At 36.6% G+C, this 72089-nt stretch overlaps 10 protein-coding genes across 10 annotated transcripts in view; 2 read left to right on the top strand and 8 right to left on the bottom strand.

Annotated features, from left to right (window-relative positions):
- Positions 1-1172: 1172 nt before the first annotated feature.
- Positions 1173-2666, top strand: EV154DRAFT_487821 (uncharacterized protein; the record flags this gene model as incomplete). The annotated part of the gene is made up of 5 exons (XM_051599018.1): positions 1173-1238; positions 1303-1317; positions 1370-1414; positions 1470-1853; positions 2055-2666. The coding sequence occupies 5 exons, from the start codon at positions 1173-1175 to the stop codon at positions 2664-2666; spliced, it is 1122 nt and encodes a 373-aa protein (XP_051451092.1).
- Positions 2667-2846: 180 nt separating this feature from the next.
- On the bottom strand, positions 2847-3229 carry EV154DRAFT_487822 (uncharacterized protein; the record flags this gene model as incomplete). The annotated part of the gene is made up of 2 exons (XM_051599019.1): positions 2847-3061; positions 3106-3229. 2 exons carry the CDS (start codon positions 3227-3229, stop codon positions 2847-2849), a joined length of 339 nt encoding a protein of 112 aa, XP_051451093.1.
- Positions 3230-6301: 3072 nt separating this feature from the next.
- Positions 6302-7831, top strand: EV154DRAFT_581245 (uncharacterized protein; the record flags this gene model as incomplete). The annotated part of the gene is made up of 7 exons (XM_051606635.1): positions 6302-6367; positions 6436-6450; positions 6503-6547; positions 6598-6802; positions 6855-6969; positions 7024-7624; positions 7682-7831. The coding sequence occupies 7 exons, from the start codon at positions 6302-6304 to the stop codon at positions 7829-7831; spliced, it is 1197 nt and encodes a 398-aa protein (XP_051451094.1).
- Positions 7832-10638: 2807 nt separating this feature from the next.
- Positions 10639-12471, bottom strand: EV154DRAFT_581248 (uncharacterized protein; the record flags this gene model as incomplete). Its single annotated transcript, XM_051606636.1, has 1 exon — positions 10639-12471. The coding sequence occupies one exon, from the start codon at positions 12469-12471 to the stop codon at positions 10639-10641; it is 1833 nt and encodes a 610-aa protein (XP_051451095.1).
- An 8854-nt stretch (positions 12472-21325) lies between these two features.
- EV154DRAFT_408106 (uncharacterized protein) lies at positions 21326-21724 on the bottom strand (the record flags this gene model as incomplete). Its single annotated transcript, XM_051595350.1, has 1 exon — positions 21326-21724. A coding segment is annotated over one exon (399 nt), but the record flags the coding sequence as incomplete, so codon positions are not given.
- A 3879-nt stretch (positions 21725-25603) lies between these two features.
- On the bottom strand, positions 25604-26442 carry EV154DRAFT_487826 (uncharacterized protein; the record flags this gene model as incomplete). Its single annotated transcript, XM_051599020.1, has 3 exons — positions 25604-25621; positions 25658-26351; positions 26417-26442. The coding sequence occupies 3 exons, from the start codon at positions 26440-26442 to the stop codon at positions 25604-25606; spliced, it is 738 nt and encodes a 245-aa protein (XP_051451097.1).
- Positions 26443-36788: 10346 nt separating this feature from the next.
- On the bottom strand, positions 36789-37871 carry EV154DRAFT_581249 (uncharacterized protein; the record flags this gene model as incomplete). Its single annotated transcript, XM_051606637.1, has 4 exons — positions 36789-36993; positions 37092-37141; positions 37203-37350; positions 37608-37871. 4 exons carry the CDS (start codon positions 37869-37871, stop codon positions 36808-36810), a joined length of 648 nt encoding a protein of 215 aa, XP_051451098.1. The 3' UTR covers positions 36789-36807.
- A 10855-nt stretch (positions 37872-48726) lies between these two features.
- On the bottom strand, positions 48727-49857 carry EV154DRAFT_431763 (kinase-like domain-containing protein; the record flags this gene model as incomplete). Its single annotated transcript, XM_051596634.1, has 5 exons — positions 48727-49046; positions 49105-49299; positions 49358-49388; positions 49457-49716; positions 49779-49857. The coding sequence occupies 5 exons, from the start codon at positions 49855-49857 to the stop codon at positions 48727-48729; spliced, it is 885 nt and encodes a 294-aa protein (XP_051451099.1).
- A 15178-nt stretch (positions 49858-65035) lies between these two features.
- EV154DRAFT_581256 (kinase-like domain-containing protein) lies at positions 65036-66738 on the bottom strand (the record flags this gene model as incomplete). The annotated part of the gene is made up of 7 exons (XM_051606638.1): positions 65036-65173; positions 65228-65535; positions 65594-65788; positions 65847-65877; positions 65946-66205; positions 66268-66379; positions 66712-66738. 7 exons carry the CDS (start codon positions 66736-66738, stop codon positions 65036-65038), a joined length of 1071 nt encoding a protein of 356 aa, XP_051451100.1.
- A 5108-nt stretch (positions 66739-71846) lies between these two features.
- Positions 71847-72089, bottom strand: part of EV154DRAFT_570913 (uncharacterized protein) — a gene marked incomplete at both ends in the record, with an annotated part of 1918 nt that continues 1675 nt past the window's right edge. Inside the window, 2 exons of the mRNA XM_051606227.1 lie at positions 71847-71907; positions 71966-72089. The exon at positions 71966-72089 is cut by the window's right edge and continues 4 nt beyond it. Coding sequence (XP_051451101.1) covers positions 71847-71907; positions 71966-72089 — 185 coding nt within the window. The remainder of the gene's footprint in view (positions 71908-71965) is intronic.

Genomic DNA, 72089 nt, shown 5'->3' on the forward strand with positions numbered 1-72089 from the left:
TTGAATAGTTAAGTGAAACCATATAAATCTCACCAGTTGACATAGAGTTAGGTTGGGGTTTCATCGTTGTAGAAGCTCCAGTAAAAGAACTTGAAGCACTAATTGCAGCTAGCAATACCAGACGTAAATAATATTACTCTGATTTTTTACATAAATTTAAAAACTTTTTAGCTTTGAGTTCCCTTTTTCTTTTCTTTCTACTTTATTATATTTTTGTCTTTTCTATGGTATGAAATGCTACTGACCTATTTCTTGTTCTCTTAAATGGTAAGATATTTGACTTTAAATTTCTTAAACAGATTTAAATTGTTCGTACAATTAAACAATTATCAAAAGAAGACTGAGGCACAAATCCGTAAAACGTGCTATTTCAGGAGAGGACAGCCCGACAGAACAGACGTGAAAATACTTGCCTACAACAACAGAAAAATAAATGATAATTATTATATTTATTATAAGAGGTAGAAAAAAAGAAAGAGGAAAAGAAAACAGAGGGTTATTAGATAATATATCTGATGAAGGAGAAGAAAGAAGAAAGAAAGTTAGGCTGTATTTATAGTAGAGGATCGAAAGACATTTATCATACAAATAAGCAATGACAAATTTTAGTAATTCATTACGTATTTATGGGAGAGCTTTGATGATTGATGGCTGACACGTAAATGACAAGGGGCTGACAAATAATTACCAAAATTAATGCTTCTAAGTGACACGATCATAACAAAAACTACTCGGATAAAAAATTCTCAGGTTCCTGTCATTGTAACTTTAACTCTTTTTCAGGATTTCTCGATACTAATGGACTTGTACTTGTTGCTGTATACACAGGCGTAATGGAAAAAAGGCTGACTTTTTAGCATGTCCAATGGGTGAACTGTCCCAGATAAAAAGCTCAAAACCTTGGTCCGCTGCAGCATCCAAACAGCCGTCTTTAAACTCCTCGGCAGAGGCAAAGGTAGAACCTACGGTAGGAAAAGTTGTAGTTTTAAAAGTAGTAATCGACATTTTAAAAGTTATATTTAAGGAAAAACGTAAGGAAAAAAAAAGTACGTATGTGACCTGTTATTTTTTTAAAAAAAAATCCCGTGATTTAAAGAAAGTAATTAAAAAAAAGACGTAGGTGTCGACATTCTTTTTTTTTTACTCATTCATACTCGACATCCAGAATTATAATGACAAATTCACATTATACCACTTTAGGAGTTACTGAAAAAGCAAGCCCCTCTGAAATTCGCAAGGTATAAATGCGTCTTACTTTTTTTAACAATGTAACTTATTTATTTCTTCTTTTCTTAATTACAGGCTTATTACAAGCTGGTAAGTACATTTTCATTCAAATAAACTGACGACGTAGCTAACTTGTTTATAGGCCAAAAATTATCACCCTGATAAAAATCCCAATGGAATTGAAAAGGTAAAACTTTTTTTTAATTTTATCTGTCTCCTCTCATGACATTAACTTGCCGTAGTTCAAGGAAATCTTAAACGCGTATGAGATTTTATCCGATCGTGACAAAAAAAGGGTTTATGATTTGAAAAGAAAACGTGAGACGGATTTCGACTTTGAAGGCTTTTATGCAAGTAATCGTCCTTCTACCTCAAGACCAGGACGCAGGACACGACCTCCACCAGCTCCAGAAACCCCACCACGACCATCCAGTCCTCCACCACCACCACCTCCTAATCGTAAGGCGTTGTTGATAAAAAATTTTGAGACTCCGCTAATTTTTTTTTATAGGGTCAGACTACCACATCCTGACTACTGCACAACTGTCTTTGAAATAATCGTATCTCGGCGTGAGCGCCTTCAAGGTTTACTACAACCTGAAGGTGAACTGCCAAACATGTCATGGGTAAGCAAAAAGATATAAAAAACAAAATTAGCATGATAATAATTTTGAAATAATAGCAATGAGAATTCTGCTCTGTTTTCTGAGCCTTGTGTGACCTGCAATGGTTCTGGATATGTCGAAACCCGCTTGAGGGATACCAGAAAAAAAGTATCCGTTCCATGATCTGGTTGTAATGGGAAAGGTGTAAAAACTTTCAAAAAGAAGTGCCAAAGCTGTCTTGGGGCCAAAGAGACTCGTGTAAGTCTGTTGATTCCAATTGCCAAAGGCATTGAATCCGGTCACACGATTAGGATGAAGAACTACGGGAATGTCATGCCCGACAACGTTACCAAGGGCGACTTATTTATCAAGGTAACTGTGGATGATCACTGGGGCTGCTTCACGCGCCACAAAGACACCTTACTTGCTTCCATTGACATCAAACTTCGAGATGCTCTTATGGGAGTAAATCGAAAAGGCGACATTATTAAACATATGGATGGCCGCAAATTGAACATTCCACAAACCCCTGGAAAAGTAATCACACCCGGCATGACCATAATTCAGAAAGGAGAAGGTATGCCCGTATTCTCTGATACAGATGACAACAAGGGTTGTCTTATCATTAGATTTAACGTGATCTTCCCTGATGAAATCAATATTCCCAAGGATCCATACGTTCGCGATGAAATTGATATTATGTTTGAAACGAAGGAAGAACGTGAGATCCGAGAGAAGACCATTATTATTGAAGACGACGAAGACCAAGATAAGAATGTTAGTTCACGAAACGGTGATAGTAATGAAGATAAACATGTATCAAATTCTGGATAGGATCATTATGACAATTAATTAAAAACAGTTTATATATTGGGGACTGTCTTGCGAATTAGTGAGTGGGGGGGGGGAATAGAGTAAGCTTAATCTTTCATTGTCTTTGTTATGAGTTCTATATGTCAGACGTTTTGTTCACTATTTTGGCATACTTGTAACAACTATGGATTTTTATTGTTACTACGTAATTGTTTTTCCTTCGTCCCAAAGGTCATCGCTGGGCTGATTTACGATTGAGTATAGGAAGTCACACGACATATCTTGGACTCCAGATTGGTAGCTTTGTTCGGTAATTTCGTTATCAAGTGCCATTTGGGGGTGGTCCCCAAAGATGACAGGTCTCAAGGCACTTGCTGGAATACTGAATGTTTGCGGTTTGTTCTGGGTGACATTACCTTTCACATTTGGTTTATGTGGCACCTCTTTGTGGTTATTTAACAAGATACGGAGGCGTTTTTAACAACACTTTCTTCTTCAGGAGGATATTTCATGAGCCCTAGCATAAAAGCAGGAGTTGTCTTTAATGATTCGATGTAACATTCTACTTGTCGGTTGTGGTGCATGACTTAAAGGAAATGGGTGCCTCGTCTGATCAGTCGATAATCGGCTTGTTGATATGCATTTTTTTAGTGATCGTCCTGTTTGCAACGATAAGAAGATGGTGTTTTCACCCCTTTGTGGTGATACACGGGAGCTCTTTTGAGAACCATCAAAACTAATAAAAAGTGGGTGAGTGCACACGGAGAGTGATTTCCTCGCAGTTGCACTTGTGGTGATCCACCAACTGTTGTTACTAATCACACCATAAAAAAATACTGAATTCAATGTCATTTTATCATCCCATACAATATTACATCAAAACACAAAATAATTTTTTATGCATTACATCATATGCAACTACCAGCCCAATTATAGTGCCGTGTAACTTATCCATCAATCTAAATTCATAATCCGATCACTCTGAACATACATACATATGCAAACTGATAGTTAGAATAGAACCCTCTGAATCTTTAATCTACTTTTCCTTTTAATAAAACTTTTAAGCAGTCTGAAAATACTTTCTTTTTTTTTCTTTATCTATCATCGACTATCCCAGCACTTGGGCAAATTTCTTTGCCGAAACAGGCTAGCGAGTCTCCATTTTTCATAGTAATAAAAACCACATTTTCTTTTTTTAATCTTTAATGTCTTTTTTTTTATCTTTTATGCCTTTTTTTAATCTTTCATGTGTACCTCACTGTAAATGTCTTCTATTTTTTATGAGTTTTCGCCTATATACTGATCGTACCCAACTGTGATGCTGCGTATCTTTGCGTAAATATGATTTTTAACACCATGTATTAGCTGGAGCCTGCTGATGATCCAAAATTTAAGCTGAGCAGCTGAAAGGTAATCATTCTTAATAGTTTTCCATACAAGTGTTTTAATTGGCTGATGTACCAGCACATTGTTTAGTGTTACACAGGATACGATCGTAAATATATTCGTTACCAAGTAATTTTCCCTCTTTTCGTTGCTATCAGTTATCTTTTGTATAAATGTTTTCACAACATCTTGTAGAAGCTCATTGAAAAAACGATTTAAATTTTTACATCTAAAAGCACTATATTCTTTACTCGTTCATTGTATACTACTTGATTTGTGTCTCCTTTAAGATCGCTTTAAGAACCTTCTTTTTTTATATATTTCTTCTTCTTCTTCTTCTTCTTCTTCGTCTTCTCCTTCTTCTTCTTCTTCTTCTTTTATAAGCAATAAGTAACTCATGCTGATTAATTGAATTCTGGTACTCATTGTTACATTTATATTAATAGCGGTTCTTTTCTATCTCTGGGCAGCTAACTCATTGAGAGAACTATTAATATTAAATTTCTCTTTCTTACAATTCTTGATTTGATTCGAGAAGATACTCTACTCGATCGATGATATCGTAACTAAGTGGTATAGCATTCTGTATTTAACTGTCATTCGTATATCATATTTAGGCCAATCATCCAATTTTTAATATAGACGTATGTACTCGTAGTAGGAGAAGTTGTATAGCACTATACAAGCGTTTGCTGGTATGCGAAAGGTTCTTTTAATTTCTTTGTTTATTTATTTAAACGATTTTCTCAATTATTCTTGGGTGAATCGTATCCAAATACGACAGTTACTGACATTGTCGATAGTTTCAGCATCCTTTTTGCTACCATGTGACATCCAAAATAAGTAAACTAAGGCTTCATATTCTTTCATGTCGGGAAACAACTGAAGAAAATTAGCTTTGACATTGGAGCGATAATGTGCCAAACACAAATCATCCTGTTGACCTCTCGAAAGATATTAACCAGTGCACTACGACCACTCGCAGCTCCATCAGTGATATCACTTCTGATAAGGTACCAGGAATATCGTAGATCTACATTTTTACTAATTTATGAACAAAAACAAGAAATTAAAGATAAAATAATTTATTTGAAATTTAAATGAGAGTGATAACATAAAATAAATATAATAATACAAAGATTGAAGGATAAAAAGTAATATTTTTTTTTCATGCATCATGTCACAACATTACCTTTGCCTTGAGTGTTTCAAAAAATCACTCATTAGTCACCTTGGGTTCGTCCGCAACCCAGGCTAAAGCAATAGTGTTTATCATTAAACCCTTCTTCGATCAATTGCTGATATTGTTGACACCAGTAGTATTTATCAGAGGATAAGCAAACATGTTAGTACGGTATTTGGTGTCAACGAGAAGTACTTTGGGGCATTGAAGAGTGTTGTTTATGGCACTAACATGGGCAAAAAAAAATTGGGTCAACCTTCCATTCTTCTCATACTTGCTTGATAAAGTGTATCGCTTCTCTTCCAAGTTGCGAATGAAGGGATTCATGTGACGTTGATTTTCACCTTGTTTTAAACCACATCTCAACAGAGCACGTTGGTTAGTCATGTCCGTTGCAATCACTCTCATCTTTGTACCCTTGACGTTGTTTACGGCTATGACAATGGCCGATGTCTTGGCATTTGCGACGTGCATCTTGTCAATGATGAAGTTTATGTTCGTAATGGAGATTTCAGTTGTTGACAAGACATAATTTTCTGTCGTCTTCCAACATGTCATGATTGTGGATATCGTTGTGGCTTTCAACGATCCAACGATCTCCATTCTCCTTGGGCAAAACTGCTCTGATAAAAAAGTCGCATGTTTCTGTCAATGTAACTTTAACTAATTTAGGAGAGTTCCCTGTACAAACGGCCTAGTTATTGTTGCTAAAAACACAGGCGTAATAGAAAAAGGCTGACTTTTCAGCCTGTCCAATGGGTGAACTGTCCCGGATGAATGGTTGAAAATCTTGGTCGGCTGCAGCATCCAAACAGGCGTCTTTAAATTCCTGGACAGAAGCAAAGGTACCACCTACAGTACGAGAAGATGTAGCTGTAGAAGTAGTAACCAACATTTTAAAAATTTTATTCAAGGAAAAACGTTACTAAAAAAAATAGTAACTTGTAAAAAAAAAGTACGTGGGTCACCTGTTATTTTTTTAAAATAAAATTCGGTGATTTAAAGAGTACCTAAAAAAAAAAGACGTAGGTGTCGACATTCTCTTTTTTTTTTTACTCATTCATACACAACAACCAGAATTATAATGACGAATTCACATTATAAGACATTAGGAGTTACAGAAAACGCAACTTCCTCTGAAATTCGAAAGGTATGAACGCGTCTTAAAAATTTTTTTTTGTCAATGTAACTCATTTATTTTTATTTTCTTAATTACAGGCTTATTACAAATTGGTAAGTACATTGTCATTTAAATAAACAGACTGCGTAGCTAACTTGTTTATAGGCTAAAAATTATCACCCTGATAAAAATTCCAATGGAACCGAAAAGGTAAAACATTTTTTTTATCTATCTCATTTCATGACATTAACTTGCCTTAGTTCAAAAAAATTTTAAACGCGTATGAGATTTTGTCTGATCACGAACAAAAAGTGGCTTATGATTTGAAAAAAAAACGCGGGAGGAATTTCGATTTCGAAAGCTTTTACGGAAATACTTATTCTTACACCTCAAGACGACGACGCAGGACGCCAACTCCACCAGCTCCACCCGCTCCATCCACTCCTCCACCACCACCTCCTAAGAGTAAGGCTTAGTTGTTATAAAATGTTGAAACTCCGCTAAAAATTTTTTATAGGATCAGACTACCATATCCATACTACCGCGGAAATTTCTTTAAAAGAATCGTATCTCGGCGTTAGCGCCTTCAAGGTTTACTACAACCTGAAGTTGAACTGCCAAACATGCCATGGGTAAGCAAAAAGAAATAAAAAAAAACCAGCATGTTAATAATTTTAAAATAATAGTATTGAGAGTACTGTTCTCCTTTCTGAAAAATGTGCGACTTGCAACGGTGCTGCATATGTACAAACCCGGTTGAGTGGTAACAGAAAGAAAGTATCTGTTACGTGCTCTGGTTGTGATGGAGCAGGTTTAAAAACTTACAAAAAGAAATGCCAGACCTGTCTTGGGGCCAAAGCTACTCGTGTCAGTGTGCTGATTCCAATTGCCAAAGGCATCCATTCCGGCCACACAATCATAGTGGAGCACTATGGCAATGTCATGCCAGACCACCTTACAAAGGGCGACTTACTTATCCATGTTAAAGTCGAAGATAAATGGGGCTGTTTCTCGCGCAAGGGAAACAATTTACATGCTTTTATCGATATCAAACTACGAGATGCTCTCATGGGTATAAATCGAAATCGGGATTTTATAAAACATATAGATGGTCGCAAATTAAACCTTCAACAATCCCCCGGTACAGTGATCACCCTCGGTATGGACTTCATTCAGAAAGGTGAAGGAATGCCCTTATTCTCTGATACGAATGGCAACAAGGGTAATCTTTTCATTAAATTTAATGTCATCTTCCCTGTTCAAGTCAACATTCCCACGGATACATACGTTCGTGATGAAATTAATATTATGTTCGAAACGGATTAAGAACGTGAGATCCGACAGAACACGATTGTGATTGATGAAGACGGTGAAGAGGAACTCGTAGCAGATTCTGCAAAAAGTCCTGATGACAATACAGAAGACCACTTCTATGACTGTGACAATACAGAAGACGAGTTCTACGACTGTGACAATTTTAGCCACGAGGATTAAAAAAGCTCAATATCAAACCCATACTCTCATAACAACGTAACGCAAAATCGTTGATAATGACCTTTAAGATACTCGAAAAATTCCATCAGTATTGATTATGATATGTACAGTTACACACAATTGATTTTAGAAACACCTTATTCTTGGCCTTTCTTTCTAAAGACACCCCTTTTAATAAAATTGATTTTTCTTTCATATATCACTAATTAACCAGGTATGCCTTTAACAGAATCGACAAATCACACTCGTGGTTACTATAATCCACCAAAAGAAGATTTACTTTGGGGTATTTTCACCTAAATAAGCACAGCATAACACCAACCGTCATTTCCAGTACAGTTAACGTACTATCGACCACAGTGCAAAGTGTTATGAAAAGGATATAAGAAGCAGGTAGTACTTTTCCTAAAAAACAACTTGGTGCCCCAAACAAAGATTGACCAGAGGGCGCAAAGAGATATCGAACGTGACTTTAGAGACGATCCTTTTGTCACGTATGGTGATTTGAAATTAGAGTTACAAAGGGCTGAAATTAACGTCTCTAGAGCAACTATTATCACATCAGTAAATGAGCTTGGATTTGGATCTTATTATGCAGCACATAAGCCCCGTTTAACAGAGAGACGCAAGAAAAACAGGGTTTTTTTATACCGTTGTGTGGCCGATAATGGTCTTCGATAATTGCATCTAACTCTGGTCGAGTCGAGTATGCTGCTTTTAATCTTGAAAAGGCATCAGCGTTGGTATTTAATTTTCCAGGACAATAAATAATATCAAAGTCATACGCCAATAAAGAGGCTTTCTATCGGACAGCTTTTGCGGATGCCACTTCATTAAATTTGATGAGATATTGTAAACTTTTCTGATCGGTGTAAACACCCAATAGATAAACGTTAAAAACGTAGACAAAACATACAATCGCCATAAAATCTTTTTCATAAATGCATGTACTGTTCTCCGCATCAGTTAACGCATTACTACAATTACATACTGGTCGTATAAAATTCTCATTACCTTGCTCTGCCTGGAAATAACATATCTTATACCAGTGTACGACGCATCGATGAGGCCTATGAACATTCTAGTAAATTCAGGATGGATTAATACTTGATCACAACTCAGCAATGTTTTACAACTTTGAAATGCCATTTCCTGTTCATGTACCCAAATGAAAAACATTCCTCCTTTTGAGCTTGTTCATTGGTGATATTAATCCTGGTAGACCTCTTAGATATCTTCGATAGTATTTTATCATCCCTACAAACTGACTAATCTCTGTCAAATTCTTAGGTCGTGGCCAGTTTACAATTTTGACGATCCGGTCTGGATCCATCTTAAAACCGTCTTTACCCAATAAAAGTCCTAGTAGTTTTGCAACTTGGTAGCCGAACTTCCATTTAGAGACTGATAATGACAAATTTGGTGCTTTTGCGTTGGTCAATATGATATCTAACTGGTTCACATCCTCTTCCAACGATTTAGAAAAGACTAACCCATCATCAATGTATATTGAAACAAGCATATATAGCTCTTCGAAAGGATAGAATTTACACAAGATTGCCACGTTTGTGGACTACCTTTTAGGTCCATAGGAAGTCATTTCCATCAATATTGACGGAATGTTGTTGAAAATCCAGTATAATCACGACTATCATTGGGGTCAACGGGATTGGTCTACGCAGACAAGTAAAAAGAATAAAAATAAAAACAGGGAGTAAGTTAATATCCATTGTGGTTTTATTCCAGGTTAAAGGTTCACAATAAACCATAGGGAAAACTATGTATCTAGAAATTATCCTATTTATATGAATTGTTAGACGTAAATGATTTATAATTGTGATAAGCTGTTTCTGTGCTTATTACTATCTCATGCTTGAGAAACTATATTCTGTGTATGTTACACAGAAAAATGGCTGTCTATCTTTTATGATTACAGCAGGTATATTTGGATTTGAAGATACTCTTTGAGGTAACACAGAGTTTTTCTTTTCTGTTTCCTTATTATAGAAATTCGGTCACTGTCTATGACTCATGGCTAAATGATGATAAGGATACGTTACTGTCATATCTTTATCTGAAATGGTATTATGTATTTTATTGGTTGTATGATTTGTTATGAAATGGTGTATATTTATTATTGACTGTAGCCGTTGTTATTTATGTACATAAGTTGCTATATTAGCTTCACCGTCAAGAATGATAATCATTCCTCTGCAAAATTGGCTCGTGACAAATTTTATTCCGAAGCATGTTCCTATCCCTTTGTATGTTTGACCGTTAAATGTGAACGATAAGACTTCTTGACTAGGTTCATCCACTTTAAAGATCTTGTAGGCTGATTTAAGATCGAGTCTGCTAAACACTTTTCCTTGTGATACCTTTTCGAAAGTGTCTTGCATGTTAGGAATGGCCTAATTTTCTACCAATGACTCATCGATTTTCATATTTGTCTTCTCAAATCGAGACATAAACGTGTATTTGTCATCCTATTGTTCACATCTTTCTTTCCTCTTGCCAGCAGTCGCCCATTATATTCATTGCTTGGTTCACATCTGACTACGATACCAGCCTCTAACCATTCGTCGATTTGTTTTCTAATTTCGGGCATCTTGTGATATGGAATATGATATTACGGTAAGTAACAGTCTGCAGCATCATTTTTGATTGGTATTCTTACAATACTTCCAGGAAAGTTACAAAATTGTCCAGCTTTTATATTAATATGTTTTGGTATAGAAGGTTAAATGTAGTTTATTAATTTCTCCCTCCCTTCGATGGTACCAAAATCAGCATCTTCAGGATCATACTTATATAGATGGAACGTGATTCGAACTGCCAAATTGGAGTTCTTCATTAATTTCATCATCATCGTAATATATATAAGCTACGTTGGTTAATCTAATATTCAACTTTGAGAGAATATCTGTACCAAGAAGTACATCAAAATCAGTCTCCAATGTATCATTAAATTCTACTACTTCGAAACAAAATTCAAAACAGACGTTATTTAAATATTTAATAGTTATAGGTTCGGTTTGACCAATTCTTTTAGCAGTGTTAGACAAGTAATTTAAAGTTCCATTTATTTTATTAATTTTTAAAGAGGGAAAAAAATTGTCAACTATGTATTTATTAATACAAGTGAGATCAGAACCGGTGTCTACGTTTCCTTTGAGCTTCCTATTATACAAGATAATGGGCGTGATTAGATTTTTGAAATTATTTAATGTATTATTAGGTGTTTTCTTACACTCAAACTGGTAATGTTCATCTTCTCTTTTTTGCTTTGCAGCCGAGACAGACAAAATGGTTTTCGCGTTGTTGTGAAACTCTTCACAACCACGGCCACAGAAGCAGTCTCTTATACAGTGGTTACGGGGGTTACCAGTATCAGCCCGAGGTTGGTTTCGATTATCAAGGAGTTTTCTTGCTGGTCTTGAAGATTCCGCTTCAACTCTTCGTTCAGCCCCTCGTCTGTTCATCGCACACTCCTCCGTGGTGTGAGAGTTGTTGCTCCCATGGTTCTTGCAATACTTCTTAGCCGTCGAAGGGGGTGGAAGGCTTCTTCTCTTGGATGCACGAGACTCAGTACCTTTGCTGGCTCTTCTCTTGCCAGTATCCTCTTGCTCACCAAGGACCTCCTCTTCAGTTGGCATCTTGCCAGAAAACAGCTTGCTGGCGGCTTGTGAGACATCATCACAAGTCCCATGCTCTTGTCCTTCCCTCAAGTGCGCACTCACAAAGGTAAACAACACCGGTTGCGAAGCAACAGGCAAAGCCAACAAGTACAGATCAGCAATGAGCTGTTGACTCACCTCGAAACCAGACTCCTCCAAAGCACGCGAAAACCTAGCATCAAATTGGGTCAGTAGTTCTCCTTGTCGCATCTTCATGGATACCAGCTGTTGAGTAGCTCTCAACCTTAATTTGCGGTTGCTGAAGTGAGCGGCGATGACTTCCTTGGCCTTGGTGCAGTTATTACATGACATGACCTCCTTACGTACCCAAAGCTTATCTTTCGAGTTCATAGTAAGGGACAGATACTTCTTCCAAATGACTTCGACATCTTGATCAGCAGAGCTCACAATGTCTTCAAAGATGATCAGAAGTTCATCGATGTTCTTGAATACTGGCTCGTTCTTGAACTCCTCGTTCACCTTGCCTTCGATGTTACACTTGGGTAGATCCAATCGGCTAATGGCCAAACCTCCTGATCCGCTGGGCATGTTGGCATACTTTGAGGCTTCAGTTCCTCGTTGGGCTGGACCAGGGGTTCCCCACACTTCCGAATAGGAATTCATTGTTCTGGTAATTCGCTTGACAGCTTCACCAAGCTGATGAATCTTCATATCATCTTGTTCAGTGCGTTGTTCAGGCTTGGAATACAGTTTACAGATCTCAAGAGACCAGGCTTCTCTTTCTTGCACCTTCTTCTTTACAACTTGAGCGGGAGTCAGAATGGGCAACACCTCTTCCTCGGGTTGAGAATCCTCCATCACGGTGTCTTCTTGGTTGGTCGCGTCCGCTACACCTAGCTTTCCCGAGTCTTCAGCGATGTTCTGGACCTGGTGGTTGGCCTCGGTAGTAACAGCTTGGACTTCGTTGGGGAGAACAGTGGTTTCCTCGGGAGAGTGAGACATCTTGATAGTAGTAGTTGCTTGAATAAAGTTACATGGGATATAACTTAAAAAAATGTGGTAAACGGGATTGGTTTACACAGAAAAATAAAAAAGATTAAAAATAAAAACAGGGATCAGTTAAAAAACTGGTGTGGTATTATTCCAAGTTAAAGGTTAAAAATAAACTAAAAGGAAAACTATCTATTTAGAAATTGTCCTATTATATAAATTGTTAGATGGTAATGATTTATAATTGTGATAATCTGTTACTGTGCTTATCACTGTCTTACGCTTGAGAAACTGTATTTTGTGTGTGTTCTACAGAGAAAAGGCTGTCTATCTGTTCTGATTACAGCAGATATATTTGGATTTGAAGATACTCTTTGAGGTAACACAGAGTTTTCTTTTCTATTTCCTTATTATAGATATTTTGTCCCTGTCTATGACTCATGGTAAAATGCTGATAAGGATATTGTACTTTCATATTCTCATCTGAAATGATATTATGTATTTTATCGGTTGTATTCTTTGTTATGCCATAATGCATATTTATTATTGGCTGTATCCCTTATTATTTATGTAGTTTATATAGTTATATATTATGTGTTTCACCACAATCATCATTGATTTCTAGTTGCAAAAACCCTTTAAGACAATCAAATACGGAGTAATATTCTGCCTTACAGCATCCTCGGCAGTTGATTAAATTATCGCTTTTCGTAAATCAAAAAAATAATTATAAAATAATTCCCGAGCGGTTGATTAAAATATGCAGTAAATTTATACAAACTTAATTTTTTATCTCAAGTTGCAAAGATCTACGAAATTACACATTTTTTTAAAAATGTTTAACTTCCAGATTTTTTTTTTTACTTGATATTGGTCGAATAAACAATGCCTAAAACGTAACAAGACCCTAATGCTTACAAGCGTAGTCGTGGGTTTAATTACACCGATGAAGAGGACGCTCAGTTTTGCCATTTGTGGTCCTCAATGTGCAACGATCCTATTAAGGTTAATGATCAAACTGGCCTTGACGTTTCGCAAAACATTGGCAATGACTTCGACATTAATTATGTCAAGAGGTATAAAACGCCTCCCAGGAACAGGTGTTGGTCGTCTGACCGGGTTTGGTTAACGGCCATTGCAAAGGCCGTTAGCAAGTTTAGTGGTTTTTTTAAAACTTGTATGAACGGTCCCTCTCCCACTGGATCTAGTCCCAAGGACATGGTATACATTAATACTCAAAATTGTTTAAAATACATACAAACGTACGTAATATTTATGGAAATAAAAGATACATAGGGCTATAGAGATGTATATAGCCGACCCAAGCAAAAAAGAAAAGTTTCGAATTCTTGTGTTTGGACGATATTCTTGAAATTTGTGAAAAATGTAAAGACAGACTTGAAATCTCTGAAATATAATCCAAAGGCCAGGGAAAGAAGGAGGCATTAAGAATTTCAGCTGAGGATACTTCGGACGAGGTAGGTCCTATGGGACGTAAGAACGCGAAGCTCGACGAGCAAAAAAACAAGAAAAATGTCAACCAATTGGCATCATCTTACAATACCTACATCGAAATCACCAAGGAGAGGATGGCATTGGCCAAGAAGAAATTGGTTTACGCCAATTCTCAAGAAAAACGAAAGATTGAATGATATCTTGATGACGGATACGACTTCCATCCGTTATGAAGGACACAGAAGATACGTTGAAAATAAACAACGCATCATCATGGATCGTATCATGGCAGAGGAGGAGCCCCGTAAACAGTCGTTGCCAAATAAGGTCGAAGATGATTGCAATTCTTTTTATGATCCTCATCAGCCATCTTTGAATACCGATGATGAAAGTTAACAATTATTGGGCAAAGAAGAGCCTATTTTGGTTGAGGAAAAGGAACCTTTGGTGGAAGATGGCGAAGTTCCTTTGGCTGAGGATGATGAAAAATTAAATAAATAAAAACTTCTTTTTCTGTTCAAAAAACTATTTTATTTAGAATTTTGTAGATATCTGCATGTCGCCTCGTCTATCCCATAAGTAATCAATTAAATCAGATTAAAGCTGATCGTACATATCAGCATTTCGAACACTGCAAAATGTAGCAACAAACTCCCCAAACGAAATAGTACAACGAGATGATTAAGGAAGGGCAGAATGGGGTTCTTAAACAAGATCAATATCTAGTTCACGTTCATCCTCAATAATCATATTATGTAATATGATGTATGCCATCATGACTGCATGCAGATCGTCTTGCTTGAAGAGCCGGCAAGGCCTTTGTACCATAGCAAAGCGTGCTTGCAAGACTCCAAAAGCACGTTAAATGTCCTTTCTCGCAGCCTCTTGAGCCTTTGCGAATTACGTTTATTTTATTAAGACTGGGGGTTAGGTAAGGTCTCGACTAAAGTGACATACTTTGGATAAATCCCATCTACCAAAAATAGTCCTTGTCATAGCTATTACCGTTGACCGTAAAGGTAACTCTAAGTTCTGTAACCTAATCACTTTAGACTCTTCCAGAGTCTTCTTCGTAGTACTGGTCGCATACACCTTGTCTATCTCAACTTTGGTTCCGTGTTTGATAACGTGCATGGATGAAGTATTTGTTTTAGGACTATTTTTAATGGAATGTCGTTCTACGTCTAAGCCTGTAGAGGGCCGTTCTGAAAATCCTTCTGCTCTTCAATGGAATTGTTTGTTTGACCTTCACCACGGTTCTCATAATTACGATTGAGACAGTTAAAAGACGAGTGGTTGGCTATTCATAAGTATTACACAACAAGTTACAATTCCTAGCGAAATGCCCTACATCATGACAATTGTAACACCTTAATTTATTTCCACCTGTACCATGGTTACCAGTGCGACGTGAAAAGGTGGACTGACCCATTTGAGTTGCGTTGTTCTTCTCCATCATGTCAACAGAATTCTTGACCACGGCAAGTTCATTCTCAATGTAATCGAGCTTTTCAAACTGGCCTAAACTAGTCGTTGGAAATCCGTCATATTCGACTTGATATTATTTGCTGTACCACTTGAATGGTCTGTGCAACTTAAATTAATCTCAAATTTGAGTAAAGCATTTACTGGTGTACTGCTCACGAGAATTTTGTCATAAGATGTAACATTCAAAACCTTACGGTCTTCGAACATACAACTCCTTGCACAGCGCAGCAACTTCCCGAAACCATCAAGACTATCGAGAGTCTTCTTAGCTTATTTATTCAAAGGATGCTTCAGCTTCTTCTCACAAAAATGCGAACTTGAGATAATAAACTTTTCATGGTATCTCTGACGTTTTGCATTTCAGTACGATCAATACAATCAGGTATAGCACGTTGCATATAACAACGTTTCATCTCCATGAATTCCAAATGTGTCGCTTCATTAGATTGAATACGTTCCACTTAGTGCTTGGTATATCAGTCATACCATTCGTCGGTTATGTAATGATTTTTGAAACTGGCCAAGATACAATCGTAGGTACCGTCATCATATAGTAGGCTTTCGAAGTTCTTTCTATCATTCATCAAATGATTTTTCATCCATCTTTCAGCATGACCAGTCAGACGTAAAAGAAAAGTGTCCTTTTTCCTCTCGCCAGTTCGCCGGTTGTTCCACCTGAAGACTTTCTCATAGTCTTCAAGAAGAGTAATGGATCCTGGGCTTTACCCGCTCCAGAAAACATAGGTGGGGACCGATTATTGGTTTCCAGTGGCTATCGTGATTTGCTTGTATTTTGTTTTATAATAATTAATACGGACGTGTTATGGTCAACATATTTCTTAGCGTTATGATTCTTGAATATGATATTATTTGCAATTAGGACCCCGAGAGGTAGACAGACGTCACTGTTGTAATTACCTATAATATTGTTAAACTGTTGATTCTTTCAGTATTCGTTCCACTTTCTTCTTTCTATGAAGTAACGCCCAGCCACTCCACCAAATGTTGTTTCGGGATTTGATTTACCTGTTGATTTAATGAAACCTGTGGTGATCTGCTATATTGTTGCTACATTAAATAAACCTATATCTATGACATCAATACATTAAGAATGATTAAGGAATCAATTACCCAATATAGATAGTTAGTACTATCATATCACAAGGTTACAAGAACACAGTGACAAAGGCTTACTAAAGATATGGAAGTACAATGTGTCTAAGATGACAGTAATTCCAAGTGTAACATATTTACAAAATAAGCAGTTAAAGGTAACAGGATACACACTGGGAAAATGATAACAACTTCAAAGATACACTAAAGATAGTGTTACAGCAGATAGTCTTTTTTATATAAATACTTGTTCATTTTATTTCATAATAAAGACAATCTTATAAACAGTCTCAAATTATTCATAAACTGCCTTATAATTTTTACTTACCTCTAAACACAACAAAACCTTTTATCCGTAAACTATCTTGACTGTAATACAACACTCCGCTCACGTTAGGATGATGAACTGTTTCGTAAGATTATGGATAAGAAAGGAGCTTGGACTTTATTAATTTAGAAGAAACTACGACTTTATAATATCACTGAGTAGTACATAGTGTTACAAAACAATTTCTTCTGATTTGATAAAAAAAATATAAACTATATAAAAAAAACAATAGTACGATAGCTACGATTGTAAATCCTTGTTACTTTATTTGGCTAAAATTTTAACTATGGAATAATGGGGTCTTTTTATACAATTTCGAAAGCTGACTGTTATTAGAATTGCTAGTCCATAAATTTATCTTGGCTGTTGAATTCTACAGGAATTCAAGGGTACGTTGTCATTGACAGATTGCTTTAATGATATATAATAATGTTTTCTATTGGCTCTTACATTGTATTCAATGTGACAAAATTCCAAATTTGGATAATTTATATATATTTGGACTACCGATGATTTTTATTGTATGTGCGTTTAGCCCACATAGTCCTACTTAGGCTACGACAAGAAATAATCTCTTGGTATAATCTCACAAGGTTATCTTCAAAGTGTGGTATTTGACAAAATATTACATAGAAAAGTAATGAGATAAAAGTATATTTTTATTAGGGGTAAAAATAGACTAAAAGAACTCTGCTGCTATGAAATAATTGATCCTTTTTATATTGCACAACTCTCCTGAGTTTTAATGATGAGTCAACCTTTCTGGTTTTGGAATAGATCTATACTTTGTTTCCCGCCTTGATTAAATGGATACTACTCGTTAGAATTGTTTCCAGATAACGTTGTCCCATATCAGTGGATCGGGAGCATGAGTATGCTAATAAATATTTAGTATTACGAGACACTTATTTATCAGATCATGCAACGGTTACTGTAAAAGATGCATACTTGTTTGTCAAGTGTAATTGGCAATAGAACATAATAGTTGATCATTTATTCATTATCTTTGTAATGAATAAATTACGATCCCAAATATAAAATGTCTTATCGATACTTGTATATTTGGTTGTAGAAGCTAGGTATCCATTAATTCATACACTATTTCTTTATACTCTTTATCAGCAGTATAATTATATCAATATATAAGTAAATGAACCATTTATATTAATAGCTGTTCTATTCTCTCTCTGGGTAGCTAATCCATTGGGAGAACTATTAATATTAAGTTTCTCTTTCTTATAATTCTTGATTGATCTGAGAAGTTTCTCTTCTCGATCGGTGATATCGTAACTCAGTGGTATAGCATTCTGTATCCAACTGTCATTCGTATATCGTATTTAGGCCAATCATGCAATCTTTTATATAGAAGTATGTACTCGAAGTAGGAGAAGTTGTATAGCAGTATACAAGCGTATGCTGATATGCAACATCAAAGGTTGTTTTAATTTCATAGTTTATTTATTTAAACGATTTGCTTAATTATTCTTTAAGTGGATCGTACCCAAATACGACACAAAGTACCATCACAGAGAGCTATTAAGGCGCTAGAGTCATTCGTCTTTAAAATATCGCCTTACCACAACTGTGTTGTAAAGGGATTCCAATTACCCCTTGGCTAAATAAATTAAACTATCTGAGCGCCTTATTGATTATAAAGTACTCTTTAACTAACAAGGAAAGTATTGAAAAACGTAGAAATTGGGATGTAAGATAATTTATATTTTATTTATTCTGAACTTCATTAATTTATATTTGATTTTCTGAAACTATTAGTATGATTATATTTTAATATGACCATAGTGTGGTTTGATTGGCAAAGTCTTTTCTACGCTCTGCTTCTGGCTGTGATACCCTTTGGATGGCCTGAGTTACAGATATTAGTCACTTTGACTTCATTACAACTGGTGTTTTTCATATTTTTGGCGTATTAGACGGACTTTACGAGTCTAGTAGCGTAAGAAATGGTTGAAAAAAAGTAAATAAACATTTATATTACCATATATAGACTAATAATGGTTGTCTTGGATACTCGCTTGTTTGCCATGAAAGCTTTATTTTACAATTGCGTGATGTCAAAGCAAGGTTGAGTTATTAAAGAACACCTTTCTAATACAAATAAACATGAACGTTAGCATTCGTGAAGCCAGAAGTGTAAGTTTGGATCAAACGGTTAATCATTAAAGATTCAATATGTGCAACGATTTATGTAATGAAATCTTGCAATATGATAAGGTACAAAGTAGGATAAAAATGTACTTGTAATTGTTACTATCATTACGTTTTCTAATGTTTGGTCCTAAAATTGAAGCTGAAAGTGATTTCATTTTAAAGGTTACATTACATAGTTATCGAGACTCTTTCAAATATGATGATGCTCTTTTGAAGTTTTTTTTTCTTAACGCTAATTTGTATCATTGAAAATATATAAACTTCGGACATTCATGCACATATCCAATTGATTTACCCTCCTGGGAACCATGTGTTTCTACCGAAGCGTAAGCGTCGGTGCAAAAATATATGGTCAGGAGGAACTGTCTAATACGCCTTTAAATAATGGGAACAGCGGCCCGAAGGGGCGCCTCATTTGGTTTTGAGAACAGAATCTAATATTTTGCTGAAAACATTTAACCGGGATATATCTGATATATTTTTATGAATTTCTGCACTGTAAAACACCTCCCGGACATCTTTGTGTCTCCCCACTGTAAACGGTAAATTTTGTTTTACCATCTATAAAATATATTGTGTGAAAAGAAAAAATCGGACTCTATTATTTTATGAAGAACTCTGTAATAAAGAACGGAATTGAGCCGTATTCACGATACATGTTAAATTCATGGGGCAGATAGCGTTTTTTCTTTTTTTGTTAAAATCGGAGCCAAAAGTTGTTCATTACAAATTATATGCACTGTACCATCATCAAGTTCAAATAAAACTAATAGCAATTCAGCAATTACGGTAACAATTTGGGATAGGGTCATTTTTTTTTGCTCTAAAAATAAAAATTATATCGCAAAAATAGAGTCCTTGAAAAATAATAATAGATAGGTTACCATTTTGAGTAAAGTCTACATTATAATCGTTTAAAAAGGGTCGTTAAAAAGCAACGTCAAGCAGTTTGGAAAAAGGTTTTTTTTTGGAAGTCTGAAGTAACGATTAAAAAAAAAAGTAATAAGTCCAGAATTGGGACTTTAAAAAAATAAGTTTGTTGCTTGTGAGAGCCCTTAAAATTGCACTACTGTTCCTTGTCCAAGTCGTCATTCGAGAAATGAGTAAGAAGCTCTATGAAGCGATCTCAATCTTTAGGATGGAATGACTTCATTTGAAAGTCTCGTTTTAAAATAAATACCAAATACCCAATCAAACAAAAAAAAACCTGTAGTAATTGATCCTAGTAAATTAAGCTTTTATAAAAAAATTTATTTTCTGCTGCCAAACAGACATTTTTTTTTCTTGTTTTCTTCCTCCTTCTTTAATTCCTCTTCTTCTACAAAATAAGAATATTTAATTAATCAAATGTTTTCAAAAAGTTTAGAAATAAAAATAGCTTACCCTCCTTTTCGGCGGCGTCGAAGAGGTCCCTCAAACTCTGTCTCTCCCTGGCTTTTTCATAATGGGCCACGTAGGGCATTGCAATAGGTCGCGCAGGGGAAACAGAGATGAAGGAGGCCTCAACGACACCGACCGCAGGAACAGAAGAGACAGAAGAGACGGAAGACACAGAAGAACCAACAGGAGCAGAAGAGACCACAGGAACAGAAGAGACCACAGGAGCAGAAGCGACCACAGGAACAGAAGACACCAAAGGAGCAGAAGCGACCACAGAAGCCAAAGAAGCAGTCAAAGACTCCTTGTCCAAAGAAGGACAACCGGAAACTCGGCGACGAGGAGATGATGGTGGGGAGGGCGGAGGAGTTTTTCGTTTGCCTCCAGAGTTTGAATTCTCACAAGGAGAAGGAAGACGGACAGAAGGAGAAACAATAGCCGAAGAGGAGGCAGTACCAGCGCCAAAAGAACGAGGAACACCGGCACGACGACCCGAAGAAACACGACGAGGAACGGCAAGACGGCGCGGAACGGCAACAGGACAAGAGACAGCATCAGGAGGTTGGACATCAGCAGGTCCAGAAACAGCCACAGGTCCACAAGTAGCCACAGGTCCAACATCAACAGCCGCTGGCTGGGCCGCAGCCACAGACAAAGCAACCGGAACAGGAGACGACTCAACAATTGTCGAAGAAGGCAAAGTCTCGACAAAGGGAGTCAAAGGACAAGATGTATTAAGGGAGTCACGATAATATATTTTAGTAAGATAAGATAAAGATGTTTTATTAAGATCTGTGGTTCATCTAATTATATATAAATAATATTGTGTAACTATATACTTGATACGACATGCCCCTCCTCAAAATTTGAACAGTATTTTTTCAAGCGAGACACATGAACGTGAAAAAATAATTTCTTTTTTTCTAATTCGGTGCTTTCTATATCGTACGTTGTCGACGACAACACTTTAATGATTCGGAATGGTCCAATCCAAGGGTCTAGTAATTTCTTAGAAACTTGTTTGGCTGCGTTAGATTGTGTTGAATTGAGCAATAGTACTAGTTGGTCTTTTTGGAACTTCGATTCATCACTTGTATACCATTGCTGCTGTTCATTTTGAATATTTGCGATTTCATGAGCTGCACGAACGGTTTCTACTAGGTCATTTTTGAATTTTGATAGTATGGTAACTGAATCTGATTTTATATAACTGCTGAAATTGGTTGTATGAGCATCTCGTCCATGAGTTAAAAAAAATGGTGTATCACCAATCGAGTTGTGAAATGATGTATTGTAAGCAAAACGAAAATGTTTTAATTTCTTATCCCAATCGTTGTTGCGTGATGTCAAATTTGTGAATGCTAAAATTCCTCGTCTCAGTGTGGACATAAATCTTTCCACTAATCCGTTGCTTTCTGGATGAAAAGGAGGTGTATAACGAATGTGAGAGTCTACTAACTGTGCTAGTATTTGAATAAATGTTGCGTTGAACGGGGATCCGTTGTCACAAACCCACTCTTGTACGTAACCATGTCGTGGAATGAAGTGATGGTAAATTGTTTCGGCTAAAGTGTCTTGAGTAATATTGGGAATTGGATATAATTCTACGTATCTTGTAAACATATCTTGACAAACTAGGATATACTTGTTACCACTGTCAGATTGAGGCAAGGGCCCAAAAAAATCAAGTGCGACGCGAGTAAATGGTGTTACGGACGTTGTTGGTTTTTGCACGTATTCTAAAGACCGTCCTGTTTTAGTCTTTTGACATACTATACATTTGCTGATGTTAGCTTTTATATCTCTGTCCATGTTTTCCCACCAAATTTTTTGTTGTTTGAATCTTGCCAGAGTTTTTTGAAAACCAAAATGACCAGCGAACTCTGTGGCATGCAATTCCAAAAACATTGTCTGTCGTAACGATTTGGGGACTACCAGGTGAAGTTGATTGATTGCTGGGTTACGAATTCCGCGCTGCAGTCTATATAATACGTTGCTAATAACTTTGTATCGTTCTGTGTACCGAACATCCTGGCAATTCTTGATAATATGAATTAGGTCTTCGTCTTCCATTTGCTTATCAGCCCATTTGATGGAGGGAATACTGGTGGCTGCTTTAATTTCAGGCAGCGGATTACGACTCAACAAATCGGCGGCGTGATTAGTTTTACCAGGTATATATTTAATAGAAAAATCATATCCTTGAAGTTTCAACTTCCACTTGAATAATCGATCTTGACGTTCTTCTTTGGTATTCATGAACCATTGTAAGCTAGAATGATCTGTATAGACTGTAAAATGTCCACATTCTAAGTATTGTCTGAACTTGTTAATACCCCAAAAAATACTCAATGCTTCTATTTCTTGAACTGAATATCTCTTTTCATGATCATTCATACTTCTGCTTGCAAATGAAATAGGGTATGGATGACCATCAACTCTTTGGCATAAAATTACAGCAATTCCATGTTTCGACGCTGCATCCGTGTGGAGTTCAAATGGTATACTAAAATCCGGTTGACGAAGAGTGGGGAGCTGCATCAGTTGATGCTTTAAGTCCTCAAATGCCTGTTTTTGATCTTCTTGCCATACAAAAGGTTGGTCTTTTTTCTTTAACCTTCGTAACGGTTCAGTTCGTACTTGATATTTGTTGATAAATCTTGCATAAACCCCGCACATTCCTAAAAACTTTTCAATTTCTTTCAAATTACTTGGTGCTTCAATGGCGAGTATGGGTTTGATTTCTTCTGGGTCTGCTTTCAACCCGGAATCAGTTGCTAAGAATCCTAAATATTTGACTGATTTTTTCGCAAATTGGCATTTTGCTGGATTTATAGTCAAGTTGGCGTCTGCTAATCGTCGGAATACGTCTTCAACGTCCTGAATATGCTCTGTCATATTTTTGCTCATAACTAGAATATCATCCATGTATACGATGGCTTTGGTGTAGCATAACTCGCCCAGCACTCTATTGACTAAATCCTGAAAAAATATCGGTGAATGTGACATACCTTGAGGCATTACATTCATTTGATAAAGACCTGATCTGCTAGTGATTACGGTTTTGAGCTTATCTTCTTCTTTGACGGGAATCTGCCAATAACCAGATTGAAGATCGAGTACGCTAAAAATGCGATTTTTTCCCAAGGACTGTAACGCATACTGCATGTTTACAAAAGGATACTTCATTGGCTTAGTCTTCTTGTTCACTTGCACATAGTCGCCGACGGCTCTAAATGAACCCACAGGAAACTTTTTTGGAATGGCCATAATTGGAGATCCCCAAGGTGAACTTGTAACTCGTGTAGCTACGCCCTGTCGAACCATTTGTTCTAAAATTTCATCTACCGCTTTTTGCTTTTCGGGGTGATATGTTCTTGGTGGAATAAAAATAGGTGGTTCATCGCCTGTGTCGATGCTGAATTCCATAAGGTTTGTAACTTTGATGGTACCGTCGGCATTAGGTAGCATTTTAGGATATTTTTTAGCCAATTGGTCGAAGTATTTTTGTATTTCTATCTCTGAGTGTGATACATGTAATTGTTGATTTTGAACAGTGACTTGATCTGCAGATATCAAACAGATGTTATTTTCTACAGGTGACACCGGGACAACGTTATAACGGCGCTCGGCCAAGGGCAAATTAATAATTTTATTATTGGAACGGAAAGTGATGGTTTTAGAAACACTATCGATGCTTCCTTTCAACTTTTCAAATAACGGATATCCAAGAATAAGATCCGTTTGAGGGAAATTATTTACGACTTGAGCCTCGACGAATTGATTGTACAATACGAACTTAGTGGAACCTTCGCTAATATTAACTTGGCCATCTACATTTTTGTAACGTAACCTATTACTTCTGTCTAATTCCAAATTAGGAATTGTTTTGAATATGTCTAAGCTCATGATAGTGAGATCACTGCCTGTATCAATTAATGTTGACACACTAATGTTGTTGACTTTGATACGAATTTTTGGCTTCGTGAATTGTGTGTTGGCCACTTTAGTTAAACAAACTGAAAATCCCGCATCATCTGTATTTTCAGCAGCATCAACCTGTTGTACAGATGCTGTGTTTGGATGCTTCTTTGGATTTCCGCTCTTTTTTGATTTTTCTTTGTGGAAACAATCCTTAGACTCATGTCTATGACCGCGAAATCCACAATAAAAACAGATAGGTTTATCTTCACGGTCGTATTGTTGAGTGTAAGTACCTTTGTTTCTTGGTGGTGTTCTTGGTTGGTATGGGTGATGAGTTACAGCTAGCGATGTATCCATGTGGTCTATATCGGTGGTTTCTTCATCATCTATATACGGTCCTGCTGTTGTACCAATTGGCTTCAGATCTTCTTCCCATCTACCTTTTCTTTCCAATTCTAACGCCGACTGGGTGGCATCTAAAAGTGTATCAAAAGCTTTCACCTCATTTTTACTGAGTAGTGTATAACGCAATTGTTGATTGAATAAGGATTGTAGAAATTTGTCGACCTGTTGCTCGGTTGATAAAGGTGTGGATAATAGACTGTGACAATGAGTCCAATCTGATATGTGTAATATCAATGCTGTTGATTGACCTTGTTTCATCTGTCGAAGCCTCATTTTGACCTTATTATCATCATATGTAGCACCTCGAGAGAATTGTCTCATAATCGCTTCCGTGAACAACTTCCAGCTAAGCAGTGCAATTTCTGGAAAGGTGGGTATCAACTGAGTGATTGGACGAGGTAAGTATAACTGAACATGGTCGATGCAATAGTTCATGTTGGTCACTCGGTATCGTTTGGCGACAAGCTCAAAATTCTTAAACCACTGACGAATGTTATCATCGCTGATACGATATGGTTCCACTACTATTTTTTCTATTCTGCTATATAAGTACATTTGCTCTTGAATTGACAAAGAGTCGGGTGTGCTTGTAGCATTGGAAATTGAAGTAGAGTCGGCCATGTTGATGTAAAAATTGTCAGGAGCGTCGAAGTAGATACTTGATGAATCCGAAAATTGATCGTCGTCGAGAAGATTATCAAATAAGGTAAATTTTCGTCGCTGGCGATTTCGAGAAGAATCGTCGTCGAGTCTTTTTCTTTTGTTGTTGATGTTGATTTACTTATATATTTGTGAAACTGCTTAATGTTTATAAAAAGGGAGCCTCACCATGTATTAAGGGAGTCACGATAATATATTTTAGTAAGATAAGATAAAGATGTTTTATTAAGATCTGTGGTTCATCTAATTATATATAAATAATATTGTGTAACTATATACTTGATACGACAAAGAGACAACACGTGACAACGTGCCACAATCGGACGATGTGTCTCCGGAGCAAGAAACAAACGAGGACGACGTGGCAAAAGCCAAACAACCAGCAAGAGAAGGAGCAGGCAAAGCCTCCGAACCAAGACAGGAAGCGTTTTCAGCCAGCCAAGACTGACTAATCACTTCGCCGACAAAGGCAAAGAGAGGAACGGAAGGATGGTATTGGGGGAAGGGAGGAAAAGAAGGCACCAAACCACCACCAACACAAGGCAAACCACGAGCAAAGGCACAGTCCAGAAAATAACAATTACTTTCGCCTTTTACAATTGTCGGTGGGCGAGACGCAAAGGAAAATTCCAGGCGTGGAACCTCACGAACAGGAGACAAGACAGCGGGGGGAAAGCAAGCAGGAGCGGAAGCAGAAGCACCAGCAGAAGAACAGGAAGAAACATCAGGCAAGGGCGAAATGGGGACTTGATCTCGCAAGGAGATGGGGTAAAAACCCCGACCAGTACAGAAGTACAACTCCCCAATAGCCTCTGGCGGAGAGCGACAGTTGGGTCGAAGACCAGTTACTACACGCCAAAGAAAGCCAAAAGACGAAGCAATTTTTTTCCAAGCGAAAAAAAGACCAAATCTGGCCAAAAACCAAGGAAATGCCGAAAAGAAAACGGCGAGATGCGTCAATTCACACATAAGGCTATTGAATGTCAACATTAGAATCAGGTATATATTAAACACGCTAATTGTGAGTATTATACTTACTCTTCGAAAAAAAGGTGGACTAGCATTTTTTAAAGACTGGTATAGGGAAGAAAAGAAAAAGAAAAGAAAACAACGCGCCCTTGTCTTAAAAAAAAGTTTTTCCTAAGCCACTAAAATTAGGACTTGTTATATTTTACTAGCCAAAAGAGTGTCAACTAAGACATGAAAATTCTCATTCCGTCAATTAAATAAAATAAAAAGAGATGACCACCTATTAATCGCCATTGCTCGCAATCAACTGCCGCTCCCCAACCCTCAACATTAAGGGGTGATATTTTTACTATTACGTAGGAGGGCCAAATGATCTCATTATAACCAGAGAGGCAATTAACACAGCCGCGGACTCGGTAGTGGAATTCTGCAACATGTTGCGGAAGGACGCAGCTTGGTGTACAAAATACACGACGATCTGAAAATAATTTTTTTTTAATATTTTTTTTCCTTTCCTTTTTTTAAGTTTTTTTTTTCTTATACAAGCATTGCCAAATAACACATTGCCAATTAACACAACACATTGAATAAAATAGTGATCACTCAATTAGATGAATTGTCGACGAAGTTTAATTATAAAAAAACTTGTCTACGCCAAACAGAGAAAGATACGACCAACTTACAAATCAGCTAAACAACCACCAAGGCGATGATTAACCTTGTCATTACATTAAATGTACGACCAAACAATCTTCAAAATGCTAGCGGAATGGGAATACCCTACAACACCAAGGACTTTATGAAAGTCTGTAATGGAAATAAGAGTGTACTTCTTGTATCTGACACTGCTGGAGTTCCGAGCAACTGTCAGAACAGTGTGGGCTCAAATTTCTGTTGCTTCATTACTTCAACGATAGCCAAGATATTGTCATCACCTTCTTGCTTGTGTCTAAAGTAGCAGTGAGTTTCACCGACGAACCAAAGGGATATAGATCTAAAGTTTATGCTGTAAGTACCAGTAAAGTATGCCAAATGTATTTTACTCACCTGTGGTCAGTACGTTTGGGAGCCTGAGAAAAGATCATATTATTTGCTACTGGCATTACGGTTTTAAAGGTTATGTCCATAATTGAAGAAAAAACTAAGACATCATTCCATGAACGACTTTTAAACACAATGGATGACGAGGTCCATTATTCAATTACATCCCCAATTTTATGATCATAATAAGACGTCTATGGATCTATCACTTTCGATCTCGGGACACTGAAGCATATTTCCCCTCAATCCAATCCAAGCAAGACTGAGGCACAAACGAAGAACAGATTTGAGCACCGGCCGAATGCAAACGGTAGTTGTCTGGACGATCCGTAGAATCCGGAAATTGAATGGACTACACACAGCTAACCACCATTTTGTTGTAATGAGCCTGGTAATGAAGGACGTTTAAAGTATTTGCCCATATAAGATGCGTTGATTTGATCAAGTTGGTGAAATTCTTAAGTCTTCGCTCCATTGGTCGGCAAGAGTAGCATTTTAATCACACCATTTGATCAACGAAATATGGCATATGCATCAAATAACGGCTATTAGCAGTTACCACTCGCCCATTGATACAGCGTCCAGAAATCTCTTTATTCAGAAACGTATGCCGACTTCTAAAACATCTACATATTTGTAAAAATGTCTAATTTTTATTATCTAGTCTCTGATTGCTATGTTAACTTTTCATTTTTGCAACGTCCTTACGAGAAATGCGCCACTACAAAGCAATCGAATATTCTTTCACTAATTCCATCTACGCGTATTTGGTCTCATTTTTCTGGACCAATGAAGTACAATAGTCGTTAGAATGTACAATAGAAAGCCTTAATTATCAATTGCTCTTCCGATACCTACACCGCCTTCCCAAGTTCCCTCAAAAGCTGATGGTATGTAAACCATGCTCTGCCTCAGATTTTTTGATGAAATTTTCATCACGTGCGCTCAAATCAAGGGTATATTATGCATCTATAGTGCTGAATTCACGGAACGTTTTGATGTTGGGAACTAAAAGATTATAGACCAAAGTACCATGCCCTCTACCAATTAAATGGGTCTCGTCACCAAAAAAAAAGATGTACCCTGAAGGTGGAAAGGGAGCTAATCACTGGATCAATACCAAGCAAATCGAATCCATAATGCATACCGCGTCTAGTATCTTAAACATATTGGTGTACACTTTGAATAATATACCGGATCGCCGTTGCCTAATTCGGGTTTTTGTTCTCATATCACCTGCATCCAAGACGTACATACCGTAAGGGTAACCTTTAGGATGTCTGTCAACCACTTTGCAAATTCTGTAACCATATTTGCTTGTTTGTTCAAGATGATTCATGACGTCAGCCTTTCCTGGAATATAACCAGTCATTCCGAGCAAGAATACTTTACTTTCGTGAACAGTTTCATTGTTTTTTCCAACAAGAATCCTCTTGCACACAACGAATTGATTTCCTCGATGATTGGCTTCAATCAATTCATCCAATACTTGGGCTTTTTGGGCCAGGTAAAATAGCCAGTGCTATCATGATCGACTCCTTTGCTCTAACAACGAAAAGGTGTGTTTGATTAAGATAACATATATAGGTAAATTTAAATTCTAAACCTTTTAGATGCGGGAATGTTCATAACCTTTCAGTGGACTAACGTTTGGGAGCTTCCAAATTTGGATTTGTAGGGAAACCCATCAACGTAAAGCAGAATGCAGATATAATTGCGTTTGAGCAAATTTTGTCAAAGAAATTGTTTTTAGACCGAATCGTAAAATATGTCAATATAGACGCCATCTTCATCATAATCGCTAGATTGATTTGCGTACTTAAAGTCTACATAGAATTCGTTGTCAACCAGTATTTCTGCACGTGAAGCTGCGACAGAAGACGTAGGCATGCTTTGAAAAGGTTTTGGAGGGGAAATGTCATCAGAACGAATTGATATTTCAGCTTTATTTTGGTCTTTTTATCGCACTTTGCCAAAAGCAATGTTGATGCAATGTGATTGTTGTACGTTGTTATCAAAAAACAAACATACTTCCTGACACACATTATACATTTCTACAGAATCAATGGTGCCTTTATCAAGTAATCTATGTATAGCCTCTGGAGAAGAAAGTAACCCGCCCAAGTCTAAATTGCAATTAGTATGGAAGGAATTTGGTGAGTCAATATGTAGTTTACTTCAGACAGAAACAGGATTACTGTAGGAAAAAAGATTTGCATTGACAAGCTTTACGACATCACGCTAGACCTGTCTGGAGAAACCGTTATTATCAAGAAGCCTAATTAAGCCTATGCAAAACTTTTAAATTATGTTCCAGTTGTAGTCGTGGCCAAAATGCTTGTATCTGATTGCATTTTCGAATACGAAAGCGTCATCGCGTGTTAGTTATTGTAACAATACATTATACGTGCGACGTTTGTCACTATGATTTTAAGTTTGGTTACGCGAAACTTCGTCGATTACGGTAACATCAACCGCATGCTGGTCATTAGGATTTTGTGAAGGGACTACCTCATCTTTTGCGTTGGTACTGATACTGTTCATCCCACGTCTTACTGCAAAGAAATGGCATTTTATTCTACCATTCGAGCATGATTTTCAAAAGAACTGTAACAATAGCTGCATGTAAAGTTATGTGATAAAATCATGTAATTAAATCAAGGGTTGTGTCAAAGATGCGGTTATTCAATCCTAACATAAAGTATTTAACGCAGTTGCATGAATAACTAGATCCAATTTTGGATTCCAGACAGCTGTCATTCATTAGGTATTGCAACTGGAACTTATTTTGTTTATATAGTAGCTTCGATTATATAATGGATATGATATAAAACTCATGACATATAAGAATATGGGGAATATGTATATATATATAGCGCGGTTTTTCTGACAACGCCTTTTTATCAATCTACGTCATATTATATTTCCAAAATTCCCGCAAATAACATAAATGACATACTGTAGTTCATACCATCATCGAACTTCGAAAGCAAGTATTAGATTTGCAAATTGTAACCCAATTAAACCACACCCGGATAAACGATCGTGTAAATGCCATGAAACAAAGGTTAATTGTATGGAGCATGGATGACGTTATGCCGTTAAGAGGCAGTCATAACATTGGGTTGGTAAACTTTGATATACAACTACAGCGTTTTTATAACAGTCGATTAGATGACTGAGCCATCGGCTGTCAGACGTATTGCTCGTTTTTCTAAAGCTAGAAAGCCTGACAAGGGTATTATGACCGAAAAAGGTACACCTTGTAGGATCAGTGACAGAGTCGCACTCTGAAAAGTCTTTTGCGTGTTCGACCTGACTTATGTTATTTAGCTGAAGAAAGTCAACAAGAAATTGAAATGTTTCTATGGTGTTTCGAGAAATTATGCTAAATCATGCATCCCACAATTGGAGGGACATTTTCAATCAGACCCAATTCTTAACATCAATACCTGGGGTATGCATTTGGGTGAGCTCAAGATGAAGTAAATCCTTGCTTTCTAAGCGCTGGCCAGAAGAGGTAACATAGGTTTGGATCAATGCTTGCGTCACTGGGGAGTTGAAAGACTGCTAGCTACTGTCGCTCACAACACATTGGGAGAAATATTGATTACATTATAGAGGAAGTTCGAGTATTGTTAAGCAACTAATGTAATTTTTGTTTTCCAGAGAGTGTCGAAAAATAAACCAAGTTTTTTGTCCGATGATGAAGAGACCATCCCTCCTGGTTTCGGACTAAAGCAACCAGAGAATTTCCGTATACTTAATGAAGAGCTGTCTAGTAGAGACAATGATGATGTGTCTTTGCAAAAAGATACTCCAGTAGCCAGACCGAGGGCGCAAAGGAAGGATTGTCAACAAAACATAAATCTTTTAGGCTAATCCGCACTATTAAGATTTCTATACATATAATTTATTAAACTTGTGGATGACAATTTTTTTACCTACCTTTCATGTTTTTTTTCTTTTTGTAGCCAAAATTGTTTTATTTCGTAAGTACTGTCCTTCATGTAGTAGTAGACAGTACTGAAATATATACTATAAATAAATGTAGCGTAAAATACAGCAATATGGATTAAATTTGTATACTTTAAATTGCCTAAGATTTGTGTGTACATATTAGCCATATGCTGAAGGTAATAGCCATTTGAATATCCAATATGTCTTTTCTAATGAGCTGTATAATAATAGACTGTAACTATAGATTCTTTTCTGAGCTATAACGGTGGATTGAGGTATTACATGTTTTTTCGATATAAAATTCTACTCTTGGGTTCCAAAAAAAAAAAAAATTAAGCTGAAAAATGTTTCTTTAAGGCTGCAGTTTTTTTTCGTTAGGCTGATAGAAGTATTTATGTGGATATGCTGGTAAATCTCTTGAGGGTTCGCGAATGTCATTTCTATACAGTGCATCTATTTTAAAATGAATAATTCTTGAAAAAACGGACATTTTTGAGAATTTCAAGTCCGATCCCTATAATTTTTTTTTTTTTTTTTTGGTCATTTCATTTTAAAATGTTCATTTCTCATTTCCTGATGTATTTATTTTTTAAGAACTTCCTAATTCATTTCCTGATTGTAGTGTAATTTTTTTATTGGTCTAACCGAAGCTTGCGATGTGATGTTTTCAATTTAGAAAATTCTTTGACAATGGCGAAGGCGTCTTTTGCATCTTTCCCTAGGCTGTAAGCTTCGATATGACGGAAACTTTTCTTCCAGTATCTTCTAATTAAAAGAGATGGCTCTCCAGGAGGAGCAGCACAACCCAGAAACATGTTGATATTATTGTCGAGGGACTTGAAGTTGTAGTTGCAATTTTGTCTTGCAACTTTCTTAGCGGCCCCCCAAAATCGTTCGATCGGATTTGTTTCGCAATGGAATCCGGGGTACAGCTCAAAGATATGGCCTGCATTGCCAATGGCTTCTTCCAAAATTGATTTTTGGTTCAAAAAATCGGGTTGGCTACCAACCAGATGGTTTGCAAAACTCGTATGATCATCAAGACCGATGTTATGGCAGTCCTTATTTTGGCCACTGTATCTTTCTCGCTCTTGAAGAATAAATTTGAGGCCCTTAAAATAAACTTTCATTTTGTTGTTCTGGCATAAAAAATAACACAAAATTTAAAAAATTACTTACTAATTGGTATTCCTGAAGTAACTTACCGGATGCTTTTTTCTAATAAACTCATTTTTTGTCGTTTTAAATCAGCATTCAACTTTGAGTTATGCAATTTTTGAACTCCAACAAAATTGTTGTCTCTTTCGACATAAAAATCCTGGATTTTGGTAGCATCTTCACCTGCGGCAGACTTTCCGGTATATTCATCATTTCTTACTCGAACCTTATCTTTACCTACTTCATGGGGAAGCATGTTCATTCTGTTGTCGACCAAAGCATCCAAAGCAAAGGCCTTGTGGTTGCTGCTTTGGTCGAGCGAGAACACTCCAATGCTATTTTTATGCAAGAAAGCAAAGATCCCAAGAACGTCTTGCAACTGTTCCGGCATATCAGAGATAGTCCAATAACCCTCACTTGCTGCACCGGGATAAAAAATCTTTCTTGAATCATTAACATATTTTTAATTGTGGCCATCATGGTACCATGGCACTTGCAATGAAACTCTGAGATCATGATTGATCTACCCTCAGATTTAGGCAGACAATAGCTCTCATCATTTTCTAGCCATGTCTGTTTTTGGTAATCGTTGGCATAGAATGTGCTCTCGTCATGGGTAACCAAAACATGTTTTTTGGACTACTGGGAACACCAACGAAACTTCCACATTAACATCATTAGGGTCATACTGCTGGGACAGTTCCGGATACCCCATCATTTGCTTGGCCCAAATCTGACGATAATCGATGACGTCTTATCTCCCTTGTCCATCAAAGTATACGGTACGACCTATAAAAGCAGAATTATTACAAATGGTTACCAATGACATATTGAAATATTACCGAGAGGTTTAAAGTTAAAACCCCATTCAATTAACTTTCTGTGAATACATTCGGCAGAGAAAGGGCTGCAGGCATCCACAGAATCCACATCTATACCGGGATCGATATTTATACGCAACTCATTTTGTATGCCGGTAATACTTCTTTGGCTACGAGGTACAGCACGAAACTATTCAACGATTTTTTTTTTGATATCATTATCGTCAAGAATTGATACTCTCTTGCTATGCAATCCCTGCATTCCTTTGCTGACTTTGTTAGTTTCCAAATATTCGTCTGCCTATTTTCTTATGAGAAGGCTACGGTAAATAGTAGCTTTGCTGTACCAAAATACTTTTGCGGCACATTCAGATGCTTCTGTCTTTTTCAAACCTTTTAAGCGAAGTGACAAGTACAGATGGACAGCTTGATACTTGGAGTTTTCATCAACACCATTTTTTTGTTGCTCAGAGCGAGCATTAATTGTTGGTCCCGATTCCGTATCCAAAGTAACAAGAGATTCGGCAATCTGTTCCATTTCAGTTTTTTCTGGTGTTGTTTCCTCGATTGGTTTAAAAAAACGGAGAATAGATGTATTTCCCTAAGCCATTTCTTTGTTCTTTTGAAATTTTCTTCTTTTATGTCTATCACACACATCAAATCCACGACTGTACAAAGACGTTGCTTGATTTCCGTTAATTTTTTCAAAAGCTGTGGGTTAAGACGAAGCGACTATTTATTAGATATCTGTACTAATAACAAAAAAAAACTGTTAGAAGTTTATTACCATTTTCCTTTTTATCTTGCTCCAAGGGCATAATTTGAGGCTCATCTTGAGGCTCATCACTGATTATTTCTACCGTTGGTTTATTGTCTATACTGCGATGTTCGCGCATTTTTTGAAGATGGCGTCCTTGTCTCTTTAATTTAGGCATTGAAGTAGAAGATCATGTTGCACAAATGTCAAAGTTTCTGGTACCTTCCGCCAAAATCTATTGCTCTGGTGATTGGTCAGAATTAGATTTACGAAAAAGAGATTTAAAATATTTTTAAATCCGCGACGGGAATTTATTTAGCCGGAGAAAGCCGGCTCAAAGAATGTATTAGAGCCGGATTTTTGATACATGTTCAATTCATCTAGGTTATAGCACAATTCTTTTTGTTAAAAAATCGGAGCCAAGAATTATTCAGGATAAAATAGATGCACTGTATTAAAACTTAAAAAAGGTAACTCTTTGAGCAAAGTACTTTCACATATAAACTATAGTATAAGGACGTCGTGCCTTTCATGAAGAATACTTATGTATACCTGCGTCCTTTTTTTTTTCTACGGATAATGACTACACCTACTTTTTAAATCACCTAATTTTTTTTTAAAAAGTAAGTCGTGACTAACGTACTTTATTTTTCAGTATTTTTTTACAAACGTTTTTTTTTTCGTACTTTTTCTAATTTTACTTTTTTTTTCTACGTATGTTTTATTTACGTGCCTTTTTTTTTGAAAGTGCTTTTTTGTTTTTCTCGACGCTGTTTTTTTTTTCAACATACTGTGTTCTTCGACGTGTTTTTAATTTGCGTGTCCTATCTCACATAATCAATTCATGTATGAAAAAATATAATCAGATCTTTGTGTTTTTTCATTTTTGTATGAGTATGAGATATAATTTAAATTGTTTTAACTTTTAGTCTTCCAAAAAGTCGGCTTCGAAGTCAAACGGATATCAAAGCTATCCAACTTTATAGGTCTCTTCCATAATTACAATTACATCTTCATATGTCACAACTTCATCTTCAGCGATAATCCAACCAGCAATTTCAGGGACGATGACAGTTATAAAATATTATTGGTGACTTAAACCAGTTGCTTTTAGTGCACCGGACCCTTTGTAAGATTCATGCGAAAACATGTATATGGTTGCTTTGCTAATAATTTCATAGCCTATTTGACGATAATTTCCTGGCTAAATGATATATAATATTTAAGTAATTTGCATTTTTTTTCGCGTTTAATAATTTGTTACCTTACTACGGTGCTTGTTTGCGTAAAACAGGTTGAGCAATTTGTAATTAGCTGAACCCCCAGCAGCCTCAATATTAAATTTTGTGTATTCGAATTGGCTTTGGTCTCTTCCAGATATAAGGCTGTAGATGATTGCATTTTTAATCCGCTCCTTGGATTGGTGGCCAAGTTATTCGAATGTAAAACATTCGCAGAAATACTTTAAAATTAATTGACGTTGTTCTTCAATAGTATGTAATTTTCATAACTCTCTGAGTTTAGGTTCGTATATATTGTGTATTTGTTTTATATTGGCCTTTGGATTTCTTGACGTTTCCTGAGTATTTGTTGTCTTCAGCATACATTTTTGTGTGTGTATTCTTTTTTTAAGGTATCCAATTTATAATAAGCATCTATAATGGGGGAATGCATGTTGTTACTTTTAAAGACGAGATCTTGGCATTTATGACAAAAAAACTCAGTTTCGGTCTGGTCAGGAGAATTAATTGCTTTGATAGCTCCAATTGCTTCGATTGATGAAATATGTGAGGGTACTTCCACAACAATTTTGGGTTTTCACAGTATTTCATTGTAGATAATTTTTGTTGTTGTTGTTAATGCTGCTTTTGTTGCTTTTGTTGCTGGGTCTGCTGTTATTGCTTTTGTTGTGTCTAATGTTGTTTCTGTGGTTGTGTATTTTCCTGTAGCTATGGGTTCTTATTTGATTTTGTTGTTTTTGATTTATGTTATTTTCTTCTTGTTTTGGTTTATATTATTTTCTTGTTCTTTTTGATTTATTTTATTTTCTTTTTCTTTTTGATTTATATTGTTTTCTTGTTGTTTTTGATTTATTTACGTTTTTTGCTGATTTCGGGTCGTTTTTGTTTTACATTGTTTTTGATTTCTGTTGGTTTGTTGGTTTTCTTTTGAGAGATCAACCCATGGTATGTCTTATTTGCTAGTCAAGTCAGTACCTTTGTTGTTTTTATTATGTTTTGTGTAGCCTTAATTGTTGTCTCCACAAGTCTATTCCGGTTTTTGGATGTTTGAAGAGATCTTTTTTGTAAATTGTGGTATAATGCTGGAAGAGAACAGCTAGTTTTTTTTTTCAATTATATAGGTGTGTAGTGATTATCGTATAATACGAAGCTGACTGGTTTATTTACATTTAAATGCAGTTTGGAAGTATGGTTATTGACTCCTTCTTTGAAAAAAATAAACTGGGCGGCTGAACACATCAGCAATGAGATAACCTAAGCTTACATTAATAAGTATGATAGCACTTAAATATAGTTATTGTAATCATAATTACTTGTAGATCCCATAATCATCCATTTGTCTTTCTCGCATTCGCCCATTACAGGGACACTTATCGACTGTAATAATGTCTGGTATTCCGAAATGCAACCGGCAAAGAAGCAGGTAATATAATATGATGCATTATTGGTTAGCTGTTTTAATAGGCAATTTCTTACATCCATTTAGGAATCCTCATCCTTCTTAAAGTCACCCGAGAGCTCAACACCAAGAGACAGCGCAATTCTTTTCACTTCATCTTTTCCTACGGAGGCAGCAACAGAACGAAAACCACAATTTCCATCCCCAAGAACTTTTGTCACCGAAGCGACGTGATTTAGCATGCAGACGGAGAACAAGGCTACAAAAGGCTTGATATGGTCAACAATGATGGTAGAACCATCGAATATCACTTGCGCGAGTTTCTTTGTAGTAGATGCTTTTGTTTGTTCACCTTCTTCAGTCTAACCTCAGCGGCTTCACCTTGGGAAAAAATTCTCCCCGTCTTTGAAATTTTTTCTAAAAAAGGAGTTATAAGTACTGATAAACTGAATATAATATTATTTTTATGTCAACTTACGACTACTGACTACTTGTTCCTTCTTTTTCAAAGGCTGTAAGACCTTGAAATCCAGATTAGCATTGATGTTGTCCACCATTTGGCTGATAACATCAAGCTTTTCTTTTCGTACGTGCTCAAATGGCATTTCTTCTATTGCCTGTCGAAGCTAGTGCAAAATTGTGTCAGTTGCATTTCAATTAAAGTTTAAAATGGGCTTGTTAACAGTTAAATAATTTGTCTATAAACACAAAATAATACATGCTGACAACAACTGGTGTACACTCTCAAGAGAGGTCGAGTTATTGCTCAAGGCCAATTTTCCAACAATCCATCTTGCGTCCACAGAAGAGAGAGGAATGACAACATCCTTACGGGATAACCAGACTGTCCCATCCATTACTGTTTGTCTGGCTGCTGAAATACCTGATCATATTCTTCCTTGTATATGATATGTCTACAAGGTAGCTTCATGACAGTACTGAAAACTCCTGTACAAGGTCTCAAGCTGCGATCACTGATCTCTTTCTTGAACATTTGTACTTGCTCCCTAATCTTCTCAATTGCAAATCTGCTAACCACCTTGACCAATTCACGAAACATTGGGTTGGTTAAAACAAAAGGATCGGCCGATAACGTCGAGTAACCTTTACCCATGACAGCTTTGATGTTCTGGTTGGCGAGCACCATATCTAATTGGAGCAAATGTTGTGGCCAAGCTACATTTGGCAATTTGACGATTATTTCCTTTCAATGCACTGTGGGCTGCTTCGACAGGACTGGTCGTATAAATTCCCATGTGGGAAAACTTATCTGTGTACTGCTTGACCCAAGAAGTACGTTGTTTGTACAATTCGTCAACAAAATCCACAATCTTTTCCACATTTCTTGTTGCATTCAATGCATGCTTTTTGATGTTATTGACATTGGCGATAGTTTCAGCATCGTTTTTGCTACCATGTAACATCCAAAATAAGTTAACTAAGGCTTCATACTCTTTTGTGTCGGGAAACAACTTAAAACAATTGGCTTTGACATTTTGAGCGATAATGTGCCAAACACAAATCATCTTATTGACTTCTGGAAAGATATTATCCAGGGCACTACGAACACTTGCAGCTCTATCAGTGATAATCACTTCTGGTAAGGTACCAGCATTCTGGTAGATCTGCATTGTTATTAATATATGAACAAAAACAAGAAATTATAAATAAAATAATTATTTCAAATTTAAATGAGAGTGATAACATAAAATAAAAATAATAATACAAAGATTGAAGGATAAAAAGTTAGATTTTTTTTTTTCATGCATCATGTCAAAACATTACCTTTGTCTTGAGTGTCTCAAAAAACCACTCATAAGTCACCTTGGTTTCGTCCGCAACCCAGGCCAAAGCAATGGAATAATTCATTAAACCCTTCTTCGATCCATTGCTGATATTGTTGACACCAATGGCATTTATGAGGGGATAACCAAACATGTTAGTACGGTATGTGGCGTCAACGAGAAGTACTTCGGGGCATTGACGAATGTTGTTTACCGCACTAACATGGGCAAAGAACAAATGGGTCAACCTTCCATTCTCCTCATACTTGCTTGACAAAGTATAACCCTTCTCTTCTAAGTTGCGAATGAAGGGATTCATGTGATGTTGATTTTCACCTTCGTTTAAAGCACGTCTCAACAGAGCACGTTGGTTGGTGATGTCCTTTGCAATCACTTTCGTCTTTGTGCACTTGACGTTGTTTACGGCCGCGACAATAGCCGATGTCTTGGCGTTTGCAACGTGCATCTCTTCAATCGTACGTTGCTGTTCGTAATGGAGCTTGCGGTTGTTGACAAGACATAATTTTTCGTCGTCTTCCAACATGTCATGATTATGGACATCGTTGTGGCTTTTAACGATCCAACGATCTCCATTCTTCTTGGGCAAAACTGCTCTGATAAAAAATTCGCAGGTTCCAGTCATTGTAACTTTAACTCTTTTGCGAGAGTTCTCGGTACGAACGGCCTTGTACTTGTTGCTGAATACACAGGCGTAATGGAAAAAGGCTGACTTTTTAGCATGTCCAATGGGTGAACTGTCCCGGATGAATAGCTGAAAACCTTGGTCGGCGGCAGCATCAAAACAGGCGTCTTTAAATTCCTCGGCGGAGGCAAAAGTATCACCTACGGTAGGAAAAGTTGTAGTTTTAAAAGTAGTAATCGACATTTTAAAAGTTTTATTTAAGGAAAAACGTTACTGAAAAAATAAAAAAGTACGTAGAAAATAAAAAAAAAAAGAATAAGTACGTAGATCACGTGTTATTTGTTTAAAAAAAATCACGTGTTTTAAAAAAGTACGTAGAAAAAAAAAAGACGTGGGTGTAGACATTTTTTTTCGAGCACCGGTGCAAACTTTTCTTTGTGTTTAATACCTCGAAATGACCAAACAACCTATTGGTGCTTGTTTTTTATTTTTATTTATGGTATTTGACGAAATTAAAACAATTCATAAATAATGACATAAAAGTATATCATTATTTGAGAAGAAAGAAGACTAAAAAAACTATGCGACTACTAAAAAATGATCCCAATATATTGCAGTCTTTTAATGATGAGTCAACCATTTCTGGTTTTGGAATAAATGTATACATTGTTTACCGCCTGCTCAACTTAGTACTGCTTGTTAGAATTTTTTCCAGTTAACGTTATCCCATATCAGTCGATCAAAAGTACGACTATCCTAACAATCATCGGTTTTAGGAGACACGTATTTATGAGATCATGCAACTGTTGGTGTAAAAGAAGCATACTGGTTTAGCTAGTGTAATTTGCAGTAGAACATAATAGTTGTAGTTCTCCTTTATTTGTTGACTTTGTAATACATAAAATTACAAAATCTTTAAAAGATTTGTATATTTGGTTGAAGAAAGTAGGTATCCATTCACTCATACACTTTACCAGATCACTAACGTATATCAATATATAATTAAATGAACCATAATATTAATATCTTTTCTATTCTCTCCATGGTAAGCAATACATTAGTAGAACTTTTGATATTAAGTTCCTCTTTCTTACAATTCTTGATCTGATCTGAAAAGATTCTCTTCTCGATTAGTGCTATCGTAAGTCGGTAGTAAAGCATTTGGTATATCGTATTTAGACTAATCATGCAATTCTTTAATATAGAATGATATACTTGTAGTAGGAAAAGTTGTATAGCAGTGTACAAGCGTATTTTGGTATGCTACATCAAAGCTTGCTTCAATCTCATTGATTATTTAATTAAACGATTTGTTAAATTATCTTTAAATGAATCGTACCTTAAAACAACACAGTCAATTTAAAAGTGTTACCGGTATATGAAAACTACAAAACAGTTGGAGGTTGTTTCTCCTTTCTCAAATTTTTAAAACAACAACAATGGAAAAAACAACAACAATGGAAAAAACAACCATCTATGGAAATCGTGAAACCTTTTCACAAGATGGCTCTCAGGGACGTGCCCAGTTCTGAGAAGGCATCGGAAGAAAAGGAACCTCTTCAGAAATTGGATGTGGAGGAATCCCACTCGGAGTTGGAGGAGTCAATCGAGATGGAGAAAAAGAAAGAAAAGTTGGAGGACTTACGAGAGAAGATACAACTTCTTTCTAAAGAATCCGACTTGTAAGAATTCCAGTTCTGACCTTCCTGCTAGAAAGGGAACCCGATAAAAAAATGAGAGGTAAAATAAAAAATTAAAATAAAAACGATAGAAAAACAATTCTACAGTAACGGCTGGTTTCAAAAAAAAAAATTCCTACTGGAGGAATACTGGTTAGTCATGGTTGAATATTTGCAGGACATTTTAACTGATGTTTCTGAATAAAATAGCAATGTTACTGGTATTCCGACTAAAATGTTTTTCCATTGAATAATTGCGTTACTGTAGAAGGGTATTTTTTCCTTTGTCACATTATTCGGTACAAAATGTACTGGTGAACACATCAGTGACGGATTGTTAATTTTGACAAATCAATTCTTCTGCTTTGGAATATCAATTTTCAGAATCATTCCTATTTTCGCCAGTTAGCCAATTTTTAAATGACGTAACTTTCTGTAAGTTCGAAATAATGTGTGAAAAGCAAAAACGTTCTCCGGATATTTAGTATTTAAAGAAATGTTTGTGGTCATATCTTTGGGATTGATTGAGTAGTTGTACATATATCAAATAGTTCGGTAGCCGACAAATATAACGACAATGCAGTATCAATTGATCAAGTTAGAAGTAGTAGTTGTCTGGGAGAAACCTGGAAGTAATGGTAATGGGGCGGGACAATGTGGTTTGGCTAGGCGATGTGGTGTTCGAGGTAATAAATTTAGTTTAATATTTTATAAATGCCACTAACTTTAAACCAAATCTTTATAGTTGGAAGTATCGAAAACTTCACCGCCCGTTTCTTTGAGGTCATGATGTTTTTTGAGAACCAATTCATATACTGGCCGAATGAAATTGAAAAGAAAGAAATTAAAAATGCAAATGAAAACCGCTTTGGGTCTCCGTACTTACCTGGGATTATTGAGGGTTCCCAAATTGATCTTACATGTGAATCTCCCTGTCATAGAAAGGATGAGTATTATGGGAGGAAATCAACCTAGTGCATGAATACAGTTGCAATCTGTGAACGCAATCGAAACATCTGCTACTTTGGCTGTAGGTAGTTTGGAAACTCGCACGCCATGAAAGTGTTGAAGCAAAGCCATCTCTATAAAAACAAAGATGACTTCGTCAAGGAGATGAGTACGTTCTTGGAGAAGGTGGGTACCAAGCCTACAAATGTTTGGTACCTATCCATAAGAAATCTCATGGTGAACACATGCCTGCAGACGATGAAAAGTTTGATAAGTACATTGCAATGATGCGTATCAAGAGCGAGCATTTTTTGGAGATTTTAAAAGAACGATTTTATTCGCTATAATTACTTCCTACTCGAATCAATGACAGAGGTGATCATCAGTTCGTAAACGTATGAATTAATGTCTGTATTATCTTGAACAACTTTCTTTTTGAATTGAACAAACAGATGACGAAGATATTATTTTACGAAGCAATTATGGGACAAAAAAAGAGGAAGCGTTAGCCATGCCGAGTCAAAAATCGAAGAAGATGTTCAAATGTCGTAAGGATCAACAGGAGGAATATAATGTTGGGGAAAACAGTTCTGAAGAAGCTACTGAAGAGGAAAAAGATCTCCACATCGGTAAGAAAAGTACAAAACGATCAATGAAATTGTTCTTACGTTTAACAACAAATCCCACGTTTTTCTAATAACAAACAATAAAAATATCATATATGTCATATGCATGGTTTAATTTAATAAATTTTATATTCCAAGTTGAGGTTATATAACATGGCGACACCTTGCTCAAATTAAAAGTGTTGATCCTCGTGATGGCATTTTGACACCTGCCCATGTACTCTGCTAATCTTATCTTTTTTGCCGCTGCTTCTCGCTGACCCTCGTCGAAACTCGTCACATGTATGTAACTAGTTGCATTCATTTAACACATGACGGGGAAAAAAGGAAAAACCTGTTATGACACTAGAAAATTTGAATCGTCATTAAAACCCTGCAGAGTGGTGTAATATAAAAACAATCAATTAGGTCATAGCAGCAGAGTTATTTTAGCTATTTGTACTTCGAATAAAGATATAGTTTTATCTCATTATTTCTCAAATTTATTTTCTTTGCCAAATACCACACGGACACTAATCTTTTGTTTAGTCCAGTAGATTTACGGCATGACCAAGGTCCGATATCTCCGATTGCGATTTTTTTGAATGTTGATGTCGCCAACTAAGGTAAACAGAGGGAGCAAAACCTGGTGGCTGACATAACGTGCCTCCAGTTTTAAATAGCGATTTTTTTTTTGTATTTTTAATTGCCTAAAACTTTCCCAAATCAACCGATATACCAATGCGAATCAAAAGATATTATTTAAGGAGTCTTTATAAACAATATCTTATGAATAAAAAAATACTTTTACTGCAAAAAAAAAAGTTGTAGGACATCAAAGTTGGTCGCTTTTCAAAAAATTAAGCGAAGACGTATAAGTGGGGTTGGAGATTTGAAACACTACTATGCACACCCCATTAAGTTCATTCTCCGTTCATGTAAATTTCAGCCAATAGAATGGCCTTATTCCTACTGAGAAATGTGTCATAAATTTTTTCCCCCAAAAAAAACCCAGTCCCACTGGAATCCCTAACATGGCAGATCTTGTAAATGCTTAAGGTTTTCCCAAAATAAATTCTATGAAATATTTAGTTGCATAAAACAAAAGAGAAACTATGTACAAGAATGTCCTATGATTGCTTTTTTTAACTTATAAGAAAAAAGTAAAGTATTTACGACTTCTTTCATTTTCGGTCGTTACACCACTATGTCGCGCATGTAATATTACCCCTGATACATATTCCTTTTTGGGTGAGCCGACTTGACATATTTTTAAAGTTTTAAGGTTTTTTAAATAAATCCTCTACAAATTGTTTAAATATAAATTTAGGTAGCTAAAACTGTATACAATCATGTCTTAAGGTACCTTTATTACTTTATAGAAAAATAAATGCTGAGAGTCTTTTCATTGTCGCCTCCTAAAATCAAACGGGGACAATCTTACGCGTCTGACGAATGTTAAATGCTCCTTTTTATCCTTTTTGCAATTTTTCTATCATAACATGCCCAGACCTAACAAAAAACAAAAGGCTATTAGAAACAGACTTAGAAGAGAAGATGGATGTATTCAATCTGCCGAAGTGGTACTCGCTGAATGGGAAACCATTGAATTAAATCACGATCAACTAGTCGAGCAAGCCGAGGTTGTAAGAGCTGAGGCGAGTTCTCTTGATATTATTTCAGATAGCAATACAGAAATAAGTAAAAGACCACTAATGTACACTGGTACATCCAGAACAACAAAATGGAGAAAGAATGCCGAGGCTGCAAAGGTAGATCCAGCCCAGACTCTTCAACGTTTTGGATCTACTGTTGAAAAAAGTGTAGAAACTCAGCAATTAACAAAGTTCATTCCTCACACGGAAAAAGAAATCGAAGGCATCTAAAAAATCATGCCTGCTGTCAAGGCTCTTATTTTACCCGTAATGAGTAAGAAGAACGACGATAATGCTCGTGCATCATACAACAATGCTAGGTATTTATCTGTGTACGAATATTGCTTGAATCGTTTGGGTGGAAAAAAGAAAGGACTGGCTTCAGAAGAAGCAGCCAAAAAATTCTGGCCCCAAAATTCATAGGAATACCGTGGGATGACCATTGTCAAGTGGACAAAGGAGTTCATTGACGAGGGTAAGCTTTCTGACCACTCGCAAGGCGCCCATGTTAAGAGAGTATCACTTTTAACTGACTCGGATGTCAAGATGGCCGTTTTGGAAGAAATTCGAAAGATGAATCCAGCTCTTCGTTCCTTGATTATCATTAAAAAGATTATCGACGAGCAAATCATTCCTTCTGTTCTTGGTGTGGCTGAAAGTGACTTAAGTATGACAACAATTTCCCGTTATTTGTACGAATGGGAATATTCATACCGAAAAAATAAAAAGACTATTTTTTTCGATGGCCATGACAGAGAAGATGTGATCAACTACCGAGATGAATGGTCTAAAAGAATGGTCGAATACATGAAAAGTCAGAATTTTATGCTGGTGACAATGAGGAGGAGATTCTTGAGCCAGTTGTAGATGAAGGTATAAAACAAATTGTGTTTGTTACGCACGATGAATCCACATTTTATGCAAATGATGGTAAGGATGATTTGTGGTTGTCAGAAGGTGAGAACCATATGAGAAAGAAGGGCCCAGGATCTTCAATAATGGTCAGTGAATTTCAATGCCCTTGCCATGGAACCATGAAGAGTGCTGGTTGGACTTCTAGAAGATTTGTTAAAGCAGGTGTGGGCAGAGAAGGGTACTGGAAGTACACTGACATGTTGGAGCAGCTTCAAGACGATGCAATCCCTTTGTTTAAGCTGCTCCACCCTGGCTGTCAAGCTGTTTTCCTCTGTGACAACAGTTCCAATCACAATGCATTCGGTGATGATGCTCTTGTTGCAAGTCATATGACACTTAATGAGAAGCCATACAAAGTTAACGAAAAGTATCAGTTCAAAGACGCGACTGTAATTTTAACGGATGGCACCCGCTTGGACCAGTCTTTCTTTTACATCAAGAAGACCAGTGTCACCAACAGACTGGGGTATGTCGTGAAGACAAAGGAGACACGATACTTTAAAGGTATTCGAAAGATTTTGGAGGAAAGAGGTCAATGGCTTGGTTGTGATCTGGAAGGCAAGGCTTGGAAAATGCTATGTAAGTCGAAGGAGCCAGGCCACAGATGAATGTGTTGTGCTCGTCACTTACTTGAAAGTAGACCCGACTTTGTGGCGCAAAAGTCGGCTTGGCAGCAAGCCGTTATTGACTCAGGTCACATTTTTGAGTCATATCCAAAATATCATTGTGAATGCAACTGGATAGAAATGTACTGGGGTTCCGCCAAAAGGGAGGCACGTTTGAGATGTGATTACACATTCAAGTCTCTTGATGATAACTTATCAAGCTATTTGGATAAAGCTTCCAATGTAGTTCATATAAAAAAATTTTTCAAAGGTCTATGAACTACATTGAAGCATATAGTAACTGTAGTGACGGTAGAGAAGTCGTGCAGGAGGTAAAAAACTTTGTCAGCAAGTCTTATTTATCTCACAGAAATGTTAGACTTGATACTGGTTTATTGACTTAATAAAAAACAAATTGCACAATGAGCATGGTCACAATGAGTCAAAACCATTAAGAATGAACATTCAGATGTATGTCTAGCTTAGGTATTCTACAAAAAAAAAAAAAAAACACATGCCACCATTTCGATTTCGAAAAAAAAAATTTGAAACAAAATCCAAAAAATCGCTATTTAAAACTCGAGGCACGTTAAGTAAATGGTAAAGTAATTTAATTCAACAAAAGATATTCATTACTCAGAAAGATGGCTTTAAGTCCAGGGAAAAGAACCAGAACAACCATAATAAATAAAGTATCTAACATCTATCTGCTCTAATTTCTATCCAAGGGAATTACGGCCTTCGGTTAAAGTCGAGTATTAACATCAGATCATAAGGGATAGGTGTCAATAACGGTTTGCACACTGGGATACGTCTTTGAGATTGAAAGCTATGTAACAAATAAGATATAGTTCGCATCCACTGGTGAAGTGTTTCAAGCAATATTTAGCTTGTAAAATTGTCTGGAAAATTATAAAGGATAATTGGAAACCAATTACGAAGTTTAGATCAACTAGAAATCGCGCATGCTGTAAAGACACAGATAAGTAATATGATTTACGGCATATGCGATCACGGTAAAATGTGTTCGTATGGTCTAGGTACAAAGGTCTAGAGTTAGTTTCGAACTTGTCAACATGAAATAATATGATTCTGAACAAAATCATACAATAGTTTCCAAATAAAAAATATGTTCCGGACATATATGGTATCGTACTGTGCTCCAACTCTCAATTTACAGAATGTTTGAGAAGTCAGCCCATTTTTTTGAAAAAAGTTGTCCAATTGGGTGAAGTTAAATTGCCTAGAAAAAAGACTGATTTTCTTACTTCTTATAAATAAAATGGTCAAATTAATGGTCAAAAAATTTTTATAACAATTTTTTCATTAAACATATGGGAGGAGTATTGACAGAAGGCGGGATAATCTATATGGAATCTGTTCGATGGGAACATCGTGGTCGCCTTCAACTATTCTAATAGTAAGAATCTCTAAACTGCAAAGTCTACCACATTTAACCTTATCTTTTAAAACTTTCCAAAACATCTTAATAGGATTTAGCTCAGGTGAATAAGAAGGTAAGTAAACGGGTACATAACCTATTTCGTCAATCAAAGGTTCATCATGGCTATGACTATTAATTGGCGCATTGTCCATACGAATGTGAAATCCATTCATATTTATAAATTCGTCCATGATATCCATGGTGTCACTTATAAACCGTAGGTAATGACCAGCTGATACTGCATTACCAGGTACCTTACTCTTAGTGGCTCCTACCACTTTTCTTCTCTTTACGTTACCTAGATCTATGATACTCAGATTACCATCCCCAAATGCTGATACCGCACCGATTACGATACGCGAAACCCCTCTCGCAGAAGGTGACTCAATAACTGCGTTAGTGTCTGGTTGTGACAGAGGTCTTAAACGGCGCATGTTTATGTCGAAACCCGATTCATCAAGGAGAACACAATTTTTCACAAAATCCATTTCTTCAGCAGGCCATTCAATACCAAATTTAGCACGAGCCTCCAATGTTTTGTTGGTAATTCTGGCTAGAAAGTAAGGAGTAACTACGTTGATACTGAGTTTGAAATCCTCCTTCATAAACTCTGCAACTCTACGTTATTTATTTTCAGACCTTCAAAGCTTTTGGTCAGATTTTCCACCGTATCTTGAAGGACAGCTGATGGGTTTTCGTCAAAAACGGCCCTAAGGTAAGGATTTTGGTTTTAATTTAGCCTGCTATCGGGTCTGTTTGACGTGCGACTGGTTTTTTAAATGGAATGCCCTTATCTCGATCTTGATCGTAGGCACATTTCTACTTTCTTGAAGTCTCATAGTTGATGTTTGCCGCTTTGGCAGCTTCAGACAATTTTATGAGATTTCCCTGAATGAAATAGAAATGACTCAGGCATTTTTGATCTGTATACAGTTGGTCTTTCTACCCTTTTCTCTGCTTCTGACATGACAATATCCTTAGTTTCTTCATTATCTGTAGTTACGTTTTTATTTTGGTATAGTTCTTGAGATTCTTCGATTTCGTCATGCGAACTGAGAGTTCTACGACAAATTTTGATGCTTCTTCTCCAGATGCACCTACAATTCTGCCTCAATCTTCTTATTGAAAAACATTCGTTTTGAATAATATTATAAAATTTTACTGAGCTGGTAAAAATATTTGTACGAAATTGGCAAATTACGTTCTAAAAGGTGGGTGAATTAAGTTCAAACATTCGCGCAAAATAGTTTTTTTGGGGGCAATTTAACTTCACACAATAGCCAATTGCTTTCAAAGAAGTGGGCGGTCTTTCCAACGTTCGGTAAATTCAGAGTAAAAGCACAGTAGGTTGATTCATGACATTTTTTGGGCCTTTACCTCCGATATTGACCATACTTTGTGACACCGCAAAAACTGTTGCACAGTTGATACAGCGTAATTTTGCTTGCTATTTAATTTCAGAGTCATATAAACCGCTTCCGTGACTATTGGTTTATCACCCGCGGTACGGTATGGATACATACATGTAACAAATTTTAAAAGACTAATCTTTATTGTGTTTGCCTACTCGGCGTTTCTTCATATTTTGTTGGAGTTGTTGCCTGTCATTGGGCTCCAAAGGTCGTTTTTTGGCCGGACATCTGTGATATTGGCTTGTTCTCTGATTTAAATTTGATTTTTTCTTAAAAAGGTGTGAGTATATGATAGTTAAAATAATGAAGAAATCATTTACTTACTAAACAATCAAAGATTTCATCATCCTGGAAGCAATTATTCTCCAAAATACGATCCAGCAGTTGTTGAACAAACTTATAATCAGGTTTCTGCGTGAAAGATAAGGATTTGGCATAATCGAGAATTTTTGCAAACTCTACTTCCAAGCCATTGCACAATTGATTTGAAGTAAGTTTCTCTTTTTCTTTTAATACTTGTCGGTGTTTGGATCCTTTGTAATTGTTTTTGAAATCGATCCATGGTAAACTTCCTTTCATTAAGTATACGATAACGTATACCAGAGACTCAATATCATCTCGTCGTGATTGTTCTAAAAAATTGCTGTAAATATCTTTTGGAATGAAGTGATGTTAGAAATTTACACTTACGTAGTTTTTTGTGCGCATTCACACTAGCAAAACAAATTGTGCCCTTGAAAGGAACTTTTTTTGCGGCAGGGATGTGACTTTTGCCGTTCCTGTAGTACTTGCTTAAACCGAAATCCAGTAGATATACCGTATTTCGGTCGTTCTCGTTGGCCCCTATAGCAATATTCTCTGGTTTAAGATCCAAATGTAATATTCCTAATTGCACAAAAACTGTTAGCATTCGAACATTTTATTTTCAGCATTCGAATAGTACCTTTGTCATGGAGATATTCAATACGATCAACCTAAAAAAAACAATATGTCGCATGAAAATTAATGAAAAAATAAAATGTGTTTACAACTTCATACGTACGAGCTGTTTGGCAATCAGGACTATTGATTTTAAGCCTAATTTTCCTCCATGTATTTCCGCTTGATCAAAAAGATCTTTTCCTACCAAAGTGAATACTAGATATCGAAAACCGCTTTCTTCAAAAAAGCTTATCATTCGTAGGAAGCCGTGTTGGTTTCCAATTTTTTCGTAAAATTCCTTTTCCCTGCGTAATTGCGGTACTTTGGAATTTATTTTTTCTTGTTTAATCGCGACATCCTGTTTTGTTTGAAAATCAAATGCTTAAATTTTGAACATAATTAGTTGCGAAAACAAAACTAATGTCAACATGTGAAACATTTACCTTTGAAGATGGTGCCATAAGATCCTTTTCCCAGTAATGATGTCTTTTTAAAACGGCCGTTTAAAATAACTTCTACCATTGGTAATTCTGTTACGATGGAAAGAAATACTTGTATTTCACACAGCCAAAAAAAAAAAAAAATTGATATAGGTATTTCTCTGGTCATTGATGACGTGTTATTCAATAAAAGTCCGACAATCTAACGTAATACATGATTTTACACTTAAGTGTGATTCACAAAGCTTTTTCCTTTTAAAATCATAGCGGTACCCTCATTTTCACATGGTAGCCATATTCATGGCCATTCAAAATCACTAACGAGCTCCTTCAGAAATATTGCAGGACAAGCTCAACCTCATCGAGCCTACCGAAATGATCCTAATTCAAAATCACGAATTAACATCTTTCTAGAAGACACCATTTACGTAACACTTACTGACATTAAAGACCAGAACCAAGCCATTCATAGCAACAGTATTTATAAGCATGTCTTCCTTACTTTATTAAAAATGACATGGGATATTTAACTTAAATACCAAAATTCATCTAATATGGGCTTTCTTCTTTGATACCCGTCTGGATACGCTTGTTGCCGATTATTACCCGGGTAAAGTTACCACAGTTATTTTAATGAACAACCAGCTGCTGCCGCTCAGGAGACTCATATTTTTTTTGGTAAAGGTAGAGAGTTCTTCGCCGCCGTTGCGGTCCTTCAGTGTAACATCAATGTTAGTCTCGACCTTTCCAAATTGCCTTTCTGGTAGTTGCCAAACTACAGGCTACTTTGTTCGATTATTTCTGTCGATTCCATAGCGTGAGAGAAGTCAAAATCAATTGAGATGACAAATAAACACAGCTTTTTGTCCCAATCGAGTTAACTATATTGATAGAACATCTAAAATGAATAATTTAGATCCTTTGCTAACCTGATTGACGAGATAGTTTCATGTAATCAGTACTTTTGCCTTAAAAAATGAGATCTAATTGAAATCGTATTGTGTATAAGTTACACAGATGAGGATTACCGTACGAATTGTCATAAAAGTTTAAATTTAAGTAACACGTGGAACCAGTATAAGAAACACGGCTGTAATTCTTGGCGTTGTCTCGGCGGTCCCGATAAATCAAATAATTCGTAACAAAGAACAAGTTTATTTACAAACCATCAATTGTTTTTAAGTAAGCCGCTTTCTACCCTCAATGTGGACGATAATTTTACGAAAAGACAGTAGCACCCCTGTCAAATCAGACCCCCAGGATGTTCAGGAGCTTCAACGATCCAACTCTTTTACGCTGTTATCAGAAAATGAATACATGATGGTCACTTTAGAGGCTTATAATCATCGAATAACTGATGCCGAAGAGTTTCCACTTACCTCAATCGATTTACTAGCGTGATTCGATCCTGACAAATATGTAGACCAAGTAAAACAAAGCAAATAATTATGTTTATAATTACATCAAACGTTTAGTGCCAAAGATGTTGGGAAAATAATTCAGGTTACTATTTATGCTAATATAAAGTGGTACTCTCGTTGCTTATTTAAAAGTAATGAGTACTCATGTATTTTTTCATAGAGTATCAATCAACTAAAACCGGATTGTGCTCTTATTCCGAATGGAATATAACTTAGATTCTTTAAGGGGTATTGGATCTTGTGACCATTCTAACCGACACATCTATGATAGCGACTTATTATTCATATCCATTATGTACAATTTTAATATGTCCACATTAGGTAATTTCACACAGTAAGTATGGACATGACTCGTCGAATGTCCACAATCTATCGATAAGCCTTAAATTGTCCAATATCCATCCGAGATTTTTTATCATGGAGTTGAATACAATACTTAGGGGGCATTCATAGTTACGTGTATCGATTGCATCGTGCGTTTTGTTATCAAAAAGTTTATTTTTAGACCTATAAACAAAATCTTGAAATTGAGCTATTCGATTCCAAAAAATTTCTTAGGAACCTTTTGATTGGAATCATGAATATCCTTTTAACATGATGTTTTTTAGACGTCTTACACTACATTTTAAAATCTGATAAACAAGTTGAAGTAATCATTTAAACATTTCAGATTGAGAAGAAGCCACATTCAATTCGGTATTGCAAACAAATCAAACAATAAAGTTCTGTTAGAATTGGTTTAATTTGATCCCTTAGAAGTAAGGACGCATTCATGCCAGCGATATATTTTTTCTTTTTGAATATATCTTTTTGCAAATTCCCTTTCGAGATTCGGTGATTCAAAAGCAGCCAAGGAAGTTAATTGCCTCTCTGTTTATAACGAGATCAATTTGTTTTCCTAAGTAATAATAAAAATAGCACCCCGCTAGTGTTCGAAATGAAGATCGAAACTTACGAGCCAGCTTCGATTGTGTCCCAGTCGAAACTCGCTCGAATTCGGTTTTTTACAGCTCGGGCTTGCTTGAAGTTTCTTAAGCTCGGCTCGGTTGCAAATACGATAGCTCGAACTCGCTCGCTTATTTATTACACACCGTGCACGTAAAAGTGATTCTAATTACAGAAAGATATGATAATAAATTTGTTAGTTATTGAAATTGAAGTTGAAGTAAAAAATAAATAAACGAAAATCTACAAAAAATAAAACTAATGATGAAAGAAAATAAAAAGGGATTGAATAAAGTATTGATTGAGAAAAAGAAAAAAGCTAGTAAATAAGATGTAAAAAAAAAAAAAGAATAAAAAAATACAGGAATAAAAATTATAATAAAAAAAAGACAAAGAAAAAGAAAACGTTATTAGTGAGTACGGTCTTTAAACCAATGGTGAAAAAGAACGCTGTCTTTAAGACTCTCGGCAGTTACCTGAGATTTAGTTGGTGCAAGAAAATGCTTACAAGTACTAAATAACCTTTCGCAAGAATTAGACGAAGCAGACGGGGAAAGGAATCCGCGTGCCATTTTAGAAAGGTTTGGATGCATGCTTTCTAAATTTTTCCAGTATGTCATTGGGACATTTTGCTCCCCTCCATTGCGTAATCGAACGGTTTAAACAATTTATCTTAATAGATAGTCCTCATGAATGTCCAGGTCGTACTGGGATGTCGATCTTCTCTTGCTACTACCACTGACCAAGTTTTCAAAAACATCTGCGTCCTCTTCGCACTTCCTTTTTTGCCTTGATCTAGAGTATTATCGGATTAATTTAATTTGTATGTTAAACAATGAACTGTGACCAACCTAATTGAGTAGTCAGTCAGATCAGAGCTGCTAGCGTGTCTTGTCAGAAGAGGGTCATGAACCAAAAAACCAGATACTTCGTCGTCATCCATATTTTCCGCAGGTGAGAAAATCTTGATATACGCTTGGAACTTGTAGTTTTCGGCCCGCTCATCCGTAACCATATACACAGCCTGTTTAAGATAGCCACCTTCGTACCAATCATTGTCCCTCCAATACTGGTCATTGGATATTGGATCCATTGCAGTAGCAATAAAGTACACGTTACTGTCATCTTTTTGGTGTCGTATTTTTCAAACATCTTATAGGTAAATTTTATTCCAAGTCCAAGCTTGTTCTTGTTCTTTTGCAATATCGTGTTATATTGATAACGTTCATTATCGTGGTTTTCCAGGGTATTAAAAATATCTTCGTATGTTCCATTAATGCATTATAAATTAGTAAGATGTTAAAGTATAATTCGTTTTTTGTTTTGTTTTTTTTTTACTTACTTTTCTGATGACATTTTCAAATTAGTGTGCAAAAAACATGACCATAATATTACTTCAACTCTTTAGGTATACCACGGCTTGGTCGTTTAAAGCATATTTTCCAAGTTTTGAAGAGTTTGATAAGCATGTCGAAATGAAGACCTGCTCTACGTCCTACCACCGATTTATCAGCTCAATTGTGCTTTTCTAACGTGTTCGTGTCTCATACTTTAAAACAAGATACCGTTCTCCCTCTTACAAATAGTGAACTGGTGTTATTGGATGATTTCCTTATTTTAATAGTTATTAGCGCAGAGTAAATCTTACAAATATATCATATTTAAATACCTTATCTTAAAAATTCCACGACGCATATTGAATATGGTTTTCTGATAATAATTACCTCGACTGTCATTTGTGTCTTCATCTGCTTCAGCATCAACATCCTCTTCGACCTCCATGCGTTCCTATTCCCGCTAATACCAGATTGATTATCTACATGTTTTCCTTTGCCTCGGCCGCATGACCCATTTCGTGTTGGCTGTAGCGGTAGATCCAAAATCGTTTATCAAAAGCTGCTGAACACATAAATTGTTGACATGAGGGAGACATGGAAGGACATTCGACATGTCTGTAATGGCGTCTTGCAGCCATTCTGTGGAATTAGGTTGGCCAAAAATCCGATGGTCATGATCAAAATCTTCGTCAATACGTTGAAGTGCCAATCGTTGTTGAAGTGAGATGCGAATTTCGTCCAATTGTCTAGTCAAGACTTGGATTTGGAGTATTGTAAATTCAGCCTCTTTGTTAATAAACAAAAAATTGGGAATACCTAAAGATCGACGTTTAAATATCAGAATTGATTGAAAAAACGATACGGTTCTATATTTCTACCCAATGTTATTTTATTATATTATCGACCATAATTCTGTTTCTGAATTTCGCATTACTAGAGTATCAATGGTAGCAGAACAAGTCTTCCATATCATATGAAGGACAATAAGCAGTAATTCGTTGCCTAGTACCTTCTCTTACCTCACCCTTACATAGTGATCAATCAACTGTTGTACTTGAGCTCAAACGTTTAGTAAGTCGCTCGCAAATAAACGAAGGGCATCACGATGTACAGGGTTATCATTCTATAGCACAGAATAATGGATACTGTTCCTAATGTAGTATAAACATATCCTGGTTCCAATATGGTTTACAGTTTTTATACTGCACGTACACTATACCCACTCTTAATTATTGAAGGACCATTCGTATCCTTAAAAGACTGATCCAAACCTGTAAGTATTCGTTAAACAATTTAAAAACTCAATCATAACCCTGATATCCAAATAGTTGTCTGAAGTCATTTTTGTAAGAAAAAAAAATATAAACTTTCTGGAGAGTTTCCTCCCCCCGCCGGGGAGCGGGATTTTTTATTATTTTTTAAGCCCTTAGGGTGTTTCCTCCTCTACAAACCAAATGAAAATTGTTTAGTCAAAACCTTCTTAAAAAATACTATTACAATTATACTTACCCTCCTCATAGATTGTGTCCAGGGAACCCATAAACTCTCGTTTGACTCTCACCCGGTTACGATGTTCAACATCTTTCTGGTGAGTTGGACCGGTGTGAGAGACGAGAGTTTTATGGGTAGCCCTGGAAGATTCTTTTGTGATAAGTATACTTTCAGGAGAAGGAGGAACAGGCTTAGGCTTTCTTTTGGCTCCAGCGGAGCAACCAGACACACGAAACAACCGTTGACACTTGCTTTCAGGTTCAACGTCCGAAGGACGGAAACTGGCGTAAGATAACTTTCTTTTGAGGGATGGGTGTTCATCCACAAAAGAAGAGGAAGAAGACGACGACGAGCCCACCGAAACCCAGGAACCAAACACAGCAAAATCGCAATCCATCTCGTTGTCAAAGGTGAACGGCTTAGCGGGATTGACATCCACAGAAGCAGGAAAACACCAAGGGGAAGAAGAGCTCAAAGACACCGTATCAGGTTCAAGAGCAGGAGCAACTGAACTAACCTCAAAAAGAGGAGATCTTGCAACAGAACAAGAATACAAAGAAGAATCTGTAGTTCCTCCAGCAACGAAAGGAACAACAGCACCACCCAAACCCAAATCAACAGCAGCAACATCCGGCTTGTTCTGTAATACATCAACCGGATTTATTCCGGGATCAGACAAAGACAAGAGCACAGGAGAGACCAAAGGCAAGGACCCAATGGACATGTCTTCCCCAACAACAAAAGAGGACACACCAGTACAAGCGGCAGCAAGAGGAGAAGCTACGCCTGTGGGAGGAGGTATATTACCCACACAACCGGCCAAAGAAGAAGCAAAGTCATCCGAACCCGGAACATCCTCGGAAGAAGCCGAGGTGGAAGTCCACATTTGTTTCGGCAGTTGGGTTTCTGCCACAAAAGAAGACGCACGAACCAAAGCATCATTCGCCAACAAAGCGTTGGTGATCAACTCGCAACCTATAGCCCAAGAGGGAACAGAGGAAGGGAGCGACAAGTCAGGAAGGGTGCCGGAGCACAAAGAAGAAGGACGGGAAAGACCACACGACGAAGCAACACCAAAGGTAGTGACCGGTTCGGGTTTAGCGGAGGGTCCACGAACAGTGCATGGTGCACCCGCGGAACAAGCACAAGAAAGAGACAAACAGACGAAGTTCACAACAGCAGGCGGGGGAGCTACAGAGCCTGTTCGTGGCGTGAGGGAGGAAGAGACACAACCGAAAGACACAGCTTTTTCTTTTACGCGGGTTGCGTTGGCCTTGAAGTTGTTGTTCTTGTTGTTCTGGTTCTCCTTGTCCTTTTCCTTTCTCATGACAAGGAAGTTGATAATGTTATCATCACTATATTCGTCCTTGTAGTTACTACCCGTAACTAGCTCAGTGTTAGCAAATTGAACAGCTAACTGCGATAGAAAAAAGGAAAAAACTTTCTCCTTCACGAAAACAGTGATAACTCCCCAAAGGAACCAAAAGGCACACGAAACGAAAAAGGCTGAGTTTGACATTGTAAGGGTCATTCTATTAAATGAAGGAATTAGTTTGAGGAATGTCGTGTTAAATGTAACAGTTTTAATACTTACTCATTAACCAAATTAAAATCGCTCATCTTTTTATTTCAAGAAAAAAAGAAAAGATGAAGAGAAAATAAACGCGCTTGTTGGTTGTAAAAAATTGAGGAAAAAAATATGGTATATTCTGACGTCAGCAAAAAAAGCTCGAAATTTCTGATAAGCCACCGGATTACCGGCTTGCCGTTAGGAAGACAGTCTAAAAAACCCATCTAAGTGTACTAGAGCCCTTAAAAGCAGTCATGTGAGTTGAAAATAAACTTCTCTCTACTCGTTTCGTACAGTCATTTGGAAAATATACGACCCAATTAAAGAATTGTTCATACGTTTAGCTGTCGTCTTTTTTTTTCAACCAAGACAGACGTCATCAACGCGATCACCAACCTGCATAATGATGGCTCAATTTCCCTCTCTATTATTTAGGCGATCATACGAAGTGAGGCTTATTTTAGTGTCAAATACGCTATGGATAACACATATTTACGGAAGCCTCCTGTTCGGTCCAATTTGCCTCCCGGCGTAATTCAAAGGATCATAACATCGTTTAATAAACGAGCTGCTGAAATGGGTGTCGACTTGTGTGGTTGTCAGGGTAACTGGGTATTTGTATACCCTATCAAACATTCCTATTAAAACAAAAAGACGTACAAGAAAAGTGAGAAGGACGCTAATAGTAACAAAAACTGGAGCCTTGAGGAGGTGGTTCAGGAAAGAGAGAATAGCCAAGAATTGGGTATAGATGCATTCACTAAAACCGACATAAATTCATGCGAATACTTCATTTATTTAATGATAAGCAGAATATATTTTGGATTTAGAAAAGAAGAAGGAATCATAGCCACAAAAAAAGACGACAGAAACAGCAAAAAGAAAGGAAAAGAGAAGCAAAGGAAAACTAACAAAGGTGAGGCATATGTAGACTAAATACGGTTTACTAAAAAAATCACTTCTTTAGATTAGTTATTGGTAACACATCGTGTTAATATTAATGTTTATTTTATTCTGTTTTCTTATTTTAAATAAACATTTATATCATCCCACTCTTTACTTAAATAATGAAAACTTATTTTAATTGATTATAATTAAAAGATTATAATAAACACGTTTTTTGTATAGTCCTAAGCAAAATGCTTTATCCAATTAGAGTTGGTGTCTGTCAGATGTTAGGTACTGAATGTCATTAATTTTATAAAGAAAAAACACCCAATGTTTAAATGGCAGTTTCAGAATACACTTAATTTTGCTTTATGGCTGTTACTGAACGGCTTTAATTTTCAGTGAATTTTTTACAAAGCTGAGATAGTGCTAGTACGGATTTAGATTTAAAAAGCGAGGCTTATTATTATATAACAACGAGATCGCGGCCCCAGCCCACATCGGTAATTTTTTGACCTTCGCTTCGCTACGGTAAAAATAACCCACGTTCCTGCTGGGGGCGATCTCGCGCCTGCAGCGGGCCACCGACGGCACTCAATGCTAATAAAAGGGATAAAAAAGAGTTTATTGATAATGAATAATATATGTTAAATCTAAGTGCGGTTTTGTGTTCGATTTAATACTTCGATAAATACATCGCTGTCTGTGAGTGTTGATAATGGTTGCTCTTTTAATAAGATTACATTGAGATTGGAAGGGTTACGAACCCGTGATTAAGCAACATAAAGTTGACCGTGCGTGAAAACGGGTTTGATCAGACAAATTGCTGCAAAAGAAAGAGTTTGGCCTTGTGATTTGTTTATAGTCATTCCAAATGCAGGCTGCACTGGAAATTGACGACGACGAAGGGTGAAAGGCAAGTTTGCATTGTCCGAAAAGATCAAGACAATTCTGGGAATCAAAACAAAAGTACCAGCATAATCACCAACAGCAATCTCAGCTTCGATTACGTTTCTTGTAAAGTTGCGACAAATAAGTCTTGTGCCATTACAAAGACCCTCGGCAGGATTGATATTTCTCAAACACATAATGGGCTGGAATGTTTTCAAAACCAATTTTTTGGAGGCATACCGGAAGATTTGATCGCATTGAGAGATTCAACAGGAAAGTTAGTGGACCCAGAATTTTGCGTTTCCTCGATTGAATCATCGGAAAGGTAAACCATTGATATTTCAGGTAATTTCTCTGTTGCTAATTCATTAATTTCGTCAACTGTTGTGTTGTGAGCTGCAAGAATTGCTTTACTGACAATGAACTCTTGATTTTGATAAAGACTTTCGTCACTTAACGTATCTCCAAAAACATTGTCAACCACCTCTTTAATGGATTCAGCATATGATACGATTGATGCAGAATAGATATATATTGATCGTATATTTGCTGACGGCCGTCGCCTATTCCCAAAAGGTATTCTTGAAACGGCGTGCCGTCCTCCAGAAAGGAATCGGATGTAAGCCTCATATTTCCTAAAAGACGCAAGACTTTACAGTCCCTAAACAAGACAGAGTTGGTTACACATGCATTGACAATATCAGAGCGAGATCCGAATTGTACAATAGGCAACGTCTGCCTGAAATCGCCCCCCAAAACGACAACTTTACCGCCAAATGGAAGAGAGTAGTTGACTGTTATTTCTTGTAGAAGTCGACTAACGCACTAAAAAGTTATTTTGTTCATCATTGGAGCTTCATCCCAGATAATAAGCTTGGCATCGTCTATAATTTTGGCACTAATATCTTGTAACTTAATGTTGCAAACAGATAATTCGTCAATATCAATTGGTATTTGAAACAATGAATGCGCTGTTCGACCACCAGGAAGCGAAGTAGCAGCAATACCAGATGAGGCACACGCCAAAGCAACTTCACCACCAGAGCGTACTTTTGAAAGCAAGGCATTGTAGAGAAATGTTTTTCCTATGCTACCTGGACCGTCAACAAAAAGAATGAACTTTGTGATGGAGCATCACTATTCCTGTAGATTGCTGAAACAATCTCGTCATAAATGACACGTTGCTCCGAATTTAAACTGCTATTTTCTTGGCCTTCATATACGACCACATTGATTTCTAAATCATCCACATAATACTGGCCGATTTTGTGATTATACAAATTTTGGGCCCTAGCTGCGAAGGCATTATATGTGGATGGTTCTGGTTGCGGTGATCCAAAAAAATTTGCAACATCCTTATAGTTTTTAAGCAATCGGCTCACAATATCCAAGATTGTCTGATTCATTATGAAAGCAATATCTTGCTCATCCAGGTCGACTCGACAACCCTGATTATCAACACCATGACTAGCAAGGCTTTGACGATAAGTATACTCAAAGTCGGCCGAAAGATTCTCTCTATGATTGTCCCAAATTTCTTTGTAGTTCGAACAAAATTAAAAATTAAAAGAACAGAAAAAAGTTCTCGAATTTTTGCCGAACTGGAACAAAGCATAAAGACCTCTGTCATAGCCCTATCCCATTCTCTTCGTCTTCTAGCAAATTCAGAGCTTGTGCACCTTCTCGAAATGTTGGCCATTGTGTGGTACCAGTTGATCTAACACCATCGTCATCATACGAATCAGTGGTTTTAAGCTGATCAAAGCTTCTTGCACCTTTGACATGCAGGAGAAGTAAACGTAGACAATATCGTTCATTATCAGTAGCTGATATAAAGTACGTTCGCCCAATCGGTGGATGCTTTTGATGATTGGGTCGTTTTTTCATAGGTGTGTCTTGGCGTCTTGAAAATAGGTGGCCGGTATGTCATTATACAAAATAGACCTTGCATTGATGTCATCGCAGTTAAGCTTAAAATAAGCTGTCAGTGTAGTCTGTTTTTCGATTGCCCTCTGGATTTCGACATTACTGGCTCCTTCATCAAAAGTAACATTCTGTTGATTTGGCAAATGAATGGCTTCTCTTTTGATGGAAGGTTGACATGCATGAGTACGTTTACGCATTATGCGCCAACATGCTTCTACTGTGGATATATACGGAACACTTAGCCAGCTCGTGATTTCATCGAGTTCATCATCATTATCAGGCAAAATCACAGTTGGAGTGGTAGCTGTAATATGGTCATGGTCGGTTTTAGCAGGAAATACTGCAATTTGAGCACGATCTGATCCTTTGTATATATACTTGAATAGATATTTATAGCCTGATTTCCAGCACAAAATTCAACGTTGATAAGTGTGTTGTATTTACAGCAAGGTATAGATTGTGAGGAACAACCCAACGATTATCAGCACGGTACCCATTTGGGAAAAGAACAAAAAGATTTGTAGGACGTCTTCTGTATTTAGCAAATCCTTTTTCATCAATAACAGTTGTATGGTAAATATCTTTTGGAAAGTGTTTACTACATGATTTGTCTTTGTTATCCCGACACAATCTCACTTTACCATGGGAATCGGTTAAAGATATATTGCAAGGGGTGTGCATCATATGCTTAGTGATTGTTTTAAAGGCCTTTGGAAAACGAACAGGATCAGGGATTTCAGCAGATATGTATCTATCTATATCGCGAGGAGTATGAAGCTTAGAAAACTCAGCAAGAATGATTACAACATGGGCGTGGGGTAGACCACGTTTCTGATACTCAATTACCTGAATCAAGCCCTTAACCTTACCGAATATTATTTTATACTTGATATCGGTGAAAATTTCTTTAAGTTTTAAATCGAAAACTCGACAGATTAAATCTGGACGCTCCGAAGGGACCTCACCCGGAAGCAGTTCATCAACAATTTCTTTCCAATTTGGGTTGCAAGTGATAGTTACAAACAAGTCTGGCATTCCCAATGCTCTAACAACAGCCATAGCATCTTGTTGCATTTGATGTAACGCTCTTGGAGAGCCAGTATGACTGGAGGGTAAGATCACTCTTTTTCCAATTGACTCTCTACTCATATCCACACCAACTCGTACATCAGCTAATCCAGAGTACAACTCGGACCGTAAAGTGCTTTGATTTGTGCGCAAATAGTACAGTCTTCGCCCCTCAATTTTACATTACATGTCCACAATATACAAATGAAATAATCGACCAACATGACATGTCATTGTTTCTCGAGGTCTTACTTGCAAACGATGCTGATAAAATTGGTTTAATGAGACCGATTTCTGTGTTAGCCGGTTGCTGCTAAAACTCTGCTCATCTCTTTCCTGATTTCTCTCGATTGCCTCATCGTCTAAATTTAACTCCAAATTGGTGTTCCATCCATCTTCACCTCCAGGGAACATTAATGATAAGTGTAGGGAATCATAAGAGCTCTGACAATCGTTCATGTTTTTGGGAAACCCGGTTACTGTTGAAAATACGATAACTTCTCTACTACCTTTCGTAACTTCGTCAGGTACGGTTGCATCTGCAATATATGCTGCAACTTCATCCGCAATAGGTACATCATACTGGCGACCAAGTCCAGGATTTCCTCGCACATAGACGTAAAAATCTTTCGGTTCCTCTTGATTATCTACTGCATATGAGGAAAATCTTTGTCTCGCGTTTTCAAAAAGATTGGCATACGGTGATATTTCCTCCATCATTTGATTTAATTGGGCAACTAACTGACGATCCAAAACTTCATTGAAATCAATGTGTTGTTGTATACGTAAATTTGGATCGCTGAAGTATACTTGAGCAAATAATGGATTTCTACCTTCACCAACAGTTAATGGAGCAGAACGATGATAGGTTCCTCCTTGAATTCTGAATGTGAATGATCCTTGATTGGATCCACTAAACGTTTCATCCACGTGATCAGCTCTAAATGATGTAAATGCAAAAGCATTGTTGTACATTCGGATATTCTTTCTGAATTCAGTACCTGTGGGATGCTCTCCAGTCAAAAGTTTCTGCATAAGAGTAGTCGGCATAGCAACAATATCGATTTTGACTTTTCCATTACTGCAGCAAAAAGAAAAATTTTGATTTGTTACTTGTTCTTCTTTAAAAAGCATGGCATGGCAATAGGGGCATCTTTCTGTCATCCCTTGTAAATTATGACGTCCAAAAAAATCCGAAGTTGAATCTTCACGGTATATACCTCTACGTTCACGAAGAATATTTGTCTCTTCAAAGTTATCGTGGCACGCACGATTCAAGTCGTGATCTCTGGCTAAATAGAGAATAAGGTTAGAAAGTTTGTTTTTGCGTTCCATTTCCATTTTACCTGTTGAAGATCGTGAGTTATTTTCGGGATTGGTGCTGTTGGTAGCGTCATTCTGAATCTCAGGTTCATTGTTAGAGTCTCTACTGCTGTTACTGGATCTCGGGGCTCTGGGAATGTTAATTCGACTTGATTGTTTTCTACCTCTGGGATTAGCTGATTCCGCTGCATTGAATCTGGCTCTGCCTCTGCGTCGAGGACTACCTCCATTGAAATGAATAAATTCGTGATCACCAATGTTAGACATTTGTTATTGTTCGTGAAAAAAGGGGCTGAACAAAGTTAAAGCTTTTTTTTTTTTTAAAAATTTATAGCTGTGACACCCAATTTTCGGAAACAGCTAATCAGTATTTTTTTTTCACTCAATGTTTAATGTACTGTGTTGGTCGGGACTTTCAGCCCCTCCCAGCTCACTCAATGCTAATACACATTTTTTCACTCAATGTTTTCTGTACTGTGATGGTCGGGACTTACAGCCCCTCCCAATTCACTCCATGCTAATACACATTTTTTCACTCAGTGTTTTATGTACTGTGTAGGTCGGGACTTACAGCCCCTCCCAATTCACTCAATGTTTATTATTCCCATACATGTCGGTTGCTTCGACCTGCGCTTCGCTTGGCCGCGCAAAAAAAAAAAAAAAGAACAGTCCGAATTACTAAATAAGGTATATACTGCAAAGTCAAAACAATCATTATAATATTGATGGGAGAAGTATTGACAGAGTGCGGGATAATTTATATGGAATCTGTTCAACAGGATCATTGTGGTCGCCTTCAACTATTCTCATAGTAAGAATCTCTAAACTGCAAAGTCTACCACATTTAACCTTATCTTTTAAAACTTTCCAAAGTATCTGAATAGGATTTAGCTCTGGTGAATAAGAAGGTAAGTATACGGGTACAAAAACTCTTTCGTCCATCCAAGGGTCATCATGGCTGTGACTATTTATTGGTGCATTGTCCATACGAATGTGAAATCCATACATATTTGTAAATTCGTCCATGATATCCAAGGTGTCACTTATAAACTGAAGGTAATGACCAGTAGTTGTACCTTTAGAGATTGCTAATACTGCACTACCAGGTAACTTACTCTTAGTGGCTTCTACCACTTTTCTTCTTTTTACGTTACCTAGATCCATAATACTCAGATTACCATCCCCAAATGCTGATACCGCACCGATTATGATACGCGAGACCCCTCTCGCAGAAGGTGACTCAATAACCGCATTAGTTTCTCGTTGTGACTAAGGTCTTAAACGCCGCATGTTTATTTCGAAACCCGATTCATCAATGAAGAGACAATTTGTCATAAAATCCATCCCTTCAGCAGGCCATTCATCAACAAATTTAGCACGAGCCTCCAATGTTTTGGTGGTAATTTTGGCTAGAAGGTAATGAGTAACTATATTGATACTGAGGTTGGAATCCTTTTTCATAAACTATGAAACTTTGCGTTCATTTATTTTGAGACCTTCAAAGCTTTTGGTCCGACTTTCCACAGTATCTTGAATGACAGCTGATGGGTTTTCGTCAAAAACGGTTCTTAGTTAAAGATTGTGTTTTTAATTTAGCTTGCTATCGGTTCTGTTGGACGTGCGATTGGTTTTTTAAACGGAATGTCCTTATCCCGATCTTGATCCTAGGCACGTTTCTACTTTCTTGCAGTCTCATAGTTGACGTTTGCCGCTTTGGCAGCTTCGGACAATTTTATGAGCGTTCCCTGAATGAAATAGAAAGGACGCAGTCAATTTTGATCTGTATACAGTTAGTCTTTCTACCCCTTTCACTGCTTTTGACATGGCAATATCCTTAGGTTCTTCATTATCTGTGGTTACGTTTTTATCGTAATATAGTTCTTGAGATTCATCAATTTTGCCTTGCGAAATGAGAGTTCTACGACAAATTTGGATGCTTCTTCTCCAGATTAATCTACAATTCTGCCTTAATCTTCTTATTGAAAGAAATTCGTTTTGAATAATATTATAAAATTTTACTGAGCTGGTAAAAATATTTGTAAGAAGTGGGCAAATCACTTTCTAAAAGGTGGGTAAATTAGGTTCAAACATTCGCTCAAGATAGTTTTTTTCGGGGCAATTTAACTTCACACAATAAGCTAATTGTTTTCAAAGAGGTGGCGGTCTTTCGAACATTCGGTAAATTCAGAGTAGAAGCACAGTAGGTTGATTCATGACATTTTTTGAGCCTTTACCTCCGATATTGACCATATTTCGTGACACCCCAAGAACTATTGCACAGTTGATACAGCCTAATTTTGTTTGTTATTTAATGGTAGAGTCATATAAACCGCTTCCGTGACCATTGGTGTATCACCCGCGGAACGGTATGGATACATATATGTAACAGATTTTAAAAGACTAATCTTTATTGTGTTTGCCTACTCGGCGTTTCTTCATATTTTGTTGGAGTTGTTGCCGGTCATTGGGCTCCAAAGGTCGTTTTTTGGCCGGACATCTGTGATATTGGCCTGGTCGGTGATTTAGGTTTGATTTTTTCTAAAAAGGTGTGAGTATATGATAGTTAAAATAATGAAGAAAACATTTACTTACTAAACAATCAAAGATTTCATCATCCTGGAAGCAATTATTTTTCGAAATACGATCCAGCAGTTGTCGAACAAACTTATAATCAGGTTTCTGCGTGAAAGATAAGGATTTCGCATAATCGAGAATTTTTGCAAACTCTACTTCCAAGCCATTGCACAATTGATTTGAAGTAAGTCTCTCTTTTTCTTTTAATACTTGTCGGTGTTTGGATCCTTTGTAATTGTTTTTGAAATCGATCCATGGTAAACTTCCTTTCATTAAGTATACGATAACATATACCAGAGACTCAATATCATCTCGTCGTGATTGTTCTAAAAAATTGCTGTAAATATCTTTTGGAATGAAGTGATGTTAGAAATTTACACTTACGTAGTTTTTTGTGCGCATTCACACTAGCAAAACAAATTGTGCCCTTGAAAGGAACTTTTTTTGCGGCAGGGATGTGACTTTTGCCGTTCCTGTAGTACTTGCTTAAACCGAAATCCAGTAGATATACCGTATTTCGGTCGTTCTCATTGGCCCCTATAGCAATATTCTCTGGTTTAAGATCCAAATGTAATATTCCTAATTGCACAAAAACTGTTAGCATTCGAACATTTTATTGTCAGCATTCGAATAGTACCTTTGTCATGGAGATATTCAATACGATCAACCTAAAAAAAACAATACGTCGCCTGAAAATTAATGAAAAAATAGAATGTGTTTACAACTTCATACGTACGAGCTGTTTGGCAATCAGGACTGTTGATTTTAAGCCTAATTTTCCTTCATGTATTTCCGCTTGATCAAAAAGATCTTTTCGTACCAAAGTGAATACTAGATATCGAAAACCGCTTTCTTCAAAAAAGCTTATCATTCGTAGGAAGCCGTGTTTGTTTCCAATTTTTTCGTAAAATTCCTTTTCCCTGCGTAATTGCGGTACTTTGGAATTTATTTTTTCTTGTTTAATCGCGACATCCTGTTTTGTTTGAAAATCGAATGCTTAAATTTTGAACATAATTAGTTGCGAAAACAAAACTAATGTCAACATGTGAAACATTTACCTTTGAAGATGGTGCCATAAGATCCTTTTCCCAGTAATGATGTCTTTTTAAAACGGCCGTTTAAAATAACTTCTACCATTGGTAATTCTGTTACGATGGAAAGAAATACTTGCTATTTCACACAGCCAAAAAAAAAAAAAAAATAGATAAAGGTATGTCTCAGGTCATTGATGACGTGTTATTCAATAAATAGTCCGACAATCTAACGTAATACACGATTTTACACTTAAGTGTGATTCACAAAGCTTTTTCCCTTTAAAATCATAGCGGTACCCTCATTTTCACATGGTAGCCATATTCATGGCTATTCAAAATCACTAACGAGCTCCATCAGAAATATTGCAGGACAAGCTTTACCTCATCGAGCCTAGCTGAAATGATCCTAATTCGAAATCACGAATTAACATCTTTCTAGAAGACAACCTTATCGTAACACTTACTAACCTTAAATACCAGAACCAAGCCATTCATAGTAACAGTAGTTGTCAGTCGTGTCTTTCTTACTTTATTAAAAATGACATGGGATATTTTACTTAAATACCAAATTATCTAATATGGGCTTTCTTCTTTGATACCGTCTGGATACGCTTGCTGCCAATTATTGCCCGGGTAAAGTTACCACGGTTATTTTAATGAACAACCAGCTGCTGCCGCTCAGGAGACTCATATTTGTTTTGGTAAAGGTAGAAATTTCTTCGCCGCCGTTGCGGTCCTTCAGTGTAACATCAATGTTAGTCTCGACCTTTCCAAATTGCCTTTCTGGTAGTTGCCAAACTACAGGCTACTTTGTTCGATTATTTCTATCGATTCGATAGCGTGAGAGAAGTCAAAATCAATCTAGATGACAAATAACCACAGCGTTTTGTCCCAATTGAGTTAACTATATTGATAGAACATCTAAAATGAGTAATCTAGATCCTGTGATAACCTGATTGACGAGATAGATTCATGTAATCAGTACCTTTGCCTTAAAAAATCAGCTGTACACTAATTTCATAAATTATTCGTGCACTCCAGGAAAAAAATTCGTTCATTTTTACCATAAAATTTCGTTCAGCGCCCCAATAATATTTCGTTTAAATTAGGAAAAAAATTACGCGCATTTAAAAGTGAAAAATTCGTTCATTTTCTGGAGCTAGTTTACAAAATTACATTTGCAATGGATAACATTATTATTGAAGATGGTCAAGGAGGCGCAATTGATGAGCAGGGAAATGAGATTGTTGAAATGTTAATGGATGTCGACTACGAGACTTTTCCCTTGGAAAACGCTACAGAGTATGATCAATATGTCGATGTCAAGCCAACCGAGAAAGAGAAAAAAGCGGTTAAGAAAGAAGAGTTTGTGGAAGCTGAGACTGGCAGCACCGACCCTGAAATGCCTATTCGAAAGACTTATAGACGTTATAAAGACGAGGATAAAGAAAAGTTTTTTTATTATTATACACAGACAGATATGTCCACCCGAGCAATTGCTCAGAAATTGAATATACCTCCTTCAACAGCGCAAACATGGGTAAAACAAAATGAAAAAGATCCCCAAGACACAATCATGCGAAGACCCGGCAGTGGAAGACCAGTTGGTAGACCCGCATTGCTAAATGAAAACCACGAGGCTTTTTTGGTCAACCTTGTAGACGAAAATGCTGGGTTGGTTTTGGATGAGATGATGGAAAGTTTGACAAATGAGTTCAGTGACCTCAGCATTTCCAAAACGGCACTCTATAATTTTGTAACCGAGAAATGCCGCATATCTTTGAAAAGAGCCCACTTTCACTCTGTCGAAAGAAATAGTCCTGAGAAAATTGAGCAGAGACGTCAATGGGTTATTAGATGGATGAGTACTGATATGGACTACAATAGTAATTGCGTGTTTATCGATGAAGCTGCGTTTCATATTAATATGAAACGTAGCGTAGCATGGTCTAAGAAGGGAGAACGTGCGGTTGTTGTTGTGCCTAAAACAAGAGCAAAAACAACAACTATTCTGGGGGCCATCTCACCTTACGGTGTTGTCAACGTCAGTATCCGACGTCCAAGAGTTGCAGCCTCTTCAAAAAAAAGAAAAGCCGAAGGAGGAAAGCCTGTCAGTATCAAAGGCGGGACCGTTACAGGTCATTATTTTAACTTCATTGCCAACACAATAGACGTAATGGATCGACACGAGGAGTTTAAGAACCACTACCTTGTCATGGATAATGCGCCTATCCACACCAACAAAGATATACAAACATATATCGAAAAACGTGGGTATGGCTGTATCTATCTCCCTCCTTACTCCCCTGAACTGAATCCAATCGAACAGTTTTGTTCAGTTTGTAAGAGCAAACTTAAGCGGGTAAAGCTGTTGGATGAAGAGACCTTGACAATGAGAATAAGAGATGCATGTAACAATGTACTTATCAGTGACCTCCAAGGCTTTTGTAGATATTCTACAAAAAAATTTGATGATTGTCTTGATGGTAAACCCATTTAATAAAATATATTTTCATTCGTTCATTTCGTTCGTAGACTCTGCACGAATTATTTATTAATTTTTGAGCGATAATTTAATTCGTCGCTGAACGAAATTTTTTCTTGAAGATGAACGAAATTTTTTCCGTGAGTGCGCGAATATTTTGTGAAATTAGTGTAACTGAAATCATATTGTGTATATGTTACACAGATGAGGATTACCGTAAGAACTGTCATAAAATTTTAAATGTAAGTAACACGTGGAACCAGTGTAAGAGACGCGGCTGTAATGCTTGGCGTTGTCTCGGCGGTCCCGATAAATTAAATAGTTCGTAACAAAGAACAAGTTTATTTACTAACCATCAATTGTTTTTAAGTAAGCTCATTTCGACCCTTAATGTGGACGATAATTTTACGAAAAGACAGTAGCACCCCTGTCAAATCAGACCCCCAGGATGTTGAGGAGATCCAACTTTTTTACGTTGTTATCAGAAAATGAATACATGATGGTCACTTTAGAGGCTTATAATCAACGAATAACTGATGCCGAAGAGTTTCTACTTACCTCAATCGATTTACTAGCGTGATTCGATACTGCCAAATATGTAAAACAAGTAAAACAAAGCACATAATTATGTTTATCATTACGTCAAAGATTTAGTTCCAAAGATGATGGGAAAATAATTCAGGTTACTATTTATGCTAATATAAAGTGGTACTCTCGTTGCTTATTTAAAAGTAATGAGTTCTGATGTATTTTTTCATAGAGTATCAATCAACTAAAACCGGATTGTGCTCTTATTCCGAATGGAATATAACTTTGATTCTTTAAGGGGTATTGGATCTTGTAACCATTCTAACCGACACATCTATGATAGCGACTTATTATTCATATCCATTATGTCTAATTTTAATATGTCCACATTAGGTAATTTCACACATTAAGTAAGAACATGACTCGTCGAATGTCCACAATCTATCGATAAGCCTTAAATTGTCCAATATCCATCCGAGATTTTTTATTATGGAGTTGAATACAATGCTTAATGGCATTCATAATTACGTGTATCGATTGCATCGTGCGTTTTGTTATCAAAAAGATATAAATAATAGTTTTATTTTTAGACCTATAAACAAAATCTTGAAATTCAGTTAACATTGAGCTATTCGATTCCAAAAAATTTCCTATGAACCTTTTGATTGGAATTATGAATATCCTTTTAACATGATGTTTTTTAGACGTCTTATACTACATTTTAGAATCTGATGAAATAAGTTGAAGTAATCATTTAAACATTTCAGAATGAGATGAAGCCACATTCAATTCGATATTGCAAACAAATCAAACAATAAAGGTCTGTTAGAATTGGTTTAATTTGATACCTTAGAAGTAAGGACGCATTCCTGCCAACGATATATTTTTTCCGTTTGAATATATCTTTTTGCAAAATCCCTTTCGAGATTTGGTGATAAAAAAGCAGCCAAGGAAGTTAATTGCCTCTCTGTTTATAACGATATCAATTTGTTTTCCTAAGTAAAAATAAAAATAGCACCCCACTAGTGTTCGGAATGAAGATCGAAACTTACGAGCCAGCTTCGATCGTGTCACAGTCGAACCTCGCTCGAATTCGGTTTTTTACAGCTCGTGCTCGCTAGAAGTTTCTTAAGCTCGGCTCGGTTGCAAATACGATAGCTCGAACTCGCTCGCGTATTTATTACACACCGTGCACGTAAAAGTGATTCTAATTACAGAAAGATATGATAATAAATTTGTTGTTTATTGATATTGAAGTTGAAGTAAAAAATAAATAAACGAAAATCTACAAAAAATAAAACTAATGATGAAAGAAAATAAAAAGGGATAGAATAAAGTATTGATTGAGAAAAAGAAAAAAAGTTAGTAAATAAGACGTAAAAAAAAAAGAATAAACATACACGAATAAAAATTATAATAAAAAAAGACAAAGAAAAAGAAAACGTTATTAGTGAGTACGGTCTTTAAACCAATGGTGAAAAAAACGCTTTCTTTAAGACTCTCGGCAGTTACTTGGGATTTAGTTGGTGCAAGAAAATGCTTATAAGTACTAAATAACCTTTCGCAAGAATTAGACGAAGCAGACGGGGAAAGGAATCGGCGTGCCATTATAGAAAGGTTTGGATGCATGCTTTCTAAATATTTCCAGTATGTCATTGGGACATTTTGCTCCCCTCCATTGCTTAAACGAACGGTTTAAACAATTTATTTTAATAGATAGTCATCATGAATGTCCGGGTCGTACTGGGATGTCGATCTTTTCTTGCTACTGCCACTGACCTAGTTTTCAAAAACATCTGCGTCCTCTTCGCACTTCCTTTTTTGCCTTGATCTAGAGTATTATCGGATTAATTTAATTTGTATGTTAAACAATGAACTGTGACCTACCTAATTGAGTAGTCAGTCAAATCAGAGTTACTAGCGTGTCTTGTCAGAAGATAGTCATGAACCAAAAAACTAGAAACTTCGTCGTCATCCATATTTTCCGCAGGTGGGAAAATCTGGATATACACTTGGAACTTGTAGTTTTTGGCCCGCTCATCCGTAACCATATACACAGCCTGTTCAAGATACCGACCTTCTTACCAATCATTGTCCGTCTAATACTGGTCATTGGATATTGGATCCATTGCAGTAGCAATAAAGTACACGTTACAGTCATCTGTTTTGGTGTCGTATTTTTCAAGCATCTTATAGGTAATTTTTATTCCAAGTCCAAGCTTGTCCTTGTTCTTTTGCAATATCGTGTTATATTGATAACGTTCATTATCGCGGTTGTCCAGGGTTATTAAAAATATCTTCATATGTTCCATTAATGCATTATAAATTAGTAAGATGTTAAAATATAATTCGTTTTTTTTTTGTTTTTTTTTTTTACTTACTTTTCTGATGACAATTTCAAATTAGTGTGCAAAAAACATGGCCAAAATATTACTTCAACTCTTTAAGTATGCCACGGCTTGGTGGTTTAAAGCATATTTTCCAAGTTTTGAAGAGTTTGATAGGAATGTCGAAATGAAGGCCTTCTCTACGTCCTACCACCGATTTAACAGCTCAATTGTGCTTTTCTAACGTGTTCGTGTCTCATACTTTAAAACAAGATACCGTTCTCCGTCGTACAAAATAGTGAACTGGTGTTATTGGATGATTTCCTTATTTTAATAGTTATTAGCGCAGAGTAAATCTTACAAATATATCATATTTAAATACCTTATCTTAAAAATTTCACGACGCATATTGGATATGGTATTCTTATTATAATTAACTCGACTGTCATTAGGGTCCTCATCTGCTTCAGCATCAACATCCTCTTCGATCTCCATGCGTTCGTATT

The sequence above is a fragment of the Mucor mucedo genome (assembly GCF_025094135.1).
Source record: "Mucor mucedo strain NRRL 3635 chromosome Unknown EV154scaffold_205, whole genome shotgun sequence".
Taxonomy (NCBI): domain Eukaryota; kingdom Fungi; phylum Mucoromycota; class Mucoromycetes; order Mucorales; family Mucoraceae; genus Mucor; species Mucor mucedo.